At 36.5% G+C, this 72,089-nt stretch overlaps 3 protein-coding genes and 1 pseudogene across 3 annotated transcripts; 2 read left to right on the forward strand and 2 right to left on the reverse strand.

Annotated features, from left to right (window-relative positions):
- The first annotated feature begins 23,384 nt into the window (after nucleotides 1-23,384).
- LOC140016796 (E3 ubiquitin-protein ligase RING1-like) lies at nucleotides 23,385-28,130 on the forward strand. Its single transcript, XM_072070651.1, has 2 exons — nucleotides 23,385-24,551; nucleotides 27,826-28,130. Exon 1 carries the CDS (start codon nucleotides 23,581-23,583, stop codon nucleotides 24,538-24,540), a length of 960 nt encoding a protein of 319 aa, XP_071926752.1. The 5' UTR covers nucleotides 23,385-23,580; the 3' UTR covers nucleotides 24,541-24,551; nucleotides 27,826-28,130.
- Nucleotides 28,131-31,020: 2,890 nt separating this feature from the next.
- LOC113715728 (nascent polypeptide-associated complex subunit beta-like) lies at nucleotides 31,021-33,435 on the reverse strand. Its single transcript, XM_072070807.1, has 6 exons — nucleotides 33,298-33,435; nucleotides 32,488-32,555; nucleotides 31,894-32,042; nucleotides 31,742-31,798; nucleotides 31,477-31,515; nucleotides 31,021-31,384 (listed from the first exon to the last, which is right to left on the reverse strand). The coding sequence occupies exons 2-6, from the start codon at nucleotides 32,553-32,555 to the stop codon at nucleotides 31,209-31,211; spliced, it is 489 nt and encodes a 162-aa protein (XP_071926908.1). The 5' UTR covers nucleotides 33,298-33,435; the 3' UTR covers nucleotides 31,021-31,208.
- Nucleotides 33,436-51,336: 17,901 nt separating this feature from the next.
- Nucleotides 51,337-53,368, forward strand: LOC113716695 (small ribosomal subunit protein uS5x-like). Its single transcript, XM_027241090.2, has 2 exons — nucleotides 51,337-52,104; nucleotides 53,033-53,368. Exons 1-2 carry the CDS (start codon nucleotides 51,436-51,438, stop codon nucleotides 53,201-53,203), a joined length of 840 nt encoding a protein of 279 aa, XP_027096891.1. The 5' UTR covers nucleotides 51,337-51,435; the 3' UTR covers nucleotides 53,204-53,368.
- A 10,013-nt stretch (nucleotides 53,369-63,381) lies between these two features.
- Nucleotides 63,382-64,291, reverse strand: LOC113715944 (uncharacterized; annotated as a pseudogene).
- Between the last annotated feature and the right edge of the window lie 7,798 nt (nucleotides 64,292-72,089).

Genomic DNA, 72,089 nt, shown 5'->3' on the forward strand with positions numbered 1-72,089 from the left:
CATTATTATCCCACTTCAAGTGGTAACTTTTTTTCTTTTGTCATGGTAAAATATATATTTACCAAAATCATAGTCATGGCAGCAACCATAACTAAAAATTGAAATTTAGTCGCATTCACTTCTGAGAATGGACTAGAACTAGTATGCAATAAGTACAAAATACGGCTCAAATTTTCTCTCAATATTGCTACTACAAGAGCATATTTGAGAAATATGTAGAGAATATCATTTTCAACTAAGAAATAATTCTAAATATAGCAGAATCGTGTACTTACAGCCATAAGTAAATTTATCATACCAAATTTTGAAATAATGACCATCTTCTGGTGGCCAAATCTTTTTGTTAAAGAACGACCATTTTCAGGTGATCGAATCTTTTTCTTTAAATATTTCAAAGGACAAGTAGATTCTCAAATATAATTGATTTTCTATAATAGCATCTCTAAAATTCAATGCATCAGAATATAAGTATCTATAACAAATATTTTAAAGATAAATAAGTAGAATTAAAAGAAGAAATATTACCTCAAATGTGTCAAACATTATATGTTCTTGTTTAGTAGTTGCTCAGTAGTAGACACTTGTATTTTGCAATCATTCAAAGGTTAACCATAATAAATTGAAATAAATTTATAGGTTAAAAATTTACCTCAATAAATAGACAGATGTTGGCGAAAAAAAAACATGGGCAGAATCTCATGTTTCACTTTTACTCAAGATAGAGGCTCCGTTTTCACCTTTTGCTCAAAAATAGAGACTCGTGTTGATAACGTGTTGTAAAACTAATAAATTAAATGGAGATATTAGAGAAATAAGTAGAGAAATAGAGAGTGATTTTCTTGTATTCCAATAAAATAAAAAAGTCTTTCCTAAAGGGTGTCAATGTACCTCTATATATAGGTACTACAAGATTAAAGGTACATTAATCCTATTAAACACCCACTACTACAAGAATATAAAGAAACCTTGTAGACACCAAATTTTTGGTGTAATTTCTTTTACTTTTTATTCTCATTTGTCGTGGTTGCTTTTAGTTTTTTTTTTTTTTTTTTTTTTTTTTTTTAGTTTCTAGTTTCTATTTTAATTCTTAAGTTTTAACGTAGAAAAATCATGGAAAGAGAGAAAAAAAGAAAATTGTTCACAAAAATACATTCAAATTTAATCTTTTGGCATTTTGGTTTATTTTTGTTAATTTATTTTGAAAAAAAAAGAAAAGAAGGAAAAAATGATGAAAAATGATGAAAATGAAAGAAAAGATCGAAAATGGTAATTTTGTTATTTTTAGTTTGATTGATTTTGATGTGTTTGTAATTAAAATTGTTGTTTTTATTATTATTTAGTTTTACTATTATTTTTGTTAAATTATTAAGTTAAGAAAAAGAAAAAAAAAGAAAAAGAAAAAAAACTAACTAAAGCCGTGAATGTTGTGTGAACCTTAGAAGTAGAAGTTGAGTGGAGAGCTTCGGTATTGACACCACCGACTGATAAGGAGCTGGAGTGATTAGTTACGTAGGTAATACCGACCGAGAGGAATAAAAAGGAAGAAAACAGAGAGCGAGGCTTTTTTTCTGCTGTCTGCTTGAAACTGTGAGGAAGAGTGAGAGTGGGGGAGTATTTCTGGTTCCTTTCAGCCACAACCAAAAGAGAGAGAGAGACTTACCTGGTAAGCACCGCGAGAGGAAAGAAAATAGCGAGCTGCAATCTTTCTTCTTCTCCTTTCTGTCCAGACCGTGAGCTAGAGCAACGGAAAGGAAGACACTGCGTGAGTTCCTCCCATTTCTGCACCCTTCACCCTCAATCAACTGCGATCATCCACCCACTTCAACAACCGCAGCTGCAACACCAACTCGCGAACCGAACTGGTGCGTGAAGCCGAGAGGAAGGAAGAAAAAATTTTCAGATTTTTTTTTGTGCGTGAGCTGAGTTGTTACAGAGGTAATTTCTGAGCCAAATTTAAGCTAATTAATGGTAGATGATAGAGATTAAGAGTCTGCATGTTGGATGGTGCGACTGAATGATGAAATTACCACCTGAGAAAATCTGTTTTGCAAAAGAAATGAGTTGACCGAGAACTGATTTGGATAATGCAGCGTTAATCTTGTTTCTTGGAGTAATCTGAGCTTTTAAATGTTATTAACTAACTAAGAACTGGATGGTTAGGTCTTGCATGAAGTTAGTTAGCTCAGATTAAGCTAGAAAAGAAGAGATGAAACAAAATCGGCTTGCATGCAAGTTCATCCGAGGGAAGCTGAACAAATTGCTGGTTGATTGACGAATTCTTGGTAATAACCGAACTGAATTTGGACTGGAAATGCTAGCTAATCAGTTCAGTAGTTGTGCATGTGAGATTTAAGTGCCAAATACAAGGTTTTAACCGAAGGAAAATTCTGTTTAAGACTATTCTATGTTACCAATTCAAATCAGTTCAAATGATTAGATGTTTGGGTTCCGTTTGCTAGTTCGAAGTGCTCAGTTTTTGATGGTCTTTTGTTGAAATTTCTGGACTGGTTCGATTTTCCTTTTGGTCTTGTTTGATCATGTCTTCATGCCTTTGCTGACTGCATTTCGAAGCAGCAATTTGCGGTACAATAGTGAGCTGCAACAGAGTATCTGTTGTTGCAGCAACATTGCTAGATGTATCGTTTGGTTGTTCTAAAGTTTGAGTGGTTTAATTTCTGGGGTGGGTTCGTTGTCTCTGGGTTGCGTTTATTGGTTAGTGGGCAAGAGTTGAAATGGTTTTTATCAAAGTTTCAGGGGTTTTCTTTCTCTTTGCTGGTGTCTTCCTCTGTTTCACTCATTTTTGTTTTGGTGGCTGATATGGATAGTTCAGGTCATTCTCTTAATGTTAAATCCTGGTCAGTGTACGTTAGGAGGATGCGTAGGGAATTCTGTTCTTTGATTCAAGTTGGATTTGATTGGAATAGCTAAACTTGCGGTGGAACATGAAATCTGATAAGTTGTCACACGAGGAACAAGGAAAATTTGCAGAATGCATGAACTTCTTTGAGTCATTTGCATGAGTTTCTTTTCTATGTTTTGCTTTGTTTGCATGTTGAAATCATGTTGCATGTTGCTTAGCTTAAAGCTGTGACATTGGAGCTGAAGGTATCTAATCAAAGTCGTGTGTTAAAATTGGAAATTTGAGTTAGGAAACCAAAATGCAGCAGGCTTTACATTCGGCATGCTGAAATCCTCAGTGTTTAAATTACTTAGTCTGTTTGTTATTTGAAATTTTTTGAGAAGTGTTTAGGTGAAAGGTTTGGTTAAAGAAGGTGTGCTGAAGTCCCAAGTTTGTGTTTGAAACCTGTTTTTTTTTTTGTTTGTTGTTTGTTTTGAAAGAAAGTTATGGGCAGATTTTCTGTTTTGGCCGATGCAAGCTCAAAGAGCAAAGTGTTGCAGCGGTTTCTTTTTCTTCTTTCTTTCGTGATTGCATGAAAGTTTGCATGAAAATATTTTTTCAGAAAATTACACTTTAACCCCCCAAGTTTCTTTTGGTTGTACTATGACCCAGAAATTGGAAAAATTAATCAATTTAATCCTTCAAGCTTCTCCATGTTCCACAAAAGCCCAAACATGTTCTCATTTCTTTACAAAAAGGTCCTAAGGAGGTGTTAAGATTCTTCAATTGTTTGACACCCTTGTTGATGGAAAATCTGTATTCCGAGGGGTTTAGTGTGTGTTTGGAGGATTTTTATATACCAAAGGCTATTATTGAGGTTGTCCAGCAAAGTCTTCAAGATATTTCACCCTTGCTATATCATATGCGCTCAACTCAAAGTGAATCAATAAAATTACAGCAATCTTTTTCCATCTTACCTAAAAGCTCCATAAGTGTTTTATATAATTTCCTTCTATGTTTTGCTTGTTGGATGTGAGTTTTATTTGTTTTGATTGCTTAATCCAGAGTTTGGACAAATGAAATGGTTATACTTAAGGCTGTCTAGAGCCCATTTGTAAATGAAGCTGCAGCAGACTTCTCCTTTAGTTGTAGCAGATTTTGAAACATGTTTTTCTTTCAGAATGTGGCGTGATATCCTGTTAAGTTTTTGGCCTTTTTAGATGCGGAAGTTCTTATATTTGGTTGCTTAGTTTTCCATTTTGGTATCTGGGGAACAAAGTTTAGATCAAAATTAGGCATTTGGATGGGAACCTGCGTTTTTGGGAAATAAAATTTCCAGCAAGTTCTATTTTCTGCCGCAATATGGTTCATTATTTGATCTTTCATTTCATTTTAAGGGTTGGTTGTTTATGAAGGGATTGAGTTAACAAAAATGTTCAGTTGTCAAGGGTGTTTGAGAGTTGGTGTTAGTTAGTTAGTTTGTTTAAAATCTGGCATGAAGTTTACAAGAGGAAGCTGCCGAAAGTTTATTGCAGAAACTTGTTTACGTTGTTTTCTTTGTTGCATGAATTTGGCATGTAAAAAGTTTCAAAAAAAAATTGCAAATCAGTCCCTCATGTTCCTCCGCATATTACTAAGGCCCAACTATGTTCTAGTAGCTTACAATTGAGTTCTAAAATAATTGCAATTTGAGTCATGACTTGGCCCCCTTCCTTGCTTTTGAGCTTGTGAATTTCTCAAAATGTGTTAATTAGACTTGAGTGGTTGTTGATGGTTGTAATTGGTTTCTAAAAGTGCAAATTGAACCATTCCTTGGCTTTTTCTTTACACTTTGGCCCCCTAAGTCTCTCCTTATCTTACCATGGCCCAAGCAAATTGAAGAATTCAATTAATTTGATCCCTCTAAGTTTCTCTTTGTGCCACAATAGCCCAAGCATGTTTTAGTATCTTGTAATTAAGTCCTAAAATCATTGCAACTTCAATCATTGTTTGGCTCTTTTTCTTTATTTTTGGAATCTTTGAAGTGCTTAAACGATTTATTTGGACTTGAATGTTTGAGTAATGCTTGTTTTGGGTCTTTAGTAGATGCTATATTTGGAAATTGAACGGGTTATTCCGTTTTCTTGGTCTTTAAGCATTTTTTGAGCTCATTCAAGTCGCAATTAGGTGGGTTTTGGTGTTTTTGCTTATACTTTACTTTTAAATTGATGCCTTGACCCCTTTATTGTTTTGAAGCCATTTTCCTTCATTTGCTTACCATTAGGGGAAGGTATAATTTCTTTTATCTTTGTTTATCTCTCCTATATGATCCAATGTGCTAAGTGAATTGCATGTCTACCTTGCTTTCTTTACATTTCTTTAATTCCTTTCATTCCTTTCATTTATGGGGTATGTGTACACCTCTTGGCTTGTAATAAATAGGGCTTTGGCGAGCGATTTGGTCCATTTTCCGCTTTCCCTTTTGTTTTAGTTAGTGAATGTAATAATTTCATTAGCTTGGTTGCATGCCTATGTGTTACGTGTTACTTGTTTTATTAGGTTTTGCATCTAGTCAAGCATGTTAAGTGCTACGTGCTACGTGTTTATGAGTGTTTGACATGTTTACTAGCTTTCCGTAGTGTAGATGAATGGAATGGATGAATGTACGTTTCCACTAGTCCAACGCTAGTCGGAATTCATAGAATGGGCTGGTCCAATGCTAGACCCTTAGGGATTTCCCCTCATTAGTACATGTCTGCATGTTCATTACATGTCATGCATTCTTTTTAGTTTTATCATTTTGCATGCCCCTCTAATCCCTTCCCTCTCACTTTAGGATTTTTGCATCTCATGCTAGTTATAGGGTTCATCTGCTTGAGTGTCCCCTTAAATATGGGATATAGACGAGTGTGGGTTTTTCTAAGCTTTAGCACGCTTGTATTCCCTCTATAAAAGGGCAAATTGAGTCACGATTTAGGTCTCCCCGTACCCAATATGCATGAATTCCCTAGGCTCATGCATTTTCAAATCCACTCTACCATTTTATACCCTCATCACACTTTCATTTTTCCTCCCATTTTGCACACGTGCACCTTTATGTTTTTTTCACTTGCACACGAACACTTTTATCATCCCTTGCACACATGCACTTCATATTATCATTTCACATACCGTACCTTGCCCACTCACGTGCACATTTTCATTTACATATTTATTGTTTTTTATTACTTTTTCAAACTCATGTCCTCACATTGCATACATGCATTTCATTCATTTGCATCCCACTCGCATTATTCGTGACCTCTCCAAAGGGTCATTATTGGGCTTCACAATTAATGTGATTGGCACCATCCAACCCTTGAAGAGAAATTTCTCCCAATACCCCTAGGTCTAGGGTTTGCATTCATATAGTACATCCAAATGTAATAAATTCTTTGGTTAAAACAAGAAAATCTTTGATTAAATCACGCAACTAGCCTTGGCTAGGTCGAAGGGGTGCCTTGGATTTTTATCCTTGCCTTCCCCTTCGTCAAATGTGACTCCCGAACTTTTTTTGTTGGTTTACGTGGACTAGGAGTCGTTTAAAAGGGGTTTCTTAATATTTTTTCCTATTTTTCTTTAAAAATTCATTTTAGGTGACTTGGTACACCTTAACTCATTACCAAGTGGCGACTCCGATTTTTTATTTCAAAAACCCTTTTTAAACTATAATTTTGGGTCAAATCGTCGCATTCTCAAACCCCCATTTAGACCCATTTTTCTTTTAAATAACAATTCATTTTCCAATCACAAATTGAATCAAAAAATACATCTTTCTCAAACCATTTATTTATTTTTTATCAAAAAAAATGGGGCGCGACAAACCTATGAAACGGTTCTTCCACTACATGAATAGATTTATGGATTGTAACTTCTATACATAATGTAGCCATAAATCAAGAATTAATCCTCTTGGAAATACAAAGGGACATCCATACTTTTAATAGTTTCATAACAGTAGCGAGTTTTTTCTTTCTTTTATTCATTTGTTTTTGCCCTGCTGGTGGAGATGGCATACAGAAAGGATGGACAGGATATACGCAGAATTTAAATGAGACTGAAAATTATATTCAAGCAGTCCCATAAAGGCCCTAGAACTATGGGTGAGACTAAAAGAGATTAAACTCATTTTAATACCATCGAAATGCCCATAAAATCTCATTTTAGTTGTTTTAAAATTTTTTAATTTTTTCCTTTCTTTTTTGTAAACCTCTTTTCTCTTTACTTTATAAAAAGTCTATACTTCATTTCTCATGCAATAATTTTTTAAAGTAAATATTTTTTGGCAAATTCCACTGACTCTTCTCCTTGATTTGTTGGTCCCAACAAATTAACAAATATATTAATTTGATAGGCTATTGTATGGAAAATCTAAATGAGGTGCATCTAATCACCAACTCAACAAAAGTGTGTATAAATCTATCAAAAAATATCATATTCCACATTTCAAATCTTTGTCCAGTAAACATTTACACTACAAAGGGGAAAAAATTACTAGGCATTTCATCATACGGAGGGGAACAAATTTATGTCATAGTTACTGATTGGCATAACAACAATATTTTTTTAACCAATGAGATCTTTGTACACAATGCTATGTATTAGTCATTAACAATAATTAATTTTGTATAAAAGAAATTTTAATTGAATTTTACGTCATTAGTCTAATGGTCCTCAATTTGCCAAAAAAAAATTTCTCATAAGCAAAAGATATAGATTAAAGACGTTAAAAGTAGGAAAAAGACTAGGAGGAAAACAAACGAGCAATGTACCATAAAATATATGAATTAAAAATGTGTTTGATCAGGAAAAATTATTCAACATGTAATACAACACATTTTTAAAGTTACATTTTTGTGAAATTTCATTCATCTTTATCTTTGTCTCATTGAAACCAAAAATGTTACATAATGTTGATTTGACAAGCCAATGTAAAGAAACCGTGATAAAAAAAAAATGTATCAGTTGTTTCAGTACTAACTCAGTAATACTACACTAGTACTAGTAATAGTATTCCAGTTTTCATATCAGTAAAAACTTTGTTGATAATACTAATATATTAAAGCATGCAATTCCTTGTTCCTTTATTGAATTAAACTAGATCAACGCACATCATGGCAATGCCATAAAAACTAAAAAAAAAAAAAAAAAAAAAAAAAAAAAAAAAAAAAAAAAAACTCCTAAAACATGAAAATAATGTTAATTATTATTGTGGCTCCCAATAGGATCCTAAGTAATGCCCAAGTATTCCTATTTTTTGTTGGGTATTTTTGGAACTAATCCCATTTAAAACCCAAGCTCAATTTCTTAATACTACGCATCTAGGTCTAGCGCCCCTACTTAAGGGATAGTTTAGTAACATGTATACTACACATCTAGGTCTAGCAGTATAAACACATTTGGCTTTCAGTGAAACTCTCTCCCATCTAATCAGGCATAAATCAAGATAACAAAAAGATCCTTTATCTTTATAAAGTAAAATTTACTGGAATATTCAATGTAATTCAATATTCAAGAACATATTGTTCCCAGAAAAAAACATATAATGTTCCCACATTTTTAGAATAATATCACTATAAATTTTTATCTCGAGCATGGGATTTTTTTATTTTGTTTTTTGAATGAAAATTGATAAGTTATCAAATGCTTCACATAAAGTTAGTAAACATTGAGAGATGTATACTTATTCCAATTGTACGATAATTTACCATATCTAATTGAGATTGGTATTTTTCTTTTTCGTTAAATATATTGGGGATACTTTACGCTTAGTAATTGTATAAAGAAAATTTAACAAATGATGAAAGTTTGCCAACAGCATTTATTGTTGAAAGTTGAAACAAATTATTTGATATTTGAATCAAACTCGAGTCAACAAGAATTTGTTGGAACTTGGTTTGCCAACTAATCAAGACAAAAATGAATGACATTTTTAGTTGATAAAGTTCAAAACTCAACTTGAATTTGACTTGATTAGCATAAACTTGATTTTTTATTTTTGTTTTGTATTTTTTTCTTTTAAAATTTTGTTTTAATTGATTCTATCTTACTGCATTTTTTAATTGATGTGCAATACCGAAAACTGTTAATTCATTTGTATGAAACAACATTTGGTCGAGAAGGATTTTAGCTTCTAATTTTTTGGTATCTTCATACCCAAACGTTTTAATTCATTTGTCAAATATTGTGCACATGTTGAATTTGGCACTTTAGGATGAATTATAATTTTGTGTATATGTTTAGTTTTTGGGCTTTTAATTATTGAAGTATGAAAATTTAGTATTTATGGTTAGTGTTAGTTAGGAAACTAACTAAAAAAAATATGTGCATACTAGTGTAAAAGTACACAAAAAAATATATATGCCCCTAAAACACGAATTCGCTACCAGAGACATTAGCTAATATATGTATATGTGTGTGTATTTGAATTTGTCAAAACGATAAATATCCATTTGCACCATTCAAATCCTAAGATACTAGAAAAAATGATAAAACTAATTAGATCATAAGTAGCAAACATACATGTACTTAAAAAATTTGTACACATGGCACCATCAAGAATAGGTTGTAAACCAATTATTGGGTGCCTGTTTCCTGTAATTTTTTTTGGCTCTAGGATGTGATTCTATCAAGTTCTCTTTTTATGCCGAAGCTACACATTTTTGTTTGAGGGTTCTATTTTAAAACTTTATTCATGGATTGAAGATTATTTGGGAGGCTGTTTGTTTGTTTGGGTTGAAAATTATCTGGAAACTTTTGTTAAATAATCTTGAAACACTTTTTCTAATATGATGTATGTGACAAAATATGTGGTTGAAAAAATATAAAGGTAATTGAAAAACATAAGCCAACAAAAAAAAAAATCTTTTGATAAGAATATGAGATCAAATTAACATGTACGAAGAAGAGGATCAATGGATTTAACATGTACGAAGAAGAGGATCAATGGATTTACTTAACTGATGAGCATCTAACAATGTGATGTAGAGTCGATTGCTAGAACTGTTTGCTTTCGTGCTCTTATCATGTTTAGAAAAGAAATTTCTATCAACGAAATAGTCAAGCTCGTTAGGGAAAGGTAACTTATCAAAACCATGGATAACATACTTGGCCTGTCGTCTAGAGATTGTTGTACACATACTAGTCCTACATGAATTGATCTAATAACTTCAGACAGATAACAAGATGGACTCAAATGGTCATCGATCAGCTCCTGAAATTTGCCATTTTTGTAGAGTAACCATGCCTGAGAATTCAGGAGGGAATTGTGGTGATTAGTACTGCTCATGAGAAAAATAATGCAATGAATGCTGTGGGAAATGGAATGAGAGGAAACTTACATGCCAAGAAAATAATGATGGTGATCAGGATGACAAAAACCTCTGTTCTCTTCCAATTACAACCTCTAGTACCAAAATACCAAAGCTGAAAACATCTAATTTTGTTGAGAAAACTCCATCGATTGCATACTCAGATGACATGTAGCCACTAAGATAGAATAAAAAGAGTAAGAATTAACTTAATATCCTATGGAGAAAAAATCCAAAGGTCAAGGGATCGCTATTATGTTCCAACAACTCTTTTTGTGCTTGCTTCAGTCTCACTTCCTCCAAAAAATTCTGGCCATTCCAAAGTAATGATATTTTTTGTTTCATTTCACTATTCAACAAAATATTGCTAGTCTTAAGATCTCTATGGATGATTGTCAATCGCGAATCCTAATGAAGATAAAGAAGTCCTCATGCAATCCCAATAATAATGTGGAAGTGGTTTGGCTAATCAAGCAATCTGATTTAATCATTAACTGCACAAATCTTACACTTTAGTATCTGTGCCTGAATGTAAGTAGATTAATTGTGAAAAAAAAGAGAAAAGAAAAGTTGATTTGACATTAGCAGGTCAACGACCATGTTAAGCTTTTTGAAGTTTTTTCAGCCTTGTCACTTGAGCATATCATTTGATTGCATACACGTATAGCATTTTTACCAACACTCTGCGAATTAACTTTTTGGTGAAAGCACAACTAAAATGAAAATACTAGTCAATTTAAGATATTTGTACCAGAAAATAAAAATAAAATGCAATATATAGGTACAAATGTGTTATTAGTTCATGTATGATTTTGTTGGAACCAACCAAATATGAAGAAGTCCAATCTCCTATTAGGCAAGAATCCATAGATCTACATTTTCTCTTCTCCTTGGATACAGCACCCTAGAAGCTTCACAAGATTTCTGTGCTGGAGTTCTGCAATGTATTTAACCTCATTTTTTAACTCATCAAGTCCTTTATTGGAGTATTCAGAAAGTTGCTTCACTGCAATTGCTTGTCCCTCCTCAAATGTACCCCAAAAATGGCTCTTTGTTATAAATCAATTTCAAGCCGGAGATACCTAGTTTCTCCTATTTGTGTTTCCACAAATCCAGTATTTTTTCTTCTTTTTTTTTTTCTATTCTTTTGAATCAGATGGAGGATAATATGTGATAATCCTAATAATTATTTAGTAGTGGTAAACATTTTATTTCAAGAGTATCAATAAGATAAAACTACCTCCTATAGTAGTTTCTTTCTTATCCTAAGTGCCAAAAGAAATACATATTCCTTTGCTTTTTGTTGATTTTCATGAAGAAAAAGTGCATTCACTAGAATATCAGAGTCAAAACTAGGTCTAGTTCTTGTGGACTTTAAAACTATCAATAAGGAGTTTACCATGCAAGTAGCAATAGTCTACCTAAAGAAACAGAAAGCAAAGCAATATTTACATTGTAAACAGGACCAAATCTCCCCTTTCCAAGCTTATTATCTCTTGAGAAGTTATTAGTAGCCTGCGCGATGGTTTTCAAATCAAACAATGAGAGGTCAAGATTTTTATTGTCACTTTCTTTAGTAAGGCACTACTCTGATCTGCTTCCCATTTTCCCTGCCAAATGAAATATGGGAAGATTAAAAAGAAAGTAAGTATTTAAGGAAAATTGTATATCTGGTTATAGATAGAGAACAAACTTTGAGAGGAATATCTTGGAATTCAAGTGAAAGCATGCATGTAATTGACATTATCAAAATATAAAATACATAGATATCTATTTACTAGCACTAGATAGCTGTTCAGCAAGTTTCCTCTGCCTTTTCCTTTCTTTTAAGCGTACAAGATAAGGATAAGGACCAGTAGTAGAAAAGCTTGTACTAAAGGCAAGCTAATTCCAAGTATTTTTGCTTTATTTGCTCCAAAGGCTATTTGGCAAGACAACATGATTATATCAATGCAGTTTTAATCATATTGTTATTCAAACATAGTCAAATATTGTTAGAAAAAAAAAAGAGTTTCATGCCTTAGAGCTAAGGTTAATAGCATCACCTCTTTTATTTAATCAACCACTAATTAGATATTCAAGTGATGCATATTCAAAGCTCCAAGGATGTTGCTTATTTGAAGATACTTATATCTACTTTAGAACTTCTCATATAAATAATGACAAAACCTTGAAACTGGAGCAAGAAGCGGAGTATGTGGTCAGCCCTAAAGTTCTTGATTTCATGAAGTACCATTTACATCTCATTTAGCAATGTTTGTATGAGCAATGAGAATGTTAAAAATGATGTTAATAACTAGTGAACATGATAAAAAGTTGGAGATTCATTCTCCAACTTCTAGTAAGTAAAAGCATGAAGTTTAATGCAGCAATTTTATCATCTTTCTGGGAAAAAAAAAAAGGTTTCTCTTAATATAAGTGATAGCATCATACGTATCTCAAAGAAGGCCATCTTTATTTAGATGTCTTGACCACCAGTGACCCTGGTTATATCGATCAAATCATCAAACCAAAGCACGCAACCATTACCTTTGCCTGTTATGTCTGTATTCGAATAAGCTGTGCAGAACAGTTTTTCAAGCAAATTTTCTCACATTCCTTGAGAGTCATACTCCAATTACTATTGCGTATCTAGCAACTTAATGCATGAATACTTTATAATCCATCTCCTTTTTGACAATTTAAAGGAACTGCATGCTTTGCTTGCAAATCACTGGGGGATTTTGGCACAAATTTATCCAACAAGCTACAGATTGGAAAATTAGCAGTGCTACAGATACTATAGTTTTTACAATGCTCGTAAATGTCACAAATATTATTCGATGCCTTGAGGTAAACGGCTCAACCCTAAGTCTTGTAATTCCAAGTCAACCTTTGAAGAATCCCATGAGTATTCACAATAAGCCTAGAGTAGACAAAGGTGTTAATAAGATCAAATCTGTAGTACATTTCCTGTGGATTATTTACAAACTTATAAGCACATATCGGATTTGGTAAGGTTTGGTGAAAACCAACTAAGCTTTAGACCATTCCATGGTCTAAGACGAGACACTAGAATTGCATCATTCATTAAGAATTGTTGTGGAAAGACATCAAGATCCATTCTGAATATGAAATTAACTCTTGAAGGATCAACGTTGCTTTTTAAAGACTAAATGTAAGTGCCTTTCACCAAATCAAACCTTAACTTCATTCCTGGTAAAAGGGTATTAGTGGGATGATCAAAATTTTGCCATAGGTAATTCCCTAGATTGTCATCAACTGCATCTTTTACAACAAGATTTCTTGAATTAAGAAGCTAAACTACAGTATTCTTCACCAACCTAGTGGCATTTGTTAACCATATGATTGTACCTTTCCCATTGAAAAGTGTGAGGTGGCGTTTGGTTCGCACATCGGAATCGGATTCGGATTCGGAATCGGATATTCTAGGTTTGGAATGAGGTCATTCATTCCAATACATTTGTTTGGTTCAAGTACGTGGAATGTGTATCATTACTATAGTTGATGTTTGGCTCGTCGACTCTTTCGGAATAGAATATAATAAATATATTATAAACCACATCGTAAATTATAGTTATTGGCTCTTTGTAAATGGAATTTAAGAAATTTTCACTAATTAAATATATTAGTATAAATGTATTAGTAAATTTAGTCTAACTAATTAATAATTTCTATTAGTAAACATGTATAATTATTAGTATAATTGATAATATTAATTATATTACATAAATTAATATACATTATATAATGCATATAACTAATAATATTATTATTATAAGTTTGTAACTAATTAAATTAAATATTATATATAATTAAATATAAATATACAAATGTTATAATATAAATATATAATTATAATAATATAATATATACAAATATTATTTATACTACTATTTTATATAAATATAATATATATTACATATTAAATATAGTTATTATTATATATTATTATATTTAAAATAATAATAATAATTATAATTATATAACTTATTAATATTACATACATGTATATATTATAATTATATGCACATATAATATATATTTATAATATACATATATATTACAAATATATTATTATATAATATTAATAAATTTATAATATACATTATATAGGTATAATTATATTTAACTAAATAATTATAATATGTAATTATAACATAATAATATCATTATTATAAGTTTGTAACTAATTAAATTAAATATTATATATAATTAATTATAATTATACAAATGTTATAATATAAATATATAATTATAATTATATAATATATAAATATTAATTGTACTAATATTTATATAAATATAATGCATATTAATATTAGATATAGTTATTATTATATGTTATTATATTTAAAATAATAAATATAAATATAATTATTTAATTTATTAATATTATATACATGTATATATTATAATTATATGCACATATAATATACATTTATAAATATATTATTATATAGTATTAATCAATTTATATTATATAAATATAATTATATTTAACTAAATAATTATAATATATATTTATATAATATACTAATATTATAATTATAATATATTATATATATGTATATATTATAATATAAATATAAATATATATATATATATAATATATACTATATATATTAATTAAACTAAATATTATGTAATTATAAGATTTTGGAATCACACTTGGGTTTTGGACAAAACCCACCCTTTTACTAGGGAATGGAGAGATGCGAAATTTTTAGAAATCATTCCAAAATTTCAATTCTCATACCAGTGAACCAAACACCAGTTATGGAGTTTATTCCATTACTTCATTCCGATACCCTTTTACCAAACGCCCCCTGAGTTTTGCTTGATCAGTCACCTTCACAAGGCCATTTGTGTCATTGAATATTGGAACATCTCTATTAGCAATCCATACCACAGTTACTTGAGAAACTATCTTGTACCATAATCCCAAGTATCTATTCTCGGAATTAACATCGGGTTGTGGGAAAATGTAAACCAAACCTTTAGCTATTTATTATTTAGTCAGTATGATGGGAACCATGTGGAATTTAATTCCCATATGTAATAGTATTAATCAGTTTGTGTCAGAGTCATATAGGGCTTATTTAGTTAGTAGCCTTCAGTTTCATATAGAGTTAGTAGGGTATAAGCTTTCGATTAGCATATATTTCACATATTTCTAGTGAAGTTTTAATGTTTGTTTTTGGTGTGTTTTAAGTGAAAATGGAAGAATTGACATTCTTTATAGTTACTTTTCATGTAAGTAAGGTTTTATGACAACAAATGCAAAAGTATGGTTTAATGTGTAAATTGGTGATGTTTTGTAGGTTTTGGCATTTCATGGATTAAAGGAAGATTATTTTAATTGATTTGTGAAGATTTGAAGTGATTTGATAAATATAAAGTGTAAAATGTTCAAAGTGTAAAATGCAATCAAGTGCAAAAGAAAAATATCCTAACAATATATATATATATATATATATATAAATATAATTTAAAAGCACACAGGATTGATCGTAATAATAATTTACCTGGAGCATTTCAGGAGTCGAATCCACACGAATGAGTTAATTTTCCTCTACTTTTAATTATTATGGGAAGAAAACAATAAAATTTAAAATTTAAAAGTATTTAATTTTAACTAATTAAGGAAAAAATTAGATAACCAAATCAAATAAGATAAGATTGAGAAAATAGTTGACAAGAGACTAGGGTTTTAGAGAGGACCTCTATTTGAATTGAACAAAAATAGTTTCATGTCATTTTCGTAATGAATAAAAAGTCAATTTTTTCCTTCAATGAATAAATTTTGAGTTTTTAGTCTAGGGTTTAATTTTGAGAGATTTAGTTAGTAGCATTTTATTTTTTAAAAGATTCTAGAAAAATAGGTTTTAGCCTAATTTATTTGCAGGGAACAATTACTGGGATTTGTTGTTCCTATTTTCTTAGTATTTCAAATTTCTATTTTTCAGTGATACTTAGTTTCTACAAATTGGTCGAAGTTACGCACATTTGTTCCCAAACCTCATTTTGTACTGTGATTTTCTACAAATTAGTGATCCTATCTTCTTGTCAACAAATCCCAAACCATCAATAATCACGAATGATGGTTGTATATGGGTCAACAAAACTGGGATTTGTTGTTCCTATCTTCTTGTGATTTTGATGAAAATTTAGAAATAAAAACAAGGAGATTATGGTTAGAAAGCATTGGTCAAGTGGAGTATTCGATCGGTAGCAAATGGTGCACGTCGGTTCAAGTTTATTTTCCTTAACTCTCGCATACTTGTGTTTTAACTTATGATTCACTAACTTATTATTAGCACTTCTAATCACACACTTCCTTTTATTTAATACTCGCTCTTATCCATCAAATTTAGTACACACACCCCACCAAGTGATAACGCTATCAAAATGCGCAAAAACCCTAATTTACTCTAACTATAAAAGTAAAAATAAAACTCTCGATTCTATTATATATTACATCTAATGAAGGAGTAAATTAGTAATAAAAGAATTATAAAATAATTTATTCAAAATAAGAGGGAATTGTAAGAAAATGTAAGCAAATTTTCAAGTCGTCACACTCTCTCTTCCTTAAGAGAATTTTGACCCCGAAATTCATACATTTATTCGTAAATAGCTCAGGGTATTCTTCTTCTATGTCCTTTTCTAACTCCCAGATCTCATGATTAGCCAAAATTTTAGCTAGACAATGAAAAACATAAATCGTACATTCTACCACTTTAGACGGATTAGGCACTTGCTAGTGGTTTAAGGTATACACTCTGGCAGGCACTCTGGATCTATTTCCTCCTATATTCGGTTGTTTAGGGTTTAATCTGAGGGGACAAGTTGCAATATGGTTCTCAGCACTATCACACCATAAGTATTTTCGTGCCTTCTGCCAACAATTATCCTCAGTATGATTGGCCTTTCCACAATATCCATAAGATAAGTGAGGGATTGAGATTTGATCTCCTTGTGAGACACTTCTCAGTTGTCCTCCTCCACCTGGGGCTCTTTTTGGAGTAACTCTCTTGGATGTTCTCGAAATTCTCACACCACCAGCTCCTCAACCCACCTTAGAGGGTGGCATACCTAGATCACCATGTTCTTGCCCTTGGTCTCCACTAAAGGCACCTTTCTTTCTTGCATGAAAAGTATTCATTTGCAATTTCTATCCTCTGGATTTTCTCAAGAATCTCCGTGAAAGTATTCATTTGTGCCGCCGCTAAAGCCTCTTGTATCTGTATGTTCAACCCTTGTACAAATCTCCTCACCCTCCTTTGCTCCGTAACTATCAATTCATGAGCAAATTTTGATAACTTGGTAAACTGAGTCTCATACTCAGATCAGGGATAGATTTAAGGCAGAGACACTGGGGGCCCTTAAATTCCTATAATACTTATACAATTTTGACATAATTTTAAGTGTGCCCCCAGAGTTTTTTTTAGAAAAGATGTGAAAGAATGGGTCACAAAATTTAGTTTAGTTACTTATATTGAAAAAAATATACTTCATGAAATTCAAAATGAGAAAGTTATAAACCGTTATCAAAATATGAAAACTCGTCGTGAGCAATTGTAAATAGTTTAGTTTGTTTTTGAAATAAAATTATTATTACATTAATAATTTTGAGTTTGTCTTTTTATGTTTTTCATGGAATATATGTATCATTTGTACTTGTTGATTAATTTATTTTTTTCGCTTAAAAAATTAGAAAAAGAATAGATAAAAAATTTTAGTGTTATTTTGCCCCCATTAAGATTTTTTTCTGGCTCCGCCACTGACTCAGATACACTTAAGCCTCCTTAACATAGCCTAATTAAATCATTCTCCCTTTTCTCCTGCACTATTGCTGAAAGATATTTCTCATTAAATTCTCGCACAAAGTTCAACCAGGTCCATGCTATCCTTTCTCTCTTCCATTTAGCCCTAATTACATTCCACCAGACTCTGGCTGGTCCCTCAAATTGAAATATCGCAAAATTCGCCTGACTTTTCTCCGTATAATTCAAGGCGGCGAAAATGTTGATCATTGCTTCCAACCATCTCTCGGCTACCTCAGGATCTGACCCTCCAAGAAACTTGGGAGGAGAAAACTTTTGAAACCGTTTTAGGTCCCTATCTTCCCCTATTTCAGGGTCCCTAGGCTGATTGACAGGGGCTTGACCTTGCTGCTCTACCAATCGAGATAAAATTTTAGTCATTTGTAGGATGGCCGTTATTACTTGATCCCCTCCTTCAACCCTAGATTCAGGTTGTTGCTCGGCCGTTGCACCTCTCTTCTCTCGGTTTTTGTACTGGTTCTTGTACCTGTCTAGCCCCATGTCCACGACTAGAACCATGTTCTCAACGAGTTCCACGTCCCTGACTTTGCCTACCTTCCATACTCCTTTTAAAAAATAGACTATATAGGTATAGGCAAAATAAAGTAGCTATAAAACTCGATAAAAGCATTTTCAAATCATAAAGTGAAAATAATACGGCACATTTAAAATAGCATACTTTCTTTATATACATATCATAGCAATTCACATATCAAGTCATGAAATACTGTACATATCAACCTAATAAAGTCAAGAATTTATAACACCCAAAGGACATAGAACAAAAGCAAGCGCTATGTACATCAACTTTAACATATCAGTATCAAAAAGAAAAGATGACGTGACATCCCAACTATGTCCCTAACTATCTCATGCAAACCCCAGAACCCTAGATCCCTAACTTGGTTTGTCACTGATCCAGCCGACTCCACCACCTCTTTAGGTGCGGCTGGCTCCTGAGTCACTAGGAGCTACGTTCCCTTGACCTTCCTCAGCCAAGTTCACCCGTACCACTTTCCCCACAAGGGCCCCATATTCGATCAAAATATTATCGATTCGGCCCCCAACTTCCCTTACTATCTGAACAAGGCGACTATTAGCCTCTTGAGTTTGCTCTCTAAAGGCATTGATTCGTTCCTGCTCCTCAAGAATAGAAGCCTCAAACTCTGTGATCCTAGCCCCTTGCTCGCCCAACATTGCCCTCAGGCGCTCGATCTCAGTTTGGGCCTTATGATTAGCACTGGCCAACATTTTCCTCTCGTCCTCTATGGCAAGGACCATCCTATCAGGATATGAGTAGGTCCGCCAGCAATCACAGTGACTAAACCTATGTTCCGGGGCCCACTAAAGTACCGACCCTCCTGGATATTCCTGATAGCTAAGCACTCGACAAGATTGCTCGGCATTCCCGTTCTCACCATTGCCTACATTACAAGCAATGTCAAGAGAATAAGCAATTTAAACAAGCAAAATTAAACTAACCACCTATTCTCTAGGGTTTCACACATAGACGTTCATACGTAAGCTATAGCAAGTACAAGTCACTCAATCCGCCCAGACCAATTCAAACCTAGATTCTGATACCACCTGTGACGACCCCACTTCCTCCTAGGACATATCCCAGGATTTAGCGGACCACCTGCGCAACTCTCATCAGGACTCACTCACTCACGTCAAGAAAATAAGTTGCAACTTCAAAAGTAAAGGAGACTATAGTTCCTAAGCTTAGAAAGTACATTTACATACATTGCTATCTCAACCATTAATACATATCCGAATATAACAAGAGATTCAAGTTCTAGTTGTACTTCTAACCCTAATCGAACACTAGCACTAGTAGAATTATAAAAGGTAAAAGTCTAGACAAAACTAGCCTTTCCGGCTTCATGCCTATGCTCATACCCCCTGTAAGAAAAACAAAAGATTCCAATAGAGTGAACCAAAGCTCAGTGAAGTTCCAAAACTTCATGCAGACTCCAGTAGCAAGTTGGTCATTATTTAAAACTTGAAATCTTAAAATGAGCAAGTGTAAAGTTCATAAAAAGAAACAATAACACTACAAGTAACAATCATTTCAAAGTATAAGGATATAGATGGCTCTCAAGAGCCAAATTCTTATTGCATTACTTGATCTGAACCCGTTGACACTCTGTCAATATTTGAAAAAGCAAAACCATAACTGTAGATCTCCACTTTACACCAATTTACATCCACTAATCAACCCCCTATTGGGCCCGAACTTCAAAATAAGAGTGATGGTAATACTCGAGTATACCGAATCCAGTGGATCATATCCAAAGGATTATATAATAAACAATAAACAGTATCTATGGTTCGCCAGTCTCCTCGACAAAACCCTTAGTGGATCGATTCGACTGACTAACCAATAGGATGAGGATAAAAGTAGTGAGACATGATGAGAGGCACCTCCCACTCGAATTACGTGTGGTACATGCTACCGCTCAGCACTTACAAGTCAAATACAAGCACCAATACAAGTACAGGTCAATCAAGCTCAAGCAAGTACGAGATCATTCAAGAAGGGAGGGCGAGTGCAATAAAGTCCACCGTCACCTCATCCAAACAAATCAAATATTATTCAATTGCATTAACAAATCATTTTATTCAAGAATCAAGCTCAATCATGCATTGGAAAACACTCACCAACAATTTATTTCTTTTCAAAACCACGTCCAAGGTCAACTCCCTAGTTGGAGTTCAAGTCTGCGATAAAATATCATTAAACAATTCGAAAGCAATTAGGGTTCAAAATATAATAGTTTCGCTTAATGAAAAACAAATAATTGAAACTCGTTGAAGTAGTATTCATTTCCCTTATCAAACTCTAGAAAATTCATACTCGCTCGTTTGGTTTCGATAAAGAAGCGATTAGCACTTTTAAGTTCGCAACTTGGTTTAAAAGACGAGGAAAACGTATTTATAGTGGTTGCTACTTTCGCCTTTTAAAGGGTACGAGTTTTGGCAGCTTATGTACGCCTACTAAGGGAAACTTGAGTACTCTAAACAATTCAAGTTCAATTCATCCCTGAATCACCGCTCAAGTTCCAAATTCACTCACTTATCCCTTGAATGAAAATTTGGACAGCATACCCTTTGTATTTGTTCAATTTTTGCAGCCATTTAAGGCTTCATTTTTTTCCTCAAATCAACCCAATTCAAACACCACCAATAAACATATCAAGATAGCTCTTTATCTAGGCTAAAAACATCCAAATATAACTCATTTCTAGCAAATATTCAACCACTACCAAATCTGAAATTTTCTCAAAGCTGGAAATTCATCTTTTAATGCTAAAAAGTCACAATCATGCCATTAATCACTTCACAAATTCCATATTCAAATTCAATACCAATATTTGCTAGTTAAACAATATAAAACCCTAGCTGAAATTTTCACTAAACAACCCAAAATTAGAAAATCATCCATAATATTCCAAGATTCAAAGCTTCTATAGCATATTTAGCAAGATTAAGAAAGATAAAAGAAAGTTTTAGACTTATACCTTACAAAACCTTCTTGAAAGTGAGGAACCAAGCTATTTCTTCCAAAACTTTCACCACACCAAACTTCCTAACACCCTTGATGCAAGTTTAATCGGTTTAGTTTTTGAGATTCAATTCAAACAAGGCAAATCAAGGTTATATTTGGAGGTTTCTTCTCTCTTGTTTTTCTCTCCCAAAATTTCGGCCACCATGAAGAAAAATGAGAGAAAATGAGCCAAAATGAAAGATAAGAAGAAAGGACTTAACTTGGTCAAACATTTCCTTGATTGCCGACACTTGACAACTCAAGATTCTTTCTTTTTTTTTTTTCTTTTCTCACCTTTCGTTAGTCAAAAATGGTGGCTGACTTAAGGGTAATTTAGGGAAAATTTAATGAAATAAAAAACAAGGAGATTAGGGTTAGAAAGTATTGGTCAAGTGGAATATTCGATCAATAGCAAACAGCACACGTCGGTCCAAGCCTATTTTCCTTAACTCTCGCGTACTTGTGTTTTAACTTATGATTCACGAACTTATTATTAGCACTTCTAATCACACACTTTCTCTTACTTAATACTCGCTTTTATCTACCAAATTTAGTACACACACCTCACCAAGTGACCACGCTATCAAAATGTGCAAAACCCCTAATTTGCTCTAACTATAAAAGTAAAAATAAAACTCTCGATTCTATTATATATTACAACTAATGAGGGAGTAAATTAGTAGTAAAAAATTATAAAATAATTTATTCAAAATAAGAGAGAATTGTAAGAAAATGTAAGAAAATTTTCAAGTCGTCACAACTAGGCCTGTAGATGTTTGGATTTTTTAACCATTACTGCACATGGAGGAAGGGAGGGAGGAAGAGACAAGGATGAAGATGGCAAAACCTTAGGGTTTGGATAAGGGAACAAAAGTGATTTGGGCAACTACAAGTCTACAACCACAAAGACCACAAATATTTTGAAATTAGTCATGTAATTCCTTGGCAATTTGTAAGCTCATATCTTTGCCAATCACAGCCGCCATATCAGTAGGGTAATCGTACCGTTTCACAAAGTGCAATCTTTCTCAAGATGCATTTGATAAAACTTAAATATGAATTTTAAAGACTGAAATTTGAAATATGAATACAATAAAATATTGAATATGATATAACTTATCATCTGAATCTAAATAGTAAATACATAATAGTTTGTCTATTTGTTAATTATAGATTAGGCATGTTTAATTAGTAAATTTGGAAATTTTCTTTCTTCCTCTAGATTAGGCGTTCTAAAATTGGATTTGAGTTCTTCCTCAAAGGCAATGCTAAATTTGCTGGAGATTTTCTTTGGCAGTCATTGGGTTTGAGTAGACTCTTATTGGGATATTGGACTGTGCCTGTCACCAGAATATGGACTCAAAATAACTTATTGAGGCTTTAAGAAGTTAGTCAAAAGAAAGTCCCATTTTAATAGGTGGTTTTTTTCCTTAGAGTAAAATGAAATGACGAGCGTACCTTTAAATTAAAATCAAAAAATTTACCTTCCCCAGCTAACTTTAACAAGAAAAAAAAAAATTTAGTCTTCACCATCTAAATTTGATAAGAAAAAGGACATTACACGTAAAACTCAACTACAAGATTTTAGATTATAAATTTGATAGTGTATATATATTATCATTATTATCATTGAATACATGATATGTGTATAAAAGTTAAATTTTAAATTTAAATTTTACATAATTATTATTTATTTAATGATAATAATATATACACTTTCGATAAACCGGTTAAACTTTTAATATTTTTGGAAAAGTGAAATTCAATCAGGGAAGTATCTTAAAAAACGGACGCTCACTGAAATATGTGTTAATATCAGTATTGTATTAATTCATTGTACCAGTGGGTGCCTAATGCTCTTACCTTTCACTTTCGGTTTTCATATGGTAACTTTCTTTCCTCCAATCACGTAAAAGAGAAAAAAGAAGAAAGTTTTTTCACTATGCAAACTATAAATGCGAGTCTTTGACCTTTACATTTTTCATATACCGATTTTCTGCAGGTTTTCCAACTCGTCTTTCTTGGTTCTAAACAATGTCTTCCGCCGGGGTTACGGTCGCCGACGGCGGCCCTCAGCTCTACTTCTGCCACCAGTGTAACCGCACCGTCACCATCATTCCTTCCCCTACTTCCGATCTGATCTGCCCCACTTGCCACTCTGGCTTCGTCGAAGAATTTGAAAACCCTAATAATGCTTACCCTAACCCTGCCTATTCTCCCGACCCGTTTTTCTCCTCCGATCCGGTGGGGTCATTCTTGCAAGACCTCTTCGTCGGCCCGCAGCGAAACCCCGGTGGTTTGTTTACCGGGTCTCGGGTTTCGGGTCGAAGATCTCAATACGGGGCAGAAGATTTTGACCCTTTTGCTTACATTGTTAATCACGTCTTGGCTCGTCGGAATGCCGGCGAACAATTCCATTTCATGTTTGGCGACGACCATGCTGGCATAGAAGGGTTTCAATTCCCGGGGAGTATTGGAGATTACTTTTTGGGGCCAGGGTTTGAGCAATTGATTCAGCAGTTGGCCGAGAACGACCCCAACCGATATGGGACGCCGCCAGCCTCGAAAACTGCGGTGAAGGGATTGCCGGATGTTAAGGTGGATGAGGGTATGATGAAATCGGAGCTGGCGCAATGCGCTGTTTGTAAAGATGATTTTGAGCTGGGTGTATTGGTCAAGCAGATGCCTTGTAAGCATGTTTACCACAAGGATTGCATACTTCCGTGGTTGGAATTGCATAATTCGTGCCCAGTTTGTCGGTATGAGTTGCCTACTGATGATCCAGACTATGAGAGCCGAGAGAGGAGTGGGTCAGGAGATTCGAACGCTTCTTCTTCAGGGTCTGGAAGTTCTGGTGGGAATTCGCAGGGGCAAAGGAGGGTAGAGAGAGTGCTTACACTTCCTTGGTCGTTGCTGCTTGGAGCTTTTGGGTCAACAGGCCATACTGGGGGATCAGATTCTAGCAGGCAGCCTCAGAACAGGGACTCCAATTAAATATGTTATAGGTATACTTATACCAAATTTATTTTCTTTTCGTTTAGGCATATGTTTGTGTATGTTGATGTACAAAGTTGTTCTGCATGTTGATGTAGATTAATTAACATATTTATTATCATTGCTGATGTTTCTTGATCTGTGTATGTTTGTAATAGCTTAGGATTTTCCTTGCTACGTGATATTTGATATATTTGTTTTGCTGATCTCAAGATTCTGTGTTGATGGAAGAATGGGTTTGCTTCTATAATAAAGCTTCTATCTAGCTTATTTAATGGAAGTGGCTATGGATTTTTGAGGGCTCAATGGGATGACCTTATCTTAGTTGTTTGCTTATCATTATTGCTGATTCAAATTCTATGGTTCTAAAGTATTTGGGAGGGGTTTTTAGTAGACTCTTATTGGGGTATTGGACCGTAGCTGTCACCAGAATATGGACTCAAAATAAAGAGATCTACTAATTGTGTTCCTAAGTTATCTATTCATCCCAGTTCTTTTGATAGTTAGTGTCCTGTTCTTTTGGATTTCCATATTGTATTGCTGATAAAATATTTGATTTGTACTCGTGAAGAATTTCTTTTCTTTCTGTGAAATTAGTTTATTTCATAGTTCTGCAACTAGCTTGTGTCAAAAGTGATTATAATTTCTGCACATTAGGGTGTCAATAGGTTGAACATTGTTGACTTTCATCTGTTTGAATTGATTTGTTCTATTTGTGCCTTGCACATACATTCTCCATTTAGGTATTTTTGTTCTTTTAACTTTATTGACAACAATCTATAGGGAATGTGTGCTCTCGTATTTTGTTTGTCTCATACAAGAAGTCTTTTTTCCCCCCCTATCTTTATGGTTGACCATCTATGCCTAGTGATTAAAGTTTGAGATTTCTTTTAGACACATCATCTGAAAGGAAATAGAAAAATATAGGTCATTGTTGTTCTGGCGTTCCAAAACTTAAACTTAGGGGTGGCAATCGGGTCGGGTTCGGGTTGGCGGTTCGGATTGAGGCTAAGTATAACAAAGAACCTGCTGACCCGAACCCAACCCGCCAACCCGAAACGGGTCAGGGTACCTGACACGAACTCGCAAATTTCGGGTTGGCGGGTTGACGGGTCAATCCAAAATAACCCGAAACTTAATTTTAATTTATTAATTTATTACTATAATTTCTAATAAAATCAATTTTTCACAAAATTAATTACATCATCAAGTAATAAAAATTTAAATAAATAATTGCAAACCAAATCTAAAATAAATTAAACACCATAAAAGTGTTTTATCCCAAATCAAATATAAAATAAATTAAAACAGCATAAAAATAAAAAATAACATAATATATTATTTGTCCAAATATAATAATTTTAACTTCACACAAGTTAAATAAATTCATTTAAGATTAAGTAATTAATGCTTTTGGGAAAAAAGAATGATTTAGTTTAGTAAGATAAAATAATTTTTATGTTTATTAAATTAGTTTTCATTCATAAACGGGTCACATCGGGTCATATCATGTCACCACGGGTTGACCCGAAATTGACCTGTTTTCTTTTCGGGTTCATCGGGTTCGACCCGATTCTGATCCGAACTCCCGAAACCTCAACCCAAACCCATTAATTTCGTATTAGGTTCGTGTCGTGTTTTTGAGTCGTGTCAGGAATTGTCACCCCTACTTAAACTACTAGTACTGGAAATATTTGTGAATTTAAAGTGTCAATCAACTTAGACAAGTCAGGGTAATAAGATTTGGAAGTCTTTTACATGGAATTCATGCTTCTGCACTGTGGCCTCACAATCTGCCTAAGAGGTTCTTGTAACTTCTGCACTGTTGGTGCTTTGGTCCAAAATCAAACTACTTCTTGTAGCAGCTTTTGAAGAACAATTGTCACGGCTTGTGCTTTGAACTGATCCAATAGCCTTTTGTCCTTTGAGGCTATAGTAGTCTTGCACACAACCTAGGCTGTGAGAAAAAGGTCTTTGGCCCTGTGGACCTTCAAGTAATGCTTCCGTATTCTTCAATTGTTGCTTGTTCATAGTTTATGGATAACAGCTTAGTGTTTGAGAAGATTCTTGATAGTGAATGAATTGGTAGTCTTATCTTACCGAAGATGTGGTTGTGGAGAGGAACAGGAGGGCTTGGGAAAGTTTTAGCAAGTCCACAAGGTTTGAGATGATGTAGAGAAGGAAGGTAGTAATTAGATGAGTGTGAAGTCTTAATTTTGTGGATATGTCTTAAACATGTAATCTAGATGAGTATGCAATTTTCTGTCGATGAGGCATCTTGTGTGATCTGGAACAGCAAGAAACCTTTAATAGCTAAATATTTTTCATGAAGTCTATAGACATTTTCTTCAGACGGGAATAATGAGGCTATAGAATACAGGTCTCTTTTGCATCTGAAACATGCTGATGATGTCCTATTTGTTGGCCTTTCATAACTAGATGCTGCCAAGGAACTCAAATTGTTTGTTTAAGGTGCTATTGAGCATACTGATTGCTTTTTATTTTTTTTTTACTGCCCTGTTGTTGAAACGATATTGGTACATTTGTTCTTTTTGTTTTTCTCTTTGGTAAAATGGTATTGTTGCTCTCCTCTACTGGTTGTGGAAGATTCCTGTGCTCCCAAGTCCTTTCTGGAGCTGTTCTTTTTACCTGGGAGGAAGATTGTGTCAGTGTATGAGGTTTCATAAATCTTTCAAATTTGTGGATTTGTTGGCAAGAATGATAGAAGATCTTTTTGGGGTGTTGATTCTGCCTGGATTTAGTGAAGTTTCACCTTTTCTCTAAAATGATTTGTTTGAACCTAATTAAAAATTTTTTTCCTGAAATCACATTCTCTAATTTGCAAGCTTCACGTTGGGTGCACTGGGGACCTTAGCAAGCACCTCTGTTTTTTTTTTTTTTAATTTAAATTATTAACTTTAGTCTGTTGCTTTGATAAAATTAACCACCTGATTGTTTAGTTGACGTTTTTATGTTATCCACACTGCATGCCTTGTCAAATCGAGTAGCGCATATGTATGTGGTGGGTTAAAGCTCATTCCATCTAGGGGTGTGTCAAACATTAGATCCAGAAGAGGACTTTCATTTGGTATGCAGAACTATGTTTTCGCAGTTTCACTTTTTAGGCTTAAGAAGTTGTTTGTTCTTATTCATGTGCGAGTTTGATGTCGAATATTTTGTGCTTTTCTGAATGATTTGCTCACACCCAATCCCCCCCCCCTTCCCTCCCTCTGCCGGGGGGCCCTTCTTGGCTATGAATGATTTAACTCTTGGTACTTTGTATAGGATTTACCCTGTTGGCTCAATGGTTTGCTGCTGGTTCCATGTCAGACGCTATAATGGTTGGGATGGCTGAGTTTACATCTATAGTTTTGACGGACCACAGGAGGACACACAATCACAAATCGTGATGGTTATCAGACCTTTTTTTTCCCCTTGTCTGTCATTTTCTTTATCCTTCCTTGGTCTTTGCATGACCAAATCTTACAACTTTGTACAGTAATATCTATAGGTTTGGTTCGTACCTAATTACAATGATTTTGGTATTAATATCGTATGATTAAGGGTGAGCCCCCAAGATTTAAATGCGAGTCACTAAGCGGAAAAGTAGTGATCATAAAAAATAACTTATTAAGAACCCAACTAGAATGAGATTGATGTTCTGGAGCTCAATGACTAGAGCTTGCACGTTTCAAACTAGCAAGATGTGTCTTTTGGCAAGGACACTGGCCTGGAAATTCAAGAATCACTTTTGTCTTGGAGGAAACTAATTTTAAGTTGCTCCATTTTGATTGCAGAGTAGTTTAAGTTGTCGAAGTATTAAGCCAAGGTAATAGCTGGATCGGGACTTTTTATTCATTAGCAAGCTGTGATATTTACATTATGAATTTGCGACCAAAAACAATTCTGCAATTTCACAGTGAAGCACTTGTAATGGACGCCCATAGTTCCCCTTGCGTGAAAGAATTTTACATCCCTTTCCGCCAAAGAAATCTACGTGATAAAAAAAAATAGGAAGGAAAATGTTATTTATACTTCCCTTTTTGTTATTTGTACTTTCCCTATCATTTTGATTATATAGTTTTTATTTATTAAATTATATGATATAACAAGTAGTAGAGTGCAAATAACATTTAAAAAAAAAACTAGCAATTTACAATTTTAGGCAACTAGTACTTGATTTCAGAGTATTAAGTCATTGGATTGAAATTTGGCCAACGCTAAACCAAAAGACTTGGATTTGGATGGCCAGAGTTTTGATATAACAGGTAAGGTAGGGCATGTGCCTTTTCTCCTATCTTTCCCAAACCAATTGCTCCAAAATAACACATTTTTCTGTTGTGGCACTCTGACGAACTCTTCTTCAATGAATGGAACTATTTGATGCAAGAAAAAAGTAAAATGCACAAAATTAATAAAGATAGAATGGACTACTTCAAATTGTCTTTCATGTGCAGTTTTAAGCAATTATTGTACATCCATGCTCTCCATGTTTGCATTTTGGAACGATGATTATACGTCAAATCATTCCATGATTTGTAAATTATAAACTAGTGATCAAGCTCCTCGCTGAACAATAGGTAATTGAGCATTTACCTTTTTCTCCTGTCTTTTCCAAACCAATTACTCAAAAATAACACATTTTGTATTGCACTACTCTGACGAACTCTTCTCCGATGAATGGAACTATTTGATGCAAGCAAAGAGTGAAATGCACGAAATTAATAAAGATAAAGAGTGAACTAGTTCAATTGTCTTTCATGTACATTTTTAAGCAATGATTGTACATCAAATTTGCTCCATGTTTACATTTTGGAGCTACGATCGTCCATCAACTCATTCCACGTTTCGTAAATTACAAAGTGGTGACCAAGTTCCCAGCTGCATCATTTCAGGACCCTTTCAGAATCATCACCTTGAAGCTCTATTATACTCCATGCCTAGTTGCTGCTTCCGGAGGAACACATCTCGAAGGCTCTAACCGAGAGCAAGCAAATGGGCGTGTCAAAGAGTGTTGGGTGGGTTTTGATGGGATTATGGAAAATGTACATAGCATCGTTTACATCGGTCTTTTTATGGCTTCAAATTTTTAAGCTTAGAATAGGCTTTTGCAAGAGCCCGATTGCAGACGTGCGACTGAACCCATCCCAAATAAGCCGGTGGCACTGGCCATCGATTGCCTTGGCCAGATTCTAGAGACATTCGCTGAGATTTTGCCAGAATCTAACTGGCAGGCAGATGACGGTAGGTAACTGGCATCTGGCCATGGTACGTGGCAATGACAGCCACCAAAGAATATTGCCACTGGGACGAGTATCTTTCCTTTGTGCAGTCACAAGACCAAACCCCTTCTCTTAAGAGCGAGCACTTCATGCTTCCCCTTCCCTCGTTCTCCTTGACCGCCAGCAATTTGGACCAGTGGCCATGGCAGGCTACCGAAAGCAAGCCACTCCAGCCAGATGATGTGATGATTTCACAATTTTGGTTCCCTAATCTGAATTGGAATCATGAGCCATAGTCCCAAGATAAAGCAGCGACACGATAGATTTCTTTTCGAAGAATACGGCAACCATTTCTGTAGTAAGAAAAACCTCAGAGATGGACTAAAATAAAGTTCTGTACTAGGAAACACTTCAGGTTTCCCCCTTTACCAAGAACTGTTGCAATAACTTCAAGCTAGAGCGGTAAACAAATCAATTTACAAGCACTCATGAGTTAATTTAGTTAAAACTCAACTCGATCGACATCGAACTCGAGCCGAGGTCAAATTCGAGCACAGACAAACTCAATTTATTGACTCATGAACCAACTCAATTATATGTATATATTTTTATTTTTATTTTAATAGTGATATTACATATACATCCATAATATTTTATTTTTAATTAAAAAAATTAGCATTTTGTCCTTTTTTAAAAAATATAAAATAATTATTTTTCATTTTTTAACCTTAAATAGGCTCAAGTTACTCAAACTCGACTCAAGCTTGATAAAATTCAGCCAAGACTTAATTCAATTAAGTCAAAACTCGACTCGACTCAATTCATTTTTTTCAAAACTTATTAAGTCAAAATTCAATCCTACTTGAACCATATGAAACTTGGGGCTGGCAAATGCCAATTGAACAATGAAAATAGAACGCAAAAGACTGAAATTGGAACGGTAGCAGCAACTTATTTTATAAAGACAAACAGGCAGAGCTTCCTTTGCTCTCAAATACATGGTGTAAATGTTGTTGTAATTAATGCAAGGTGCCATGCCAGAAATTGCAACTTGAAACCAGCTCGGCATAACGATAGTAGAGGCCCATGCACAATAATTAGGTGTTTAATGATAAAAGAAACTTAATGCACGTTAATACCTTCCCTAGCCCGCTAACCTCTTTCCAGAATATGCAGACGAAGGCCACATATTATTGAAGTTGCTATAACAATTTGACAACGAGGGGAAAAAACTCGGGCAACAAAAAAGGGAGAACAATTTGGCTTTGCCAGGGTTACACCCCTGATCCTCAAAATAATATAAAGCAATGAAAACATTTTCAGAGGGTGATTAAAGAGTAACCATTGTGTAGTATGTTATAGTTAACATCAAACAAGCTACCAAACTAACGCAAAACAGGCCTCAACATTGAAAATATAAGAAAGCACAAAATTCACTTAAAAACTCTAAGTATGACCCTCCTCTGCAGCGGCTTCAAAGGTCTCACCAGCAACAAGTTCTGGCACCTCATCATCATCCTCTTCTTGTGCTGTTGTAGCACCAGCACCAGCACCAGCAGCACCAGGTGCCTGCTTTTGGAACTGCTCAGCCAGTTTCTTCAAATTCTCCAAGTTATCAGGACCTGAAATTTAGTCATTTATAGGTTCACTAATTTGCTCCTGTTTACAATACCAATTAATCAAGTTACTGAAATTGAACAACCAAACTCTGTACCTAATTGGTGAATAATTTGGGGAAGAATGTCTTGCAATTCTGGAAAAAAAACAAAAAAGAAGACGTAAAACATATTAGATGGAACCCAAAAGCCACCATCCATACAAATTGGAGATTAAACACAAGCCCATGTAAATACTTCTACCACTTCAGATATCCCATATAACGCTATTAACCCAAATATGGAGAGCGGAATTAATCAAGTAACTTGAAGAGATACACAGCCAAATCGATTAACAGAGAGCGAGAGAGAGAGACAGCATACTCTTAGTCTGAGGAGAACCACTAACAACCCATGTGTTTGCAGCAATGGAGGCTTGAACTGAATTGTAAAGAAATCAACATCGGCTTAAAAGAAATTATTTCTAAAGATTTGGCATAAAATAAAAACACAAAATACACAATGACTGATGTTACCTTTGGGGTTGATGAATTGGATCACTACATCTTCCTTGAAAATATTAACCTCTTCAATTGCTGGTATCGCATTCACTCCTATCCTCTTCAAGGTACTTTGAAGTCTTTTATCATCTGTAGTTGTGGTCTTGTGAATTGCCTTCTTCTTTCTGTAATAGAGAATGTATGACAACTATCATATCAGTAATTAAAAGTTAACTGAACTCCAAAACTGCCTATATACACAAAAGTTTAACTTCTAATGACCTAGACGAAATTGCTCAGTAATGACCTACAATAGAAACATTCCTCTTTCTGACAATACTTCCTACCATGTCATCTCGCTCTCGCCCTCAAACAACCCAAAAATGGTTTTCGAAGGCAAGGAAGTTGGTCCAACTAAGGCAACAGAATATTGTTAGAATCAACCAAAGAAAAAATTATAGACCTTCCACATTTACTGACAAACATCCAACCCTGCTTATCCTTTTATCTTTCCCAGCACATTACCATGTTGCTACGCCTCTATCCATTTAAATGCACAATTTTACCTAGTCTGGTAAAGTGTGTACGAAGGCAGACAGAACTTTAACAAGGCATCAGAAAGAAATAAACCTTCTCATGCTACCCTTCCCACCAGTGCGCACTGCACCAGCCATCTTCATTAGCTTCTCCACATTCATCTATCAAATATTAACAAAAGGTCAGCCACAACTTCTAACCTATTATCTAAGATTTGTATCAAATACAGCAGAACACAATGACCAAATCAGCACACGAGAAGCACTATCCCAAACAAAATTACCTCATATAACTTAACATTTATTTACAGCTTATCTGCAATAACTAAATTATTCTCATTTTCCAGACAACAAATCATCCGCTAGCAAGTAGTTGAACTAAAAGACAACTTAAAAGTCACCATAAACTCTAGTAATTATAGTTGGATCACTGCACTAAGAGAAAACTTAACAATAAAGAAGGAATTCAAAAACTCAAAAAGACAAAACTGAAAAAACAACCACTCCTCAGTAATTAACAACAAAATTTAAAAAAAAAAATCTAATACACCAAAATATAAGGAAAGAACCAGAACTCCCAAAGACAACAAAATGAATAAAGAAAGCCCTAAATTTTCTCAAAACCCTAGATTCAAATTATCCAAAAACCCTAATTTCTACATAAACATGACCAAGAAAAACAAAACCAAAATAAGAAGAACCCATTTCACTTAAACAAGCAAAGAATCGGATCTACCAACAAAGCCAACAAAACAACCAAAAACAACTTACATACAAAAATTAATCAAAAGCAGCAGCCCAGGAGGGAAGGAAAAAAATGGAAAAATGCAAGAAAAAAAGTAGATAATCCACAGAAGTACTACACCAAGAAGCATGCGAATAGCTAAGGGCTGAAGAAATTCACCTTAGAGACTGGCGTGGGTGGGAATGAGATAGCGAGTGAAAGAGAGAGAGTCGGGAAGAGCGAGACAAGGAGGAGGTATCGGGGAAAGAAAGCGGGGGAATGGATAACGAGTGAGCGAAAACCCTAGTCAAGGTACGGTAATTTATTTGAAGGCATTCCGGGTTTGGGTCGGGTCGGATTTTCCATTATTCTACGTCTATTTTAAAAAAAAATTAAGACGGGGATATAATGTTTTACTAGTTTAATCTTCTGAATTCTGAGGTGAAATTGGGCTTTTTCATTATCAAAATTCACTGGGATGGAAATTTACGGCCCAATCCTAAGATTGGGGCTTGCGACTAATCTACCTAAGTTCACTGTCTTAGAGTGTGAATTGGGGTTTAATTTCTATACAATGTCCTTTCTAACTTTTGATCTTTAATACAAGCCTATAAGTTTATGTAACGTGTGAGGTTAGATACTTGTATACGAAATGCAATATACAAATTTCATGTATAGATATGGCTCAAAAAAATTCATGTAGAGGTAAAATCCAATGAGTTTTTTAGTTTCTCACTCCAAAAAAAAATCAATATTAGTGTCCTACTTCTTTTTAGAAATTTTTCCCAATTTTGTGGGAACGTAATTTAGTGCATAAATTTGAATTATGCTAATTTAAAGATTTTGCAAACCTAAATTTATTTGCTTCCTTAAATGTTAGTTTTACAAATCATCTTTTACTCTGAATGATTTCTTAGTAGTGATATACAGATCTATTAGAGATTAAGAGCAAAAAATCCTCTATAATACTTGGTAGGTTAAAAGTAATAAATTGAATAACTATTAAGTACTACTGCCATCCCATGTCAAATAACGAATATCAATATATATGTGTATATATATATATATATATATATGTTTCTGTGTATATATGTATGGATATATGTGTGTATATTTGTATATATATATATGTATATATGCATATATGTACATATGTACATGTATGTGCATCCAAGGCACATTAGCACGACACATTCCTCTTGTTCGAACTGGAGTTTGAAACCAAACCGTTCCTTGAGAGGATAGATGTGATGATTTGGGTGAAATTTAATGTAAATCAAACTTTCAATTCATTTGTGAGATCTAAGCGGTCCCAAAGATGGGGACCAACGTGGCTCCTCTCTTAGTGGGGTCTTCTCATCTTAGCATCCGCCCACTTTCATATATATATATATATATATATATATATATATATATATATATATATGTCTGTATACATGTGTATGTATATCTATGTGTACGTATGTATATAGAGACACACATAGCATAAGCGTGTGTATCTATATATATTGATGCATTCTAGCGCAACTAGCCCAGGACCAAGATCTTCTCATTGGTTTTCTACGATATAAAATAATTTATTTGTATAATTATTTTATTTAATAAACTTATTAATCTCTCTATTAGTTAGATTTTCCATTTTTTTCTGAGGAGGCTTTAAAAGGGGAAGCAACAATCATTCGATTTCTATACTGGATCTTAATTTCTTTTGAATAGGGGTTTTCATCGAAATTGAATTTAATAATTCAGAAGTTTGAATTCGAAATTTTTGGTAAATTTCCTTTTGGACTTTTTGGCCTAATTCAACTTCGAATTGAAAATTTTTTATTTCCATTTTGTTCTGCATTCATTTTTTAAAGTGGTAAAATACTAAATTTGCCACAAAAAAGTTTGACCAAAAGGTCAGTACTCCAGCAAATCAAACAAAAACTGAATTTCAATTTTGAAATTTCCCAACCTGCAACATCCAAGAATTTTGCTACAAAATTCAAACTTTCGAACAGCTCCAGATTCAGACGAAACTAGAACACTTGCGAATTTGACAAAACCACACTCAAATGTGAAGACAAAGAAATAGAATGGAGCAGCGTCAATATCACTCCACACCATTAAAATGGTCACCACAAGACCACAATCTACAATCAATTATGATAACATAAAATTAAGGTCCCATAATTAGGAAAAAACAATTTAGAGGCAACAGTTGTGATAAGAATGAGATATGGCTAATAAGATAACCATTGATAGAGAGACTAAAGGATTAAGGGTTAGTGATTTAATTCTAATTTCTTCTGTTGAAATATAGAGAGACTAAAGGAGGGAGGAGAGAGCAAAGACAGTAGCTAGCGGTGAAAGGGAAGAAAAGACGGCTGATTGAGTTGTCTTCATGTTGGAGATAGAGAGATGAAGAAGAGGGGGTTGTGTTGAATTGTGAGAGAGGAACAACAGGTAAACGATAGGATAAGGTTTGGATTTTTATATGTTTTGTTATTATATTATTTGTATTGTATAATATATATATATATATATATATATATATATATATGTATGTGTATGAAATATACAACATCGAACAACGAAATCGAATTTGGAACTTCAGAATTCAGAATTCTCAATATCATATTCGAACCAAATTCGAACATTTATAATTTCGAATGTCCGAATTACGGACCAAATTCTGATTTACCAATTTTCAAATTTCTAAATTTAATTTTGAAATCGGTCAATAATTTGGTATTTTTCATATTTGCAAACCCCTACTTCTAAATGAGGATACCTTGAATTAGTTTGCCAGGTATTTGAAGCTATCGGTAGTATAGATGTTTGAAAAAAAAGGATAATTTATATTATTAGTTTGATAATAAATTTCAAACCATTTGAAAAAGTCTATATGTAATATAAATTTTGATAATTTTTCAAAATAACTTTTCTAAAAGTAATTTAGTTCTTTTTAGAAAACTACTCAAAGTGCCATTGTCATTTTTCTTTATTTTCAGGTTTAGAAAATAAGTGTTGTAATTATTGTTTATCTAAGATAAATGTTTGAGAAATTACATTTAATTGATTATCAGTGTTCATTTGAGAATTAGTCAGTGAATATTCTGATTCTTCATCTGTTTTGTGTGTAAATTCGTTTAGAAATAGTGTCTTTCAAATCTACCCATTCTAAGGTTACCTTTTGTTAACTTTGAAAGTATTGTATACTAAAGAACTTTATATAAAGTGGGAATGGTACTTAAATTGGTTGTTCGTCTTTGGTCCTTTGTCCTCCTCCTCATGCGGAAATCACGTGCCCCTACGTTGGAAGGGACCGCTTAAATTGGTTGCTGTTTTTCTTTTTTGCTCCTTCATTCATCATCATTCACACATCCCCTGCACCATAATATGTTAGTTTGCTATTTTTTTTATTTTATAATATTATATATATATGATTTTTCCTTTAAATCATTCCATTCCTATGATTTTTCCCTTTAAATAATTCTATATTATATATTATTTATATTTATTATTATATTATCATTCTAATAATCGAATATGCAATTGTGTGCTCAAGTTATTGTGCTTACGGTATTTTTTTTTTCCCTATTTTCTTCTGGGTATTCTATTGTAATAAATTTTTTTAATTCTGTTTTGGTTTGGCTGCTTTTTTTCCCAATCATGATAATAATGTATACAATATATGTAGCATTTTATATTTGTAATTATATTTTGTTTGTTGTATTTATATTTTCCTTATTTTTTATTGATTTTGTCAATAAATTGATATAATAAAAAAAAACAAATGCTGGTGAGTCTCCAAAACTTTTTTTACAGACCCTTTTGTGATAATTAATTTTATTATCATAGTAAAGGTAACAAAAATATATGTAATGAGCCAGCTGAGTCTATTTCTTATTATTAGATTTTTTTTAATTCCGTTTTGGTTTGGCTGCTTTTTTTCCCAATCATGATAATAATGTATACAATATATGTAGCATTTTATATTTGTAATTATATTTTGTTTGTTGTATTTATATTTTCCTTATTTTTTATTGATTTTGTCAATAAATTGATATAATAAAAAAAAACAAATGCTGGTGAGTCTCCAAAACTTTTTTTACAGACCCTTTTGTGATAATTAATTTTATTATCATAGTAAAGGTAACAAAAATATATGTAATGAGCCAGCTGAGTCTATTTCTTATTATTAGATATTTATTTTTTCGCACGTTCCGTGTGCATATGTATTTTTTTGTATTTTTCTCTTGATTAATTAATCTAAATAATACATACAAAGTTCATATGTTGTGGCCTTTCCTTTTTTTATGCATTTAAATTTTAGCCTCTTTAAAGATCCCAATTATTGCATTTAACTTCTATTCTAGTCATTCATTACTTCTACTGTCATCAGCCGCGTCATCAGCCGTTCTTTCATTAGTAGTCTTGTCGTTTAGGTTCAGCCCACATGATGTAGGATTGTATTGTTCCAATGACAATTAAAAAATCGTTCCAATCTTTTTTATAAACCGTTTTGTCATAATTTTTTCTTCTTTTTTACAGTTCAAAAACTCAGTATTCGATTTTTTCTCCCATGCTTTGCTTTCTCCCTTTTTTCTTTATTTATTATATATTATATATTTTTATTATTTATTATTGCTACTTAATCAATGATGAATTAATGATATGATAAAGCAGCAAAATTTTTTTCATCTGATCTAATCTTATCAGAAATGAACAATAGGGCGTTCCATTTTTTAAAATGAGTGGACATGGCCTTTTTTTGGAATCCAATCCTATAATTTTTCCTTTAAATAATTCTATATTATTCTAATAATGGAATATGCAATTGTGTGCTCAAGTTATTGTGCTTACGGTATTTGTTTTTTTCCCTATTTTCTTCCGAGTATTCTCTTGTACTAGATTTCTTTAATTTCATTTTGGTTTGGCTCCTTTTTTCCCAATCATGATAATAATATATACAATGTATGTAGCATTTTTTTTATAATGATATTTTGTTCGTTATGTTTATATTTCCTCATTTTTTTATTGATTTTGTCAATAAATTGATATAAAAAAAAAGAGCAAGTGCTGGCAAGTCTCCAAAACTTTTTTTACAGACCCTTTTGCGATAATTAATTTTATCATAGTAAAGGTAACAAATATATATATAATGAACCAGCTGAGTCTATTTCTTATTATTGGATATTTATTTCGCATGTTCTGTGTGCATATGTATTTTTTCGTATTTTTCTCTTGATTAATCTAAATAATGCATACAAAGTTCATATACTGTGGCCTTTCCTTTTTTTTTTTTTGTGCTTTTAAATTTTAGCCTCTTTAAAGATCCCAACCAATCATTGCATTTAACTTCTATTCCAATCATTCATTACTTCTACTATCATCAGCCGTTCATTCATTAGCAGTCTTCCGTTTAGGTTCAGGCCACATGATATAGGATTGTCTTTGCATTTCCATTACACCTCTTACTGTGTCTATAATTACTTTGCATGTATCCTTCACAGGCTCCGCACGTAATGTTCTGCAAATGTTTCTTTTGTAATTTTACATGGTTGCTACTATAGCTATTAGTCGGCAGATTAAACCTCCCACCACGCGCAATCTGTAATTCATTAAATGCTGCTGTCTCCATGCGAGATTTGCACATCTTTGAACTTGCTTTCCCGAGTTTTCATGCACAGAACAAAAGTCAGGTAATCATTTAAATTTCTTTCCCTTATATTTCAGCCTGCTTTTCTTCTTTTGCTTTGTTTTATGTACTGCTTCCGCTTCTTCTTCCTCGAGCTCTTCCTTCCCTCTATTTCGTTGTGGATCTTTCTTTGAAAACTGTTATTGCTATTTTTTGGTGTCTGCTGTTACATCTATTGTAAGTAATGCTTTATTTTCCCTCTCCTTTTTCTTGTAATATTTATAATTTTTTCCTTAGGATTATTTTGTTTATAATATTCTTCTACTTCCCATGTTTATTACTTTTTTCTACTTGTCATTGTTGTTATTATTTTTTATCTTGCATTTTTATTGTTTTATGATTCTCTTTGCTCTATCGTTTTCATTTTCATTGCATTGGTGTCTCATGGCATTCCCTTCGTCAGAACACAATTTCCAGTTCACCATTGTTTTGCAATGACAATTAACAAGGCTCAAGGTCAGACTCTTGACTATATTGGTTTATATCTAAAGGAACCCATATTTTCTCATGGACAATTATACGTTGCACTCTCTAGAGCAAAAATTGCTAATGCAGTTAAAGTTCTCATACTTCCAGGAAATTTGCTGAAGTAAAAACTGATGTGTTTGTTGAAATATTACAGTTATCTAATTGATCATTCGCACTCTGCATAGGTATCTTGACCTTTAAATATTGTTATATCTTGTTCTCAAATTTATAGTTTTATTTTGCCTTGCAAACTGAAATTTCTTACTTGTATATTTTTGTTATTGCTAATGAGTATAGGATGGCCGCTCTATTGCCGATCAATGAGGTTGAAGTCAAAATAGAGAAGTGGACAGCAAAAGTCACTGTCTAAGAGAAATAGCAAGTTACTTCATCAATTAGCACACCAACCAAGAAACAAAAATTTATCTTCATTGATTCTGAGGTATTTATTTCGATTAAACTTTTTTATATTCAAAATTGTATCTGCTATACATAGAGATATAAATAGTACTCATTTGTCCACCATCGTAATAATTATTTTTCAGGGCTCAAAGGTTGAAGGAATCATCTTTAATGTTGATATTCCTATAATGAGCCCTAGAATAGAGGTTTACAAAAAGTACCTCATCTCTAATGCTCAGGTGAAAAAGATCCCTGATGACTTCAGAACCACTGACCTAACAAAGCAATGGATAATCACCAGTCGAACAATTATTTAAGAGATTGTGGATGAAGAGGATGTTATAGTTGCAAAGTTTGCATTTACCAAGTTTAAAGACTTGGCACAGTATATGGATCGAAAGGACATTTCTGTTGGTGAATATCTTTCTTCTCAAGCATAATTGGTTTACCTTACTTTTTATATGCTATTATGCTTATTTTTAAAATTGCTCTCACTAGATATTATGGGAATTGTCATTGCTGCATTGGATGAAAAAATTGTCACGAAAATTCAAAGGAATCACAAGTCTAGAAGCTTGTCATTGTTAATGAGGAGTAACTGCTATTACAAATTATAGCCTTTTTCCAAAAAATTATAAAGTGTCGAACTGTTCAAACTATGTCAGATTGCAGACAATTATGCTATCCGTGTGGAATGCTTTTATTGATAATGAATGCTCCAAGATTATTTCAGACATTCAGAGCTATCCTGTTCTTATTGGAAGAAGGTTAAAAGTTCAAAATTATAATGGTAAGTATAACAGTTGACACTTGCATTTTTTTAACATCTAACCTTTTTCTATTTGTACGTTTTGCGAATCACATATTGTTTCCCCTCTTCTTTTGCATAGGAGTGGCTCTTTCTACCTGGTTTGATTCAGCAGTCCTTGTAAATCCACCGGTCCAAGAAGCAAGGGAACTAAAGAATTGGTTCTGTTCTTATAATTTTCAATATTCATTGCTTATAAACTTTATAATTTATCTGTTTGTTTGACAACCAAAGGGACTTAAGAACTGGTTTCACTCTTATAATTTTCAATCTGGGTTGCATATAAAACTACTATTTTAATTATTTGGCTGACTATTTTGGTATCCTATATACAGGGCAAGTAGAAATGCCAAATGCCCTGCAGACATTGTTGAAAAGAGAACTTACAATCTTTACAATCCTGATATCTCTTTCCAGGCAGATCAAAAAATTACTGATATATCACATGTCAGTTCAAAACACAAGGTACTATCATGATTACAAATTTTCCATTACATTTCAGCCTATAAATAGTTTCACTAATTCGTATGCTCACTACATTTTAGAATGTGTGGGTGAAAGCATCACTTTCATTTGAGCACATCTTCCAGAAATTTTGGTATATGGGGTGTGAAGAATGCTTCTGTTCCACGTCTGCAGATTATGGTGTCTTGTTCATATGTAAAACTTGTAAACAAAAACACAAGACTGAACCAAGGTATAATAATCATTTATTAGTTACTTATCATTTCTGCTACTGCTGCTTATTATATTATCATTTATTTTCCTCTATTGTGCCTTATTTAAATTTACATATTTAATAGGTATAAATTTGATGTTGATCTCTCTGATGACACCTGAACAGTCACATCCACACTATTTGGTGATTTAGCTGAGAAACTACTAACATTCACAGCAAAAGAAGCAATGAAGCATTATTATCAGGTTTGCTCTCACCATGACGCATCAATACATATGTCTATATATATATATATATATTCTCTTGTTTTGTGTGTTGCAGAATATGGCGTTACCACTTGAAGTTCTGCATGAGGAGCTAAAATAAAAAAAGTTCCTTGCACACATTAGACCTGTACAAGTTCTCCTGGCTGATGCAAAACAGCTTTTCACAATGGTATACCATAAAGAAGCTTCTCATGAACAAGTTTCTATTACAAAATCCAATGAAGAGACGTTTACTTGTCTTTCATCAGGTTATAACCTATACTTAATCATCTTTGTTTTACATGTTAATGAATAACTATAAAAATAAGAAGTATTAGTACATTTACTCTATACTCTATACTATATGCAATTTGTTTTTCTATGACAAAGTCAACTTACTGAGTCAAGTATTGTTAATGCTTTTTCAACTGGTGAAAGCTGAAAAATGGCCTTATTATTGCGACATGATATCCATACTGAAAAAATATTTAACCATTGAAAGCCAAATAGTGTGCGAATATATTAATTGTAATAAAAATGTTCTTTAGACAAGGGTTAATTGTAATAATATATTAATTGTAATAAATAGTGGTTATTAACATTTGTTTCCTACTATATCTGTTAGACTAGGGGTCGGACAAATAGATTAAGTTTACTACATTCTAATTTAATTATTTCCTTTGTTAATTAATGACTGGTTCTCCATATCGTTTGTTTATAATTGCAATCCATTGGTTACCAAATTTCATATTACATCGAAAAAATGATTTCAAACGAAACCATTTTGTCCTTAAAAAAAAATGAAACCATTTTGCATGATGGACCTCTGGATTCTTGATTGAGATGATGGTGTCGTTTGAGATAGTGGTTAGTTTATCCTTTTTGCCATCTTTATAATTATCTCTCCCACACCACATAAATTCATACACATGGTACTGCAAATATCAACTATAGTACTTTATTAACCATTATACCAGCTCATTGTGGGCATTACATAAATTCTTCACCGTGCGCAAGCACGGTATGTTTCTGCTAGTCCAAATGAAAACGTTGAAGTTCTCGATGTAGTAAAGGTATTTTTCCTTCAAATTTTTGCTGGCCCATCTGGAAATTATATAATATTAAATATATTGTTTAACTTTTTTTAATTGGCATTGAGGGAATAATTTTTTCTAAATTCCATTTAGCATCACTAGTAATGGATTCCAAGTTAATCATTTTGGAATAAAAATATTTGAGTGCTCTAAGTTGGCTTCCATTAACATGGTTTTTCCTGTCATTGGCACACTCAAAACTTTCAAATTAATCATAGTTTTCATTAATTTATAGGCTACCCTATAAATTATAGCTAATAATTTTGAAGTGTTTTTAGTTTGTACATTTAATGTTAAAACAAATAATATATTTGGATCAATTAAATCTACTTGAAAGGTTAGATAGTAGTTAAAATAAACTGGTCCATTTTCTAACTTAAATTCTATAAATCCTAATAAAGAATTTTGAAAAGACGCATGTCTAGCATCCCTTAAACATAATAGTATAGAGAATCTAAACCTAATCTATATAATGGTTTTATTGCTCCTTGAACCATTCCTACATGTAAAAATCTATATTTTTTAAAATGATATAAAATAGATTCTTTGTTTAATAATCTAATGGTTTCATGGTTCTTTTTTAAAGAAATAGTTCATTCAGAGATTTTTATTGAATAAGCTTGAAATAGTTTGAAAGATTTCTTTTATATATAGCGTTTATATCTACTTTTGGGTCCAATCATTTAATTTTTGTCCTATTTTTTCTCATTTAATTCTAGTATTCTTCATCCTTTATACTTCTAGTGTGCGGCTTATCTCCTTTAGTTAAAGAAGTAAATTTTATTCAAACTTATTAAAAGAAAAATTTGTTTATAACATAACAAAACACATAAATTATTTAAAGGAAGAAATAAAATATACAAAAGTAAAGAAAAAAATTCAAAAAAAAGCATTCAAAATAAAATCACATAACTACAAGAGAAATTTAAAAAGGAAATATGTTCCAATTTACCAAATGCTTTATAGGAAAGGAAAAAAATGTAATTAAATTACCATACATCCCAAGATTTGATGAAAAAGATATTCCCACTAAATTTAGACCTATCCAAATGAATTTTGAGTTGTTTGAATACTGTGACAAAGAAATACAAATTTTATTAGAAAAAGATTTGATTACACCATTAAAATTACCTTTTAATATATATATATATATATATATATATATATATATATATATATATATATATATAGACACGCACACACTGTGTGTATATATATGTTATGTGTGCGCACGCGTATGTGTTTATATGTGCCAACGCCAAGGGAAGGAAATTAGATGACCATAAAATTGTTAGTCAAGAGGCTATCAAGTATCAACATATATAGAAGTTGACCTTTGAAAAAAAAAAAAAGAGGCTATCTGCTTTTTCCAGTATCTTTCTGGTATGACCCTACTTTGGAGAGGGCTGCTAGCAGAGATTATAGGGATTTTCTATTTCATCTTTTCCCAGGAGGATATATGCCTTTTGTGAGTTTTGTCCCTTCTCCTTCCCATGGAAATTGAGAAAGTTATAACTTCATTAGCAGTAACAAGGCCCGGGGTCCTGATGGGTATTCTGCCCACTTCTTCAAAAGTGCTCGGGAGATTGTGACACAGGATGCAATAGAATCCATAAAGTCTTTGCTTCAGGCAAGCCAAACTTCTAAGAGAAGTTAACTCCACTATCATATATATATATATATATATATATATTCGAAGATGTTTTTTCAGCCTAAACTTCCTAGTGAGTCTTAGCTCCCCATTCTTTTTTTCCTCAATTTTTTGATTTAGTTTAATTCATCAAAATACCAGTAATGTCTTTTGGTTGGATTGAATCTAAAAAAAAGTTTTTTTATTAGTTAAATTCGGTCCTTAAAAGTAGAAATATTCCAAACATGGCATATCAAAAAAAGTAACTATGATTTTGCAATCTAAAGTTTAATTTTTTTCTAACCTTATCGAAATAAAATTTTGTACCTCTTATTAATGAGTCTCCTAACCTAGTGGGCTTTGCTCCATTTTTTGTTCCCTTTTCCCTTTTCTTGTTTCCCTCCCGTTCCCTATGGTATAAATGATGTAATAATTTTGTTATTTTTTTCTTTTGATTTCTTTCTTTTTTTTTATTTTTAAGTGATTTTGATTGATCATGGAGTGATAAAATTAGGTGCTCTTATAGATCACGAGTTTAGGGACACAAAGGTTTTCGACTTTTGGAAACTAGATTGGATTGTAAGAAGGTTGTTGCAAATCAGATAAAGGGTATTTAAGAGTGGCTGGGAAAAAAACAAACCTTTGGCCTATTAGATTTATTGTGTAGCCTAAATAATAAAAATAGGGAGGGTTTTTGTGATTTTAAAATTAGAGAGTAGTTTCGTGAATTGCTAGAAACTTCAAGGGAGGATTGCAAATTTATCCCAATGAACAATGCTTTTAAGATTTAAGTGGTTCTTGAATTTTTTTTAATGAGTTGGCAATCCATACTTTAACTGAGTTGGCTGTCCATAATTTGTAGAATATCAGGCTGCAAGTGACAAACAATTCATATACAAAATGGTTAGGAGATCAATCATACTTTATTTCCTTTAGTTTTATTATTTTTGTATGTTGGATATGCATGCATTGGTGTGCTATATACAATAGAAAATCCAATGAATGGTCTTCATATGCAAGAGTCGACAATGAATATTGTTTGTGAAAATGAATCAAGCTTTACTAATCATTCACAGAGATGGGAATGTGAAAGTCTAATTGCATTGCTATTATTTGTCATGATATTTCAAAGATTTAAATTAACTTTGCAAACCCCAATTTTTATTCTAATTTTCCTAAAGGGAAAATCGTTCAAAATATCCCTCACATTTTGTAAAATGACTTTTTTCGTTCTTTACTTTTAAAAGTATACTTTTACGTTTCTTACAAATTCATATTGATTAAATTTAATCCCTATCTAGGTTTCCGAGAAGTTTTTTGTCGGAATCCACCACGTGCCTTGCACATGATCATTTTTAAAGAGCAAAATTGTCAAATTAAAATTTACATAATTCAATCTATAGTCTCTCATATTTCACAAAATCAATTTTTTTGTCCCTCACATTTCACAAAATCAATTTTTTCATCCCTCATATTTTACAAAATAAATTTTTTCATTTCTCATTGTTCATGTGTATGAATAACTTTTTTTAAAACTAATTTATATATCTATTTGATCTCACTTGGACAATATGAATAGCATGTAATATATCTTTATTTAATTTTTGCCTAAACTTACTGTTTATGTGAAATTAAAATAGATATATATAGGGGTTTAAAAAAATTGTTAGTTTTTCACTCATGTTCATTCCTTTTACTCGAATATTGAAAACAAAGAAAACATTTAATTTTAAACATTATCAAGTATTTATATCGAATTAAATTTAGACAGAAAAAATAAACAAAGGAAAAGTATGACAAAAAGAAGTAAGTACACTTTCAAATTTTAAAATAATCATAAGGTAAGAAATTCAACTATTGGTCTTAAAGGTAGCGAGTAAAAATTTTAGATTTAAACTGCAATTTGTTAGCATGAGTATAGAATTCAAATTAACACCGATTAATTAGATACTCTTATTAAACAACTCAATAAATGAATTATTACTAAAATAGAAAAGACTACAAATATTGAATAGATTCATATGGTGAAATCACACATATATATATATATATATATATAGGTTTAAAACAAAATTCTTAGATTTAAACCCATGTATATATCGATCTGTTTAGGTGAAATCAAATAGAGATATATTACATATTATTTGTACTATTTAGATGAAATCAAATAGATATATTCATGAATTTAAAAAATAAAAATTATTCGTACACATGGTCAATGAGAGATAAAAAAATTCATTTTGAGAAATCTGAGGGATGAAAAAATTTATTTTGTGAAATGTAAGGGACGAAATGATTCATTTTGTGAAATGTAAAGGGATTATAGATGGATTATGTAAATTTTGATTTGACAATTTTATCCACAAAAAATGATCACGTGCAAGGCATGTGATGAATTCCGGCAAAAAACTAGTCGAAAATCTAGATAGGGACCAAATTTAACCAATGTGAATTTGTAAGGGGCGTAAAAGTATACTTTTAAAAGTAAGGGACGAAAAAAGTCATTTTACAAAATGTGAGAGACGTTTTGAACGATTTTCCCTTTCCTAAAATAAGCCATATTCCGCTAAAGAAGTTGTTAAAGTCCCCGATGTAGCTGATTTTTCTATTGAATATCATATGGTAAAATTGTCATATTTCAATTCCTATACTACAAAACATTCGATATTAATTATTAATTTCTTTCAACCACAGGCACAAAAGTTTGGAAAATTATATATCGGTTTGGAGCAACTACTAAATATGCCTAGTAGTTGTCCTCAAACTAATGAAAAAGCTCCATGTGGATATAAGAGTCTTACTCGATTTCATTTAACATGCCAAGTGAATTCCACTTACCATATGAATTAGCAAAGTGAAATCCTTATATATCTACGTAAACTTTTCTATTGATTCTAGATGAATTATTAGGGTCTAATAGTTAGTTGGACATAAAATTCCTCCTCTTTCTATCAAAAAAATTAATAAATAAAAAAGTCGGTTACCTAGACAGTGAAATGGGTTGAACTGGAAAAATTGATAGCTGGACATTCTACCGGTTCTGTAACCATTTCGTATTTAAAAACACTAGGGGATGAAAGCTCACGCAATGCGAGGGTGTTGAGTGCCTCTATTTAAAATTTTTTACATAATTTTCAAGAAAAACACAATAAGATTGAGAAAACAGAAAGTATTGTAGATACAAGTTATTAAAAAAAACATATATATAAAGTATGTATCATATTAGTTGAAGTAGAATTACCCATAAACAAATCCTTTCACACCCTACACAAAAATAAAGTTAATTTTTAAGTGCACATAGTATTTCTTCTACATATGTTAATCAAGAACATAGAAGGAAATGTAAAAAAAAAAACAAAGTGAATAACATAATAAGAAAACATCCAAAGTTGAAGTTATAATATATTACTTTTTATTATTCAACATCAACATAACAAATGATAGCAAAAACTTTTTTTTTTATGTCAAATAGATAATTCCCATCCTTGTACTACAGTTCATTGCAACATTAAAAAGGTTTAACACTTAGCTTTATTCTTAGCTAGTTTTGTCTCATCCACATCAATTTTGACAAACCTGACACTCAAAAAGAAAGAGTTAACCTTATAAATATATTATGGAAAGCTCAAAAGCATCACACAAATAATTTAGAAGTATTGGACAATCCATCCTAACTATGATCGATGAAGTCCCTAAGTTTTTGTGCACATAGAATCCAAAATCCAAGCAAGTTGATGCCTAATATATTTTTGGTCTCATCAAGCAATCCATCAAGCATGATGTGGATTGGAGCATCGAATTTATAATTGTTTTGATCAATAGGAAAACAAAATATAACATGATCCAAAAGTAGGATTTTTAGAAGGAAATAAATTTATAGGTTCATATTGATGGAAATCCATTGAGAACTAATAAATTGAAATTAAGAACTGGCTTGTAGAACTTATTGAGGATAATTATTGCACTTTTGCCTCTTTTAAAGCAACCAGTAATGAGGGCACCAAATTTGTTGCATTGGACAAATAAACATGAGTATTGGGAGCTCAAGGTATCTATTTCATAAAGCATTCTTGAAAGGAATAAGTGACCTGTTGTCACAATTTAGCCCTAAAGAGAATGCCATTCACACTCTCTTGAAAGATTCACACTATAGGACAATGTGAAAATTTGTTTTTTCTTTGATAGCACATCTCAATCATAATGGTGAAATACAATAGAAAAACACCCTCATGTGAAAAAGAGCTTGTTTGGTAGAACAAACCCATCATGAAGCTAAAATGAGAAGAAATTGCACACATGATTGGAGTTGGAAGCCATAAATAGAAAGTGGTTAATGATATTTCCCAATATTTGCTTGCAGATGTGGTATTTCACTACTAACCCTGCAATGATGATCAAACATTCACTATATATTTCAAATTTTCCTTTCAAATTTTCCATAGGAATGTTGAAATTATGCTAGTGGAAAACAATCATAGATAGAGTTTTGTGAAAGCAAGCAAATGAAAAATTGGTGGAACAGAAAATACCTCTTTGGAAGGTTGTACTAAACTAAAGGGAGTAGTTAAATCAGCAAAATTCTAATTTATAAGCTTCACAACTTTGACACAATTAAATCGGAAATAAAGAAGAAGAATTGGAACAAGTTGGCTGTGATTGTAGTAATGATCATCCAACATAAGTTTCATAATAATTTGCATTAATTTTATCTTTACATCTTTCTTCCCAATTGACTTTTTCACCCTTGTAAGAAACACAAAGAAATATATGATTTTAGAACAAAATTGGAAAAGGCAGGAAACTGATCTTAGTTTTATAGAATGGGGGGGGAAAAGTTTTATAGAGTGGTATACATAGCTGGCGCAATTTAAGGTTAGGAAGAAGAAATATCCTACATTCGTCAATGTTGGGGAAAAATGGAAGAGCAAGAAGCAAAATGGATGAATGTTTAAATAATTAGAAACATTTGTTACTTAGACAATAATTAATTCAATTGATTGTAGGTTATGGGAGACCAAAAGAAAGAATTTTGATTAGTTGAAGTTTATTGATTAGGTTGGAGGTAGTTGGGGTTATATTATAAGGAATTAATTGTACAACAATAGCCACACTTCAATTAAATGCGTCTATAACACCATTTCAATAATTACACTAACACATAAACTTATATAAGTTGTACCTGATACAAAAAGATTGTAAAATAATTCCACATTCCAGCAATACCCAAATATCTCCATAAATAAAAGTTTTAAATGTACAAACATGAGGACATTTCCGTAAATATATCCAAAAATATGTTGCCATTAATTGTATCAAAAATTTTAAGAAGGGAAAATCGTTTAAAATGTCCCTCATATTTTATAAGATGACTTTTTTCGTCCCTCACTTTTAAAAGTGTAATTTTACGTCCTTTACAAATTCACATTGATCAAATTTGGTTCCTACTTAAGTTTCTGACTAGTTTTTGGTCGAAATCCACCACGTGACTTGCATGTGATCATTTTTTAAGGGTAAAATTGTCAAATCAAATTTTTATATAATTTGATTCATAGTCCTCACATTTCACAAAATGAATTTTTCCGTCCCTAACATTTTACAAAATGAATTGTTTTGTTCCTCACATTTCAAAAAATGAATGTTTCTATCTCTCATATTTTTCAAAATGAATTTTTTCATCCCTCATTGATCATGTGTATGAATAATTTTTTTCTTTAAATCCATATATATGTCTATTTGATTTTATCTGAACAGTATGAATAACATGTAATTTATCTCTATTGGATTTAATCTAAACATACTAATCATAGTTATACACATGCTATTCAATAGATACATATATATAGGGGTTTAAAACTAATAATTTTGTTTGAAACTCATGTATATATTTATATGATTTCACCATTTGAATCTATTCAATATTTGCGACCTTCTCTTTTGGTAATAATTTATTTATTGAATTGTATAATAAGATCATCTAATTAATGGATCCTAACTCGAATTCTATAATTGTACTAACAAATTTCAGTTTAAATCTGAAATTTTCATTCGGCACTTTTAAGACCAACAATTGAATTACTTGCCCTGTGATTGTTTTAAAATTTAAAAGTGCCAACCACTTATATCTTTTTGTCATACTTTTCTTTTGTCTACTTTTCCTATCCAAATTTAATTCGATATAAACACTCGATAATATTTAGGATTAAATGTCTTCTTTATTTTCAAATTTCGAGTAAAATAAAATGAATATAAGGGAAAAACTAGCAATTTTTTAAAACCCATATATATATATATCTATTTGATTTCACTTGAGCAGTATGAATAGTATGTAATATATCTCTATTTGATTTCACATGCTATTCGTACTGTTCAGGTATGTGAAATCAAATAGATATTTATATGGATTTAAAAAAAAATTATTCACACACATGATCAATAAAGAATGAAAAATTCATTTTGAAAAATGTGAAAGATGAAAAAATTCATTTTGTGAAATGTAAGGGACGAAAAAAATTATTTTATGAAATGTGAGGGATTATGAATCGAATTATATAAAATCTGATTTGATAATTTTGCCCTTAAAATATGATCACGTGCAAGGCACGTGGTGAATTCCGACCAAAAACTAGTTAGAAACTTAAGTAGGGATCAAATTTGATCAATGTGAATTTGTAAGGGACGTAAAATTATATTTTTAAAAGTAAGGGACAAAAAAAGTTATTTTATAAAATGTGAGGGACGTCTTGAATAATTTTTCCTTTTAAAAAACTACACATCATTTTATATTTTTAAAATATTTTTATTCGTGCGGTTGAAATTCAAAACCACAGCTTATTCTTATATAGCATAAGGAATTTTCAGATTTTAGGTTTATGGGTTTGAGTAAATCCAAACATCACCGACTCAAATTTGACCCACTGATAAATTGGGCCACTTTGAGGTGTCTCCAATTACGGTAAACCCATTAACAATCCACGCAATTTCATCAACCTGCTCAATGGCCATTTAGGCTGCTTTGCAGAAATTAAACATTTAAAAAAAAGGGTGGCCATTTATGGCCCAGGTGAAAACCAAAAGTAGGCCCGTGGTCTAAGCCCATCGAATACTTCCTTTGAGACTTAATCCGGTCAGGCCCGCCCAACTAATCTACGTAACCAAATAGCCCTCATCTCCGAACCCTAATCCTTCCCCAAATATATAAAGCCTCTTCTTCTCATTCTCCTAAGAGTCTATTTCCCATTTTCACTCCAGAGCTCAAAGCCCTAAACCTAATCGGCGACAGCAAAATCACTCACCCTAGAAGAAAGCCATGGCTGAGAGAGGCGCAGGAGACCGCGGCGGCTTCGGCAGAGGCTTCGGTGGCCGAGGAGACAGAGGAGGAAGAGGCGGCCGCGGACGCGGTGGCCGCAGAGGAGGCCGCCGTGAAACGGAGGAGGAGAAATGGGTCCCCGTCACGAAGCTCGGCCGTCTGGTGAAGGACGGCCAAATTCGCTCATTGGAGCAAATCTATCTTCACTCTCTCCCAATCAAGGAGTACCAAATCATTGATACTCTGGTCGGCCCTTCGTTGAAGGATGAGGTTATGAAGATCATGCCGGTCCAGAAACAGACCCGGGCTGGTCAGAGGACCCGGTTCAAGGCCTTTGTAGTGGTCGGAGACGGAAACGGCCATGTGGGATTGGGTGTCAAGTGTGCTAAGGAAGTGGCGACTGCGATTCGTGGGGCTATTATTTTGGCTAAGTTGTCTTTGATTCCGGTGAGGAGAGGATATTGGGGGAATAAGATCGGGAAGCCCCATACTGTGCCGTGTAAGGTTACCGGGAAATGTGGGTCTGTTACTGTGAGAATGGTTCCGGCGCCAAGGGGAGCTGGAATTGTAGCTGCTAGGGTTCCTAAGAAGGTTCTCCAATTCGCTGGTATTGAGGATGTTTTTACCTCTTCCCGTGGATCTACCAAAACCCTCGGCAACTTCGTCAAGGTTTGACTAATTTTTTATTTCTGTATATTCTTTTTGTGATTTCGTTTGAGATTTGTTAACTAGTGTTGGGTTTTGCTATTGATATACGTATTTCGGTAATTGACTAATTTATGTTTAAGATTAGTTGTACGTAATTGTGTTCATGGTTTAATCGTATGTAAATGGAATATTGAGAAGGTTTTGATTGTCCTGGAAAAAATGAAGCGCGGTGTATTTTCCTTGTAGGAGTATGCCGGATTTTGGAAGGACATATTACTTGCTTACCTTTCAATTATGGTCTGCCTGCGTTTTAAGGGTCTCTGTACTAGTAAATAATGAATTGGCCATCACTTTTTATGATTTACAAAAGGATACGTTTGGTGGTGAATATTCTGTTCCCATTGTTTTTGGATTTTTAAAGTGTGTGATTCTGATGCGGATGGTCATGTGATGTATTGCTAGTCTATGTTTAAGATTAGTTGTACGTAATTGTGTTCATGGTTTAATCGTATGTAAATGGAATATTGAGAAGGTTTTGAGTTTCCTGGAAAAAAAGAAGCGCGGTGTATTTCTCTTGTAGGAATATGCCGGATTTTGGAAGGACATATTACTTGCTTACCTTTCAATCATGGTCTGCCTGCGTTTTAAGGGTCTCTGTACTAGTAAATAATGAATTGGCCATCACTTTTTATGATTTACAAAAGGATACGTTTGGTGGTGAATATTCTATTCCCATTGTTTTTGGATTTTTAAAGTGTCTGATTCTGATGCGGATGGTCAAGTGATGTATTGCTTGTTGGGTTTCTTGCTTGGTTTTGTTGTATTGTATGAGTTGGTTGAGTGGGGAATTCTGGTATGATTGTATCCGATGTTCTGTTTTGCCTATTAACCATCCTTGTCTCTCTTTTTCATTTTATTATGGGGTAGCTTATGCCTTTGTTCTTTGCAGGCTACTTTTGAATGTCTGTTGAAGACTTATGGGTTCCTAACCCCCGACTTCTGGAGAGAAACTCGCTTCACAAAGTCTCCATACCAAGAGTTCACCGATTTGCTGTCAGCTAAGCCCACTGCGAAAATTGCCTATATAGAGGACTCTGCTCCTGAGAGGGTTGAGGCCTAAGTTTTGCTAGTTGTTTATGAAATACTAGATAAACTGTTTGACGTTTGGTCTTTCTTTTGAGTACTGCCAAGGTGTTCTGTTTCTTGATATACTTGATGGTTTTATTTGTAGCACATCATTGAATTTGGTGTCCTTTTGGAGTTGATTGCAGAATCAATTATGTGATGCAGCTTGTCCATTTTTAGTTAATTATTACGAGTTCTGTGCATAAGTTCATGGCCAGTGAGCGTACACAGAAGGGGGTGGTATATTCTGCTGTTATCCGTTTCTCAAGGATGATTCTCCTTCTACCACTGTTGCATTCCTTTGCAGTTTCCTGTTGCACAGCAAATATGACGGTGCAGGCTGTCTCTTAGCCAATAAGATCTTGCGTTAATGCCAATTTAGTAATCTTCCATTGAATTGATTCTTGTAGATGCTTTTTTTTTTTCCCCTAATTTTTACTAGTGTAGCGTGGAAATTGCCTTGCAAGAACTAGTGAAACTGCAAAAGGGATGCTCTGAATAGTAGAGGCGCCAAAGGTCTTGGCATGGAGGATCCATGCTTGAATATAAATGCAAGAGCTGCATTTAAGATTATCGAGTACATCAGCGAAACATAGAAGCATATTTACAAAAGCATGTAGCTAAGTCAACATGGTTTTGTGGTCTACTGTGTTGGCAAGTTCTCATTGGCTTCATTGATGGTTGTGGCACTCCCTCTCTTAACCAGAAAAGGAGAAAAGAAAAGGGGGAAAAAAAGAAAAAGAAGAATGGAAATTTGTTAACATTTCTCCGAAGGCTGGACTGATCAAAATTCAAGTGGTAGATTTTTGTAAACTTTCAGGCTACTTCGAGTGTGTGTAATGCAGATAATGAATGCACAAGCTTCAGCCCACAAAAGTATGGGAGAGGACAACAACACAAAGGGAATCAATCAAATTCTTGCCTAAATTGGAAATTCAGCTTCAAGAAGCAAGAAAATGAGCCCAGACTCGTACCCACGGGACTCTGCTAAGCACATCCACTAGTCTTTTCTAGCATTTGTTCTGATCTTTGATTCATAAACACTTAAACGAACCCCCAGCTAAGCCCAGTCCCAGATGTCTGCAAGACTCATTTATACACATGAACCTGCATTTGTACTTAAATAAATAATTTTGTTATTTGAGTATTACTAACATTTTTTTACTAGATAACTAATGCTCAATTTAGATTAACTTGGAACTCAGACTGCATTATTATTATTGTTGTTGTTGTTGCTGCTACTATTACTACTACTGTTTTAGTCTACTGCAACATAAATTTGATATCTTATAATTTTTATTTTTTTTTTGTTTATTGTAGAATAGATCATAATCAAGTGCTCAGACTCATGGTTTTTAAATATGGTTATCGTCTTTTAGGGAATGAGCTTGGAAATAGGTCATTTGGTCTAGATAAATGTAATGATTCTGCATTCAGTCAAATGCTATCTACCCATTGATATGGGGATGCCTGCGGTATGTAAGATTGTAAGGTAATACTAATGGCCAACGTAATTATGAGCGGATATTGAATATGAGCCAATTGTTTCCTGAGGCTTTCCTCCTGTGAAACCAAATCACGACCTTCGTCTTGGAGTACAATAAGTTATGTCACTTTATTACCTAGAGCAGTCTCAGCCTCATCAACATCGGCCACCAGCTGGTTAAATTCATCAACAATAATTTTGCCAGTGACAATTAGTTTTTGGTTATTCAGCAGACTCTTGGCATAATTAATCCCAGTTACAGGAAAAAAAAAAAGAGAAGATAGAAGAATGTCAATTCTGATAGAGGCAGATAAAGCAGCATGCAAGTAAAGTGCCTGATTTACCAAAACAGCCTTAACTCGAGCAAGTTGAAGCTCAGACAAGATCTGAAAGGCTTCATTGAAAGTTATGCTGCTTTCCTTTCCAGACTTAGAGGAAGATGCAAAAAAAGAAGACCTTTCCCCGAGAAACTTTGTCAAGTTTCTGCAAAAGATCTATAATATCCCATACGGGGGATCTGGGCTTAAGAAAGTGTCTTTTGAAAGGATACCAGAGCCTGAGGAAGCATGTTTGGCCACAGCAGTTCCTAATGCCTATAAAGGGGAAGAAGTGAAGAGGGGAAGTTGGAAAAATCAAAATACATGACTGAGTAAAGAGGCTTGAGCATTTTGAGATTCTGCTTCATCAGTCTTTTTCAACAACGTTCTGAACTTGGATGTCAGAATCCTCTTCCCATGGTTCGTCGTCCAGATTGTGTTTCGGCTTGGATTAAGATCTTGTGTGGTATGTAGTGTGACCAGCATCCTTATGAGAAGGGGCTAATTGCTTTTGCCCTAACCCTTTCCAGGCCAGGCAAACACAAAGGGTGGTTTTCTAAAACCAGATACTGTTATCTAGGAAGGGAACAGACTAGCAAAAACCGATGGGGGTGGTTTTCTTCGGTGCATGTGTCCGTTAAACTGTTACTGAAGAAGGAACAGACTAGCAAAACAATTATCAAATAGACAAGGGAGAGGAATTTTTAGAAGTAAGTTAATAGGCACTGCGGAGGCCCTGTCCTGGGCCTAGACACGTGGCAGCCCGGAAAGGGAGAGTTGGGCCTGGACCCCAGGCCCCGGACAACTGTCTTGGGACACGCCGCCACTAGGGCTCCAGAAGGGTCCAGGGAACAATCCCGCTGAGGGCAGGGAGAATCCCCCTCAGCGCGGGATTGAGGTCATACCGGGCAAGTCCTGAAACGTGCGGAGGTCGGACTCTTGAGCAGGTATAAATGGTAACGCACACCAACTACACAAGGTACGTTCACTATTCGCCAAGTACTCCGGACTGCTTTACTTCCCGTGAACTCCACTCACCGAAAAACTAATTTGACCGTCAGAGTGTCCTCAGGGATGACCTCGGGGCTCCCCTGTTAGATCACCCTCTTATTTGTTTTGCAGGCTTGGGACACGCTCCTCTCATCAGCACCCCGAGCTCATCAGGTCAGCTCGGTCAGGGGAAGTTCAGCGCTTTTTCAGTTGGCGCCGTCTGTGGGAACGAAAGGTAATCGAAGTTGTGTTGATGGCGAGAACGCGTTCCATGCAGACCGTGGAGAGCACCGGCCTTGGAGCCGGTGAGGGATCCCGGCGAATGGAGACCGGGGAGGATCCGGGCGCCAGGGGCTCAGCCCTGTCAGGGGAACGGAGACAACAGATTTTCCAGTTCGTGACAGAGAACCTCCTTATGCTGGAAGACATCATCCGACAGGCGAAGGAGGGGGGCGAAGCCGGTGGCGCACAGACCTCCAAGGTGAAGGGAAAGGAAAATGAACCACTTCCCGACCCCTTGAAGGATGAGTCACGCGACCGGCCCCCCAGAAGGAAACGACCATGGACTCCTCCTCGCCCCCGAGCCTCGGTGGTCGGGGACAGCGAAAGGTACTCCCGCGACAGGTCTGCGGGGAGTAGGCCGAGAGACCCCTCTCCGCGGAAACCTGTGCGGAACGAGCCTGATCGCTCTCCCGACCGATCTGTTAAGAGCCGGCCACAAAACCTTCCCCAGTGGAAGCCTGTCCGAGATGAACTCGAGCAGATCTTGCGGTCACAGTTGTACGAGGACAACTACATAATCTTGCCCTTTACCCGAGAACAAGGATGGCCCGGCCAAGAAGAACGTCTTTGATCGGCTCTCGAGGGAGAAAACCCCTGCTCCGCCACCGCTCCCGGAAAAAGGCTACATCCCCCTGACTCGACCCAGGACCCAGATCCTGGCTGTCATGGAGGCGGAGGGCCTCCTGGGAGATCGGCCGCCTAAGATAGGGACACCTCGGAACAAAAGGAACCAGGACCGGTACTGCGCCTTTCATCGTGACGTCGGACACGACATGGAGGGGTGCTGGGCCCTTCGGAGGGAGATCGAGGATTTGATCTAGCGCGATTTTCTGGGACGATTCGTGCGGCAAGGTCGTCCAGGCCAGGAGCCCGGGCGCACCTACCGTGGAGACAGGAGCGAGGGCCAGCGTCGCGACCGCCCTGAGCGACGCGACCTCCCTTTGGGAAGCACCCCCGACCGGGACATCCAGAACCTAGCGGGGGTGATAAACACCATCGCGGGGGGTCCCACGGGGGGGGATAGCCATGCAGCTCGGAAAAACAGGCGACCTCCCCCCGAGGGGGATGATTCCCTGAAGCGCCTGGGCATGGATGAGGAGATCACCTTCAGGCCAAGGGACGCGGTTCCCCTGGTGTCCGGGAACCACGAGACCATCATGATAGACGTAGTCACCAATAACTATCGGGTGAAAAAGGTGTACGTCGACTAAGGAAGTGCGGTTGACATTATGTTTTATCGGGTGTTTAAGGAGTTCGGCCTGGAGGACGGACAGCTGACCCCGGTCCGGACACCCCTGATGGGTTTCACCGGACCACCCATTCACCCAGAGGGGATGATCACCCTGATTGTCACGTTAGGGCAGGCCCCAAAATGTCGGACCATTCCAGTCAATTTCGTGGTGGTCAAACAACAATCCCCGTACAACGTGTTCTTAGGTCGGCCCGCCTTGAACGCTCTCCGGGCCATTCCCTTTTCGCTTAACCTCAGCGTCAAGTTCCCTACCTCGGGAGGGATAGTCGAGGTGCATGGAGATCCAGAAGTGGCTAGAACTTGCTACTTGGCCATGCTTCGGGAACCTGAGAAGGTGGTCGCTCAGACGACTAGCTTGGAGCCCTACATCTCGGGGGAGGAGGCCTGACAGCTGGGCACCCAGGACGAGGTCAAGGAGTTCCCCTTGAGGGAGGACAGGCCTGACCAGGTCCTCCGCATCGGTGCGCTGCTACTTTCTGAGGAGAAGGAGAGGTTGAAGGCCTTTCTAAGGAAGTATTCCCAGGTATTCGCATGGACAGTTGAAGACATGCCCGGGGTTCCGACCGACTTGGCTGTCCATCACCTCAACATAGATCCCCGCTTCAAGCCAGTAAAGCAGAAGAAGAGAAGCTTCGCCCCGGAGCGGAACGAGGTGATCAAGAAGGAGATCGGCAAGCTGCTGGAATCCAAGATCATCATGGAAGTACACTACCCGACCTGGTTAGCTAATCCCGTCCTGGTGAAAAAGGAGGACCAATCCTGGAGGATGTGCGTGGACTTTACAGACCTCAATAAGGCCTGCTCTAAGGACTGCTTCCCCTTGCCCAGGATCGACAGGTTAGTAGACTCTACTGTGGGTTTTGACTTTTTGTGTTTCCTGGATGCCTTCAAGGGATACCACCAGATAGAAATGGCTGAGGAGGACCGGGAAAAGACCTCCTTCATCACTGAGGAAGGGACTTATTGCTACCGGACAATGCCATTTGGGCTAAAGAACGCTGGAGCTACCTATCAGCGTTTGGTCAACAAGTTGTTTCAGAAGCAGATCGGCAGGAGCATGGAGGTCTACGTGGACGACATGATCGTCAAGAGTCGAACAGACCGGCAGCTCGCTCCCAACCTGAGGAAAATCTTGAACATTCTGTGGGAAAATCGGATGCGGCTGAACCCGAAAAAGTGTACCTTCGGGGTTAGGTTGGAAAAATTCCTGGGCTTCTTAGTCTCTTGGGAGGGGATCCGGGCCAACCCGGATAAACTCCAGGCCATCATGGACATGACCCCTTCGAGGAGCGTCAAGGAGGTCCAGCGGCTCACGGGAAGGATGGCCGCCTTGAATAGGTTCCTCTCGCGCTCCGCGGTAAGGGGGCTACCATTCTTTCGAATTCTGAAAGCACCCAAGGACTTTCAGTGGACCGAGAAATGCCAGAAAGTCTTCACCGATCTAAAGGCATACCTGGCTGAGCTGCCTGCTCTGACCCCCCCAAAGCGGGGAGAAACCCTGTTCCTATACTTGTCTGCCTGTAACGAGATCATTAGCGCGGTTCTGGTGCGGGAGGACAAGGGGGCTCAGAGGCCAATATACTACGTTAGCCGTGCCCTACAAGGGCCGGAAACGCGGTACACGCCGGCAGAAAAATTGGTCCTGGCCTTGGTGCACGCCGCTCGGAAGCTCCGACCTTACTTCCAGACCCACAGCATTGTTATCATGACGGATCAACCCTTGCGTCAGATACTTACAAAGCCTGAGGTCTCGGGCAGAATGACCAAGTGGGCTGTCGAGCTGGTCGAGTACGACATTGGCTATCGGCCTCGCACTGCTATCAAGGCTCAGGCCTTGGCAGACTTCCTTGCTGAGGGGGCTAGCTTGACCCTGACCGAGTCGAGCTCTTTGCCCACGGACATACAGCCGGAAGAGTCATGGGTGCTGTTCGTAGACGGAGCCTCGAGTAAGGAAGGAAGCGGAGCCGGCCTGCTACTCACCTCGCCCACCGGGGAAGAGCTGACCTACACGCTCAGATTCGATTTTCTGGCATCCAATAATGAGGCTAAGTACGAGACCCTATTGACAGGATTGCGGATAGCCCACCAGATGGGTATAACCGCGATCAAAGTCCGGAGCGACTCTCAAATTTGTAGTCCAACAAGTTCGCGGAGAGTACGAGGCCAAGGACGAGGTCATGAAGAAATACCTGGCTAAGGTACGAGAGGCAATAACCCTGTTCGGTACTTGTCGCGCCCCATTTTTTGATAAATAAATAAAATGGTTTAAAAAAATGTATTTTGTGATTGGAAAATGAATCATGATTTAAAAGAAAAATGGGTCTAAATGGGGTTTTGAGAATGTGACGATTTGACCCAAAATTATAGTTTAAAAAGGGTTTTTTGAAATAAAAAATTGGAGTCGCCACTTGGTAATGAGTTAAGCTGTACCAAGTCACCTAAAAATGAATTTTTAAAGAAAAATAGAAAAAAGTAGTAAGAAACCCCTTTTAAACGACTCCTAGTCCACGTAAACCAACGAAAAAGGTTCGGGAGTCACATTTGACGAAGGGGAAGGCAAGGATAAAAATCCAAAGCACCCCTTCAACCTAGCCAAGGCTAGTTGCGTGATTTAATCAAAGATTTTCTTGTTTTAACCAAAGAATTTATTACATTTGGATGCACTACATGAATGCAAACCCTAGACCTAGGGGTATTGGGGGAAATTTCTCTTCAAAGGTTGAGTGGTGCCAATCACATTAATTGTGAAGCCCAATAACGAGCCTTTGAAGAGGTCACGAATAATGCGAGTGAGATGCAAATGAATGGAATGCATGTATGCAATGTGAGAACATGAGTTTGAAAAAGTAATAAAAAACAATAAATATGTAAATGAAAATGTGCACGTGAGTGGGCAAGGTACGGTATGTGAAATGATAATATGAAGTGCATGTGTGCAAGTGATGATAAAAGTGTTCGTGTGCAAGTGAAGGGATAAAAGGTGTACGTGTGCAAATGGGAGGAAAAGTGAAAGTGTAATGATAGAGTGGATTTAGAATGCATGAGCCTAGGGAATGCATGCATATTGGGTACGGGGAGACCTAAATCGTGACTCAATTTACCCTTTTATAGAGGGAATACAAGCGTGCTAAGGCTTAGAAAAAGCCACACTCGTCTATATCCCATACTTAAGGGAACTCTCAAGCAAATGAACCCTATAACTAGTATGAAATGCAAAAATCCTAAAATGGAGGGAAAAGGGGTTCGAGGGGCATGCAAAATGATAAAAAAACTAAAAGAATGCATGACATGTAATGAACATGCAAACAATGCACGAATGAAAAGGAAATGGACCTATTGGGTCTAGCGTTGGACTAGCCCTTTCTATGAATTTCTACTAGCATTGAACTAGTGGAAACGGAACAATGAACCACAACTAGCGTTGGACTAGTGTGGTGACGGGAAAGGGGGCCACAACTAGCATTGGACTAGTGTGGTTACGTCCATTCATCCATCACATTCATTCATGACTATAAAAAGCGAGTAGACATGCGAAACACTCATAAACACATAGCACATAACATTTAGCATGCTCGACTAGATGCAAGGCCCTAACAAAGCAAATTGACACTTAACACGTAGGCATGCAACCAAACTAATGAACCTATTACATTCACTAACTAAAACAAAAGGGGAAAGGGAAAATGGATCAAATTGCTCGCCACAGCCCTATCTATTACAAGCCAAGAGGTGTACACATACCCCATTTAAAAGAATAATTTAATAAAAGCAAGAATGAATGAAATAATGGAACTAAAGAATGGTAATGAAAGCAAATTAGGCATGCGATTCACACTTAGCACATTGGATCACATAGGAGAGACAAAAGGGATAAAAGAAATTATACCTCCCTTGAAATGAAGCTCTAATGGAGTGAAATCAACTTATTTACCCTCCAAAATAATAAAGGAGTCAAGGTGCCAATTTATTTGACAAATAATCACAAAGGATAAAAATAAACATGAATTTGAATCAATTAAATCATGTCAACAACCCACATTTAAGAAGTCAAGAGAAGAAAGGACTTGATTGCAAAGATTGGCAAAATTTTGGGGCCAAAATTAAAGAAAAATAAAGTTCAGGGACTCATTTGCAATTAAACCAGGGACTCAATTGAAAGGAATGGAAATGTCCAGGGCCACAGTACAGTTATGGAAAAATGCAGGGGCTGATTTGCAAAATAATTTTCTGGTTTCTTAATGGACCAAACCATTGGGCCATTTTTCCTTATTTACTTGGGCCAAAACCTTCCAGGCCCAATCGGAAATCCAAAACAAAAGGGAATGGGCCATTTTCACTTTCCTTGGGCCAAGATCACTTGGCCCAATTGGAAGTCCAAGGAAAAACAAGTGGGCTAGTATATTATTTTGGCCCAAAAATAGCCAACAAAATAGATGGGCCTTGACCCTCTAGCCCAAACCAAAAACCCTAAACAAAATAAATCATACCCATCCTTACAAACCCGATCAGATATAATTACCCAAAACCTAAACCATAATACTAAGCCCAATCAACATAAGCAAATCATCCAACATCATTAAGCCACAATTATGACCCACAATCAAGAATTAATTTATCCACAAAGTCACATAAAATATGCAAACAGAGGATTAAAGGACGAAATTAGTTCGATTTTTCCAGATTTTGAGCCACAATGAAATTTAGACAAAAATTTAGGGGTTAAATTGCAACAAAAAACAGGGACCCAATTGAGAGAAATTGAAAATTTATGGGGCCATAGTGCAACAAAGGGAAACTTGGGGGGCAAAAATGCAATTTTCATGAAGATCCCAAGCAAACTTCATACGGAAAGGCTTTCTACAACAAGAAAATCTGCTGCAACTTTGTTTATTTTGCGGATTTCAGCCTTTAGACTCAACTTTCAAGTAAACTCCTCAAGTAAACATCAAAGCTTCAATCTAAAGAATAAACCCATTGAAACTTAACATCTAACATGCAAAAGGAAACTTGGGATAGAATCATGAAGCTCCAGTAGCTTTCTCCTTTCTGGTTTCTTTTCACTACAACATGCGGCATTCACCCACCAAATACATCATTCACAAACATCAACACTCACAAAACACCACTCCCAATCATCTACTCATTCAAATACCACACTTTTATTACAAGATTAAAGTAGAAAAAATGGACTAATGACGGCCCGGGATACAAGAAATGACCGCAAAAGAAAGACACGAAGTGAAACACACAATCTTTAACTTTTGTTTGAAATGCCAAACCAAAATATTCAAGAAAATATGCTAAAGTTCAGACCCTGAAACAAACAAGATGCCAGCATGCTATGAATTAAACACTCGACAGAGCAAGATCACATGCAAAACAGGAAATTCTTGTTCTTCCTACAACACTCTGTCTTCGACTTCAGCATAGGTAGGAAGATAGCCATGAATACATTGCTGAAGTTCTCAAACTCCAACTCTTAAAGACATTAGGTCCTAACCCAGAGAGTGAATACTAAAACATAGTCAACATTTTAGGTTCCAACAAGAAAGCAATCTTCTTTTCGGATTTAACATCAATTAGCGTTTCCGTTCTTTTCAATCAGCAATACCAGAGACTTAGTTTCAAATGCGGCATTCCCAACAGACAACAAAATTTACTCACGAAAACTCCCTTTTCATATAATCTCATGACATAACTTGAATTCACATCAAAAAACATCAAGCAAAACAGAAACAAATGCCAAATAAACGGATGCCAAACAAACCATCCGAATCAACTATCTTGACAAGCATGGGCTGGCCGAACGTATGCAAACAGGAATCAATCGTCCATCAAACAAAATTTTAAGTTAGGCATTTTAACAAACAGCAAGTGGGCATGAGAAATTCCCGAAATTCTCCTTTCAAATGGTCTAACAATCAGCCCCAAAATTGTCATAAAAAAAAACAAAGAAATTCAGCCCAATCAATGTATGCATCGTGGGTATTCAGAAATTGAAGCCAATTAACAGGAAAACTCCACTAAAACCAAGGCAGATCCATTTCAAAACTAGACAGGAACTGAAATTTAAAGAGGGAAAAACCAATAGCTTACCGTGCTCCTGCATGAAAATTGGTCGGTGATGATGGTGGAGCTTGAGGTGGAGGTGGCCCAGGCCTAGGTGGAGCAGTAGGAGCTGCTGTCCCATTGGCTGCAGAAGCAAATGGAGGTTTATTTGCTTCAAGTGGCTTTGACTTGAAGTATAGCTGGAGCGTAAACATTTTAGAGTCTTGATCTCAGTGTGAGAAGAACTTGGGAGTTGATTTATCAATCGCCGTGCTAGGAACCTTTGTTTTGTCTCTGGATCAATTTGCTTTGTCACTCGATATCCAGACCTGCCAATTTTAACGGATTTTTAAGTGCAATTTCACGCTTGTGAGGCTGGGGGTTGAGCAGGAGCCTCCTTGGCTTCGCGAGCGGCTCTTTTAGCCAAATTAGTCTGGTGGCGTTTCCCTTGCGTGTGAGCCAAATAGTTCCCCTCGTCGTTGTGTAGCATCAAACACAGCTTGCACTCGTAGTTGCCCAGATGATTGCGCATAAAATAGGGATCCTTTGCAAGGTCGATAGTCTCGAGGGCAAGTCGTCGCAACCGTTCTCGCCGATCAATGGCCTCATTCTGGGCAGAGGCAGCACTTCCGCTGCCTGGCTTCGAATCCTGTTCTCTATCCATCGCCCCTTTGCACTGCCGGAGCGACCCTGTTTCTTTTGCTTTGTTTTCTTTGCTCTGTTTTCCTTGCCAAAGCTCCCCCCTTCCTTCCTTCCCCTGTTTTTCTTTTCCTTTGTTTTTCAGACCAAGTTCTCTCGATCTTTTCTTTTTTTCCGTCCGCTGCCTGTTTCTTTGTTTTCTTCTCCTTGGCCTCAGACGACGCCCCCTCTGTTTTTTCATTTTTCTCTGCCATCAGCCTCCCCTGTTTTTTCCATCCGCCGCCTTCTTTTTTTTCTCTGTTTTTCCTCCCCTTTTTGCTCTCAGCCCAAGCCTTGTTTTTTTTTGGCCGACCTCCTCCTTTTCTGTTTTTTGGTTTTGCTTTCTCTTTTTTTTAGTTTTTAGCCCTCACAAAATTCTACTTTGACCCCCAAAAATTCCTTAACTTCTCAAATGTCCCTAACACCTCACCCCTTAGGTGCTGAGTTGTCTAAAACATAGAAAAGACACTTGTCCAAGTGCATGCAGTCACACTTGTCATTTTCACTTTTTCTTTCTTTTTCCTTTTCTCTTTTTCTTTTGTTTTTCCTGGAAATTAATGTGAAGCCAAAAATACACTAGAACAAAAATAAAATAAATAACAATAATAAAAATAAAAATAAAATAATAATAATAATAATAATAATAAAATAATAATAATAATAAGAAATGAAAAACCAAAAATTGAAACAAATAAAGCTAAGATGAAATTAATTTAAAAAATCAAAAATTTGGTGTCTACAGTACTTTTGAAATCGAGCGGGTACCGAGATCCCAAAACAAGCGCGCGGACGCCCTGTCGAAACTGGCGTCCTCCTCGTTTGCCCACCTGAACAACGAAGTCTTGGTAGAGGTAGTCAACCAAAAGAGCGTTGACCAGATCCAGGTCTTGGCTATAGACAGCTCGGCCACCTGAATGACTCCTCTCGTGAACTTCCTTAGCTCGGGTGTCCTTCCAGGGGACAAAACGGAAGCTCGCCGACTCCAACTTCGAGTTGCTAAGTACGCCTACGCTAGGAGGGTCCTCTACAGGAGGTCGTACTTGTCACCCTGGCTAAAATGTGTGACTCCTGAGGAAGGTGACTATATCCTCCGTGAAGTTCACGAAGGCTTATGTGCGGCACATGTTGGCTCCCGGGTTTTGGCCAAAAAGTGCCTTCTCCTGGGCTACTATTGGCCCTCAGTGTTCTAAGATGCCGCGACACTGGTTCAGAAATGCCGAGCTTGCCAGGTGCACGCCCCGGTGTGCCACCAGCCAGCTCGGGAAATGGTTTCCATCCATAACCCTTGGCCCTTTGCTCAGTGGGAAATGGATCTTCTGGGTTTTTTCCCTCGAGTCCCGGGGAGATACGAGCACCTCTTGGTGGCCATTGACTACTTCACAAAGTGGATGGAAGCGGAGCCCCTGGCTACCATCTCGGGAAAGGCAGTTCAGAGGTTCTTCTGAAAAAACATAGTCTGCCGCTTCGGGATTCCGTATGTCTTGATATCCGACAATGGTCGCCAGTTCGCCGAAAACTCCTTCAAAAGCTGGTGCGCCGAGCTCTGGATCAGCCAACACTTCACATCGGTCGGCCACCCCCAGGCCAACGGTCAGGTGGAAAACGCTAACCGAACCATTCTGCAAGGACTAAAAACTAGGTTAGAACTAGCCCAGTCTAACTGGCTAGAGGAACTCCCTAGTGTCCTCTGGACTTACCGCACTATGCCGAGGACGGCCACCCACGAGACTCCGTTCTCCCTGACTTACGGGGTAGAGGCGGTGGTGCCCGCAGAGATCGGTCTCCCCTCGCCTCGGACACAGAACTTCGTTGCATCAGCTAACAAAGAGGAGCTGAGGTGTAAGTTGGACATGCTGGAGGCCAAGCGTGAGGAAGCGGCGATACGGATGGTTAAGTACAAAAGCCAGCTCGCCCGCTACCATAACGCCAAAGTGAGGAACATACAGTACCATCCGGGAGACCCCGTCTTAAAAAAGAACTCGATCAGCAGAGCTCATAGCTCCAACAAACTCGACCCGAATTGGGAGGGACCATACAAGGTCCTGGAAGCGAGCCGAGCTGGTTACTGCAAGCTCGCGAAGTTGGATGGAGCAGAGGTCCCCCGCACTTGGCACTTCTCGAATCTCCGATTGTTTGTAGCGTAGATTAGGCCGGGATATCTTACTGTCTGTTCTTCGGAATCCACATACAAGTTCATCATTAAATAGATGTTCGACTTTCAAATTTTAAATCCACCTCCTGTCAATGCCGTTTAAATTTTTAAGTTTAAATTCTGCACTAGCACACTCAGACAATGCTAAGTGTCCTAGTGGGGGGGGGCTGGGGATAGATGGTAATGGATGGGGTGCCTTTAAAGTCTTGAAATTTGAGAGTGGATGCTCGTCCCAAGAGGTCGGCACGGCTTGAAACTTTTAGGTATGCTCGACCCAGGAGGTCGGCACGACGGGGAGCCGTTTAATGAAGTTTGTTGATACCTTAGCCTGATGGTCTTTGATAATTTAGTGGTTTGCTTACAAGTATAACAGATGCTTGGCCCGAGAGGCCGGCATGCTGCCTTGGTGGATTTATTTGGTGCTCGACTCGGGAGGTCGGCACAGGGCTTTGATGGCTAGAGTTTGGCGCAGGCCAGACTTGTCAGATAATTTTCTTCGAGTTTTATATATGCATTCAAATTCTATCTATTACAAATCCTATCTATTACAAAGCCTGCCGAGCTATAGAAGGAAGATGGAAAGGGTTTTTGGAGTGGTCGCTACCCTTAGGCGGACAAACATCTAGCAGATGACTGCTGACATGAGGAAAACACGGCAACAGGTCTTACGCACTGGGGGAGCTAGTGATGCTAGATATCCGCGCCTTTCACACTGGGGAAAGATATGCTTTCTCTCTATCCCAGATATGAAAGTCTGGCTATGTACAGCTCATTTCCCTCGGCACCCCTAAGCCACCGGTTCCTTCCCGGAGCCCTGCCGGGAGCCTCGTCCTCCTACAAGGGAACCTCCGCCAGATTGGCTCCCACATCATCTCTGCCCACCAGGTCCTTCAGGGCATGCCCCTTGCAATACCCATCGAAAAGCCAGTCCAGCTTCTCCTCAGCGGCGGGGTTGTAGTTTTTAAAATCCGCCAAGTTGAAGCTAGACAAGTTGAGGCCCTTCACCTGGTCCAGGGCCCGCGTGAAGCCGACCTGGAGGATGGGCTGGTTGAGGAGGGCGACGTCCTCGGCAAACTGCTGGGAGGAAATGAACTCCCGAACAGCCTTCTTCCGTTCCCGGCTGACGGTGCCGGAGAGCTCGATGGCGTGGTCCTCCCTCAGCTTTGCCACGCCCGCCTTCTCCTGGTCGAGCTCCGACCTGGTGGAGGCAAGCTGGATCTGGGCTGTCTCCAGCTCCTTCTCAGCCTTGCCCAATTTGGCCTTGAGAGAGTCCGCCTCCTTAAGGGCCTGGGTAAGCCTCTGCTCCGTATCTCGGTTCTTCTTTTGCAATTTCTCCAAGTCGGGAGACAGATTGGAGAAGCGGGTTACCAGGGCAGCACCAGCGGCGTTGGCCTGAGGAAAAGGGAAAAGAGGTCAGCACACGGCGTGACTCAGCGAAAAAGCGGAGGCACAACTGGACCAAGGGGTAAGGAATTTACCTGAGCTTGGGCGGTGAAGTACATATCCTGGAGCTCGGAGGGACTGGCAAGTTCCATCCACCTCCTGTCGCGTGGAAGGACCGAGCCCGTTACCAACTCTCGAGCCACCTCGGGGAACTGGACTCGGTCGTTGATGGACAGCCCTCAGGAGGGACAGAAGCGGCGGGGGTCGTGTATGGAAGGGGCCTGGCCCGGCTTCAAGGGGGCGATGTGGCGGAAGTGCCACAGGCTAGGGGGCGGCATCTCCCGCGCGTGCTTCTCCGATGAGCCGACCCCCAAATGGACCGAGCCCACATGAGGGGCTCCCCCCGACGTCAGCAGGGGAGGGGGCTGGGCTGAGGTGAGCGCAAGCCTCTTCTCGGGCTGGGAGGCTTCGTCCCCTCGGCCCCTCTTCTGCCCAGCCGCTTTCTTCTTACTGGCGGCCTGCTTGGAGGGGGAGGAGTGGGATGCTTCCTTCTGGGGGCTCGAGCTGCCCCCGGGATTCGGAACTGCCTCAGAGGCCTTCTTGGCGGCCTCCGGCTGTGGAGTCGGGGCAACCGGCTCGGAGGGCGCGCCTAGCAATTTTGAAAGCCTTCTCGCTGCAGCAAATACCGCCAGATCAGCTAAAACAGGTCAGTATGAAAAGATATAATACATATATGTAAATACAACGAGCTGCAGGGACAGAGTCGGCGTTACAGGTTTCGAGGTCGGCAGGGGAGGCCACCACCTCTCCAGGGGACCCGGACAACGTCCCCATCAGCCCGGCCGCAGAGACCTGCTCGGTGGAGAACTTGGCGGCATAGAGCTTCACCTTGGAGCTCACCAGTTGGCCGAGGGTTTCGGGGTCCAGATCCTCCGGGTAAGGGTCGGAGTCGACCTCCCCGTCTTTCCACACGTTCGGGGGAAAGTTCGTGGATTTTACAAAGAAAAAGTCCCCCTTCCAGTTCTTTATGGAAGACGGGACCCCGAAGAGAAGATCCTGGGTGCCCTTCCCCCCGACCTTTGTTAGCGGTTCGGCGGGAGAAATAGTACCACCCAGGAAGGGAGAGTTTGAGGGTGTAAGAGGCTCGGAAGAGGGAGAGAGAATAGGGGATGGCGCAGATCTGACAATAGATCAGGAATCCAATAATAATTCTGATCGATTTGGGGTGGACCTGGGTGATCCGGAACCCCCAGTAGCTCAGGATCTCAACCAGGGCTGGAGGAATTGGGAGACGGAGCCCTGCGACCAGTTGCTCCTTATAGATGGCTACGAAGTCAGGGGGAGGTCGGCAAGCTCGGTCGTCGGGCCCGGCGGCCCTCGGCTCGAAGGCCGGAGGAATGGAATAAGATTCGGCCAGGTCGGCCAATGCTCCGGACGAGAGGGTGACCTCCTGCTGGTCGGAGTGATCGTAGGTGAATACAGGATCATCCCCCTGCTCAGAGGCAGGGGTCCCCTCGGAGGAATTCCTATCCTCGCCTGCCCCTCCCTAGACTCCGCCAGGGGAGTCATGCGGGAAATTAGGGGAGGGTACGGATGTGGCCTGCCGCTCGATGAGGGTATCGATTTCGGCCACCTCCTCCAGCATTCGGGCAGAAGGAGAATGGGCAGATGGGGAACTCATAATATCAATGGGCTCGAGCAAGTCAGGAATGGGGAAGTGAGAATTGGAAGCAGAGGAAGAAGAAAGAGGGGGGAGAAGATGAAGATGAAGGTGATGATGAGGATGAAGACGAGGAGGAAATGAGGATCCTAAGGGTTCTACGAGATGTGGGGGAGGTCACGCCGGACTGATCCGACATAAAAAGCAGAAGGAGGCAAGATAATGCGGAAGAAGAAGAAAAAGGACTTACTGATGACTGGAAAGATGGGAGAATCGCCGGAATCTGGGCACTGGAAGCCGGAAGCCTTGTTACTGGGAATTGAAAACGCACGAAGGAAGGAGCAAATGGCAAATAGAGTCGGGTGAAATCTGATGACCCTTATTTATAGGGGGAGAAATGGGGGGAAAACGGTTGTTTGAAATTGAACCATCCCCATGTGAACGCATTTAAGAACGGTACGGAAACCGAAGGGACGCGACAACTAAAAGGACAAGGGCGCTGCTTTTCAGTGACAGCACTGTGCCAGAGGTGACCCTGGCAGAGTGATGCGCGGTGCTGGTCTTCCACGTGGCAGAGGTGTAGATTAGGTCTGCCTGGAAGCTCAACCTAATCTAGGGGGCTAGTGCGGAGGCCCCGTCCTGGACCTAGACACGTGGCAGCCCGGAAAGGGAGAGCTGGGCCTGGACCCCAGGCCCCGGACAACCGTCCTGGGACACGCTGCCACTAGGGCTCCGGAAGGGTCCAGGGAACAATCCCGCTGAGGGCGGGGAGAATCCCCCTCAGCGCGGGATTGAGGTCATACCGGGCAAATCCCGAAACGTGCGGAGGTCGGACTCTTGAGCAGGTATAAACGGTAACGCACACCAACTACACAAGGTACGTTCGCTATTCGCCAAGTACTCCAGACTGCTTTACTTCCCGTGAACTCCACTCACCGGAAAACTAATTTGACCGTCGGAGTGCTCTCGGGGACGACCTCGGGGCTCCCCTGTTAGATCACCCTCTTGTTTGTTTTGCAGGCTTGGGACACGCTCCTCTTATCAGCATCCCGAACTCATCAGGTCAGTTCGGTCAAGGGAAGCTCAGCGCTTCTTCAGGCACCATTCACCAATTTGCGTTTTTGGCCACCGCTTACGTTCCATAGAATTCTCATAGAAGATATTGGACAAAGATCTGCTCTCATAGATGAATAACATCAAGGTCAGTGCAAAGCTTTTGATAAACTATACGTCGTTATTTTAAATAACTTTTTACTTTGCATTACAAACACAAATTTTAATCACAATTTTATCTCACATATATAACAGTTCAAAAAGTATTACTCCCTCTATCTCATTGAAAGTGTTATACTTTCTATTTTAGAATGTCCGAAAACAATTATCATGTTAGAAAAGTCAAAGTATCTTTTAGACTCTCTTTCCAATATAACCCTTCTTTTTAATCATATGAATGTCACCATTCAAATTTAAAATTTGAATTTGTGGGGGTAAATTGAAAAGAGACGCACAAATATCACAATCAAATCACTATTTTTAAAAAGTTAGATTCCTCAACTGTAACCAAATAAATGGGACGGAGTGAATGTATAATTATTTTAAATAATCTCCTATCCAAACTCACAAATCAATCTCGCAAAACTAAGATATGATGCCCACCAAAGCACAAATTCTTTAGAGTAGCAGGTGTGTGGGCTTGGAGGTTGAACATAGCCATGGCCTCATCCAGAAGAAACAGGTAACAATTGAGATCATTGGAGGAAAAATTACTTCTTTCAAAACGGTCGAAATTACAAGACCAATCTCAATCAGACCAAATTGTCCGTCCAACATGTTGGCAGGATAAAATTCAGTATTGGATTTAATTTGTTTAATTCCATTTTGGAAATACCAGTAGTATTTTTTCCCAATTCATGTGACTTTATAAAATGCTTTAGTAAGAACTTTTTTTTTCTCTTATTTTAATGTAAAAGGTTAGTACATAAAGTAATACTAGTCAATTCACATAATCTATACAGAAAAAACATACATAAATTGCACATGAAAGTACTATTCTCTTCATTAGATTAATTTGATTGCTAGAAGAAAAATTTTCCATTCATTGGATGCGGTTCCAGGTAATTAATTATATACTTTATATATCAAAAATCTAAATGTGTTTATATATAGTATTCTTTTTTCTTTGCCACAAAGATAATATTCTTATAACCTAATTTATCCTATTCTACAGGAAGGAGGAGTCTAAAGAGATTGTATGATGAGCTAGCAGGTATACAGATTCGATTAGACCAAAGGGGTGTTTTGACATTTCTTTTGAATTTTTTTCACTGCAGATAAAATTTGAATCCCCGATCTACAGTGAAAAGTCAAAAGAGAGAGTTAATTTCTTTTTAGTGGCCACAGAGCTAAAGCTGGGTGGTTGTTTATATATAGTATTCAGCTGGTTGATTTGCGCAACTCACATTATTATGTGTTCCTTGCATTCCATCATTTTTGTGCTCGTCCGCAAGTTGTGATCTGCTAACTAAGTTCTCTTTTTTGGTACATGGGATCCTTGGTGTCATTTTTCAGTGGCAATTCAGTATCACTTTTATATTTATGTCAAATATTTTGTTTATTTAAGTTATCACGTGCTC

This window comes from Coffea arabica, chromosome 11c (assembly GCF_036785885.1).
Source record: "Coffea arabica cultivar ET-39 chromosome 11c, Coffea Arabica ET-39 HiFi, whole genome shotgun sequence".
Lineage (NCBI taxonomy): Eukaryota > Viridiplantae > Streptophyta > Magnoliopsida > Gentianales > Rubiaceae > Coffea > Coffea arabica.

Excerpts from the sequence above, each read along its gene's own strand:
- LOC113716695 (XM_027241090.2), top strand. The coding sequence starts at position 51,436 with ATGGCTGAGAGAGGCGCAGGAGACCGCGGCGGCTTCGGCAGAGGCTTC. Across the intron at positions 52,105-53,032 it reads CCCTCGGCAACTTCGTCAAG|GCTACTTTTGAATGTCTGTT; the intron begins GTTTGACTAATT and ends TGTTCTTTGCAG.
- LOC113715728 (XM_072070807.1), bottom strand. The coding sequence starts at position 32,555 with ATGAATGTGGAGAAGCTAATGAAGATGGCTGGTGCAGTGCGCACTGGT. Across the intron at positions 32,043-32,487 it reads GGGAAGGGTAGCATGAGAAG|AAAGAAGAAGGCAATTCACA; the intron begins GTTTATTTCTTT and ends TCTCTATTACAG. Across the intron at positions 31,516-31,741 it reads TGGTTCTCCTCAGACTAAGA|AATTGCAAGACATTCTTCCC; the intron begins GTATGCTGTCTC and ends TTTTTTTTCCAG.
- LOC140016796 (XM_072070651.1), top strand. The coding sequence starts at position 23,581 with ATGTCTTCCGCCGGGGTTACGGTCGCCGACGGCGGCCCTCAGCTCTAC.